The sequence below is a fragment of the Magnolia sinica genome, chromosome 2 (genome assembly GCF_029962835.1).
Source record: "Magnolia sinica isolate HGM2019 chromosome 2, MsV1, whole genome shotgun sequence".
NCBI lineage: Eukaryota > Viridiplantae > Streptophyta > Magnoliopsida > Magnoliales > Magnoliaceae > Magnolia > Magnolia sinica.
In genome coordinates this window covers 46,925,640-46,997,728 of record NC_080574.1, presented here as the reverse complement: position 1 = coordinate 46,997,728, position 72,089 = coordinate 46,925,640, and the positions used below count along the sequence as shown (strand labels likewise).

At 37.6% G+C, this 72,089-nt stretch overlaps 1 protein-coding gene, 1 long non-coding RNA gene and 1 other non-coding gene across 3 annotated transcripts in view; all 3 read left to right on the top strand.

The window, feature by feature from the left end:
- LOC131225197 (uncharacterized) overlaps positions 1–4,360 on the top strand; it is a 4,448-nt gene extending 88 nt beyond the window's left edge. Inside the window, exons 1-8 of the mRNA XM_058220673.1 lie at positions 1–205; positions 289–380; positions 1,694–1,884; positions 1,971–2,075; positions 2,361–2,495; positions 3,162–3,356; positions 3,820–3,921; positions 4,080–4,360. The exon at positions 1–205 is cut by the window's left edge and continues 88 nt beyond it. Coding sequence (XP_058076656.1) covers positions 1–205; positions 289–380; positions 1,694–1,884; positions 1,971–2,075; positions 2,361–2,495; positions 3,162–3,356; positions 3,820–3,921; positions 4,080–4,232 — 1,178 coding nt within the window. The 3' untranslated portion in view covers positions 4,233–4,360. The remainder of the gene's footprint in view (positions 206–288; positions 381–1,693; positions 1,885–1,970; positions 2,076–2,360; positions 2,496–3,161; positions 3,357–3,819; positions 3,922–4,079) is intronic.
- Positions 4,361–4,777: 417 nt separating this feature from the next.
- On the top strand, positions 4,778–6,056 carry LOC131228671 (uncharacterized). The gene is made up of 2 exons (XR_009163049.1): positions 4,778–5,184; positions 5,741–6,056. It is a non-coding gene; the product is annotated as an uncharacterized LOC131228671 (long non-coding RNA).
- Positions 6,057–31,883: 25,827 nt separating this feature from the next.
- LOC131238241 (small nucleolar RNA R71) lies at positions 31,884–31,989 on the top strand. Its single transcript, XR_009167648.1, has one exon. It is a non-coding gene; the product is annotated as a small nucleolar RNA R71 (small nucleolar RNA).
- The last annotated feature ends 40,100 nt before the right edge of the window (positions 31,990–72,089 follow it).

Here is a 72,089-nt window from a genome sequence, read left to right as displayed (position 1 = left end):
CACCGTCGATTACTGATGGGAATCAAGGATCTAGCGGATCAGAGGTTTTCGAGACGGAGAATGTGGACATTCAGGTGGCCGTCGATTTACTGCTCTCCGCTCGTTTCCAGGTCCTGAATTGTCCCAATGTTGATCTCCGATGGAAGAAGCTTCTGGATTGCTTGATCAAGAGCGCAATTGAGCCATTGGATTGGCTGCCAGAAGAGTAGGACATGTTTTACGGGCTTCTCCAAGAGAAGGTATGGATCGGATTACTCCGTGTTTTCATGTGGATCATTTCGGTGTCAGTCATCATGGATCGAGATGCCCGAACTGGGACGGGATTTCCTGGCATGCAGCCTTCTACATGACAGTTTCTAGGGATGGCACGTGCATTGCATGTGAGACGAAGGCCGAAATGAGATGACAAAGCGGTAAAAAAAAAAAAAAAACAAAAAACAATTGATACACATTACCTCTCCATTTTTTTAAAGCTCAAAATTCAAGGTACTGAAATTGGACGGATCTAGTGGATGAACTTACTTGTTCAGGCAAGTATCTATTTTCTCTTATACCTTATGAAAACCTCAGAGAATTAAATGATTGTAATTATATGGAGATTGATTGAAACTGAAACTCCTGTTCTTAATTATGTTGTAGGCAAACTATGAGATTACTAGTGCAAGAAACTAGGTGATCGTTGTCAAACAAATATGAGTTTTCCACTTGCTATCCTAAACATGACCCCTAATAATGGAATCCATGCCTCAACATGGAAAAAATCATTACCTTTCTTTTCTTTTCCCTTGGAGTACATGTATCCAGACAAGTATCCAAGTTATGAAGCACTCCATCTACATATCTATGCACCGAAATACAAGGCCTCAACCATTAATTTGTCATGCCCTACTGCTTGGAACAACTTTGCCACCAATTTGAAGGCTTCTGTCAATTGAATGTTGTCGATTGGACATAGTTAAAATCAGTTTGGTACTCCTGTATTTATATTTTTTACTCTCTTTTTTTGTCAATTTGTCATGCCCTACTGATTGTGCAATCTCCTATCTTTGAACTTTGTTTTGATCAAAACAGCAGTACTGAACAATGTGCTGTTTGTGCAAGACTTTGTTCTTTTTCGATATGGTAGCTATAGTTGGTGCAATAAATGACCTGATGAGATACTTGCGCAAAAGCTTCCTGTGCTCCATTGAATTACCTGATGGGAAATGCCGTTTCTTGGCCTGATGCTCTCCTTCACGATTGAATCAGTTATCTCCTCTGGCTGTTAATGTATTAGGAATTTGTGAGCAAAATAGCTAGAATTTTCCATATTGCTATTTTTTATTTTTTGGTCTGAGAATTCAAGTTTTATTAAATAGCTGATTATTTATTAATTCTATACTGGGTATATGCTTCATTAATTTTCCTTCAGTGTGGTCATGTTTTAATTGAAGTTCCTTTCAGATTTGCATGGCTTGAGTTGGTGAGCCACAGAAGTTTCATGCCACAATTACTCATGTCCAACTCTCACGAGGGTTGGCCTTTCATCCATCGCTTGCTCATAGACTTGTTCAAATTCATGGAGCCATACCTGAGGAATGATGAACTAGGAGAAACGGTCTGTTCTTGTTGCATATTCAGATGATTGGTTCGCAGGAAATTGAGTTTCTTGGGGTGGCATTTTGACATTTTATCTCTATTTGCCCATGTGCAGGTTCGCTTCTATACAAAGGAACTCTAAGGGTCCTGCTGTTACTGCTTCATGATTTTCCAGAGTTCCTTTGTGGTTATTATTTCAGCTTCTGCGATGTGATCCCTCCGAGTTGCATTCAAATGCGAAACACTATTCTCTGTGCTTTTCCCCACAATATGGAGCTGCCCTATCCTTTAACTCCCAACTTAAAGGTAGTTGTGTCATGGTTTCGTTAGCAGCATCATCGTTTATTAATCCCTGACTAAACAACTAACCCCTTTTCTTTTAACATATGCAGGTTGATTTGGTCCCTAAATCCAGCCAGTCACCATGCATCCTCTCTGAGGTTGATGGTGCTATCAAAGCAATGCAAATTAAGACTAAAATTGATGAGTATCTCAAGGTACCTGGATTCTGGAGTCCCAGTCGTGATTCAAAATACTATACTAAGAACTGGTTATTGTTTTATTTACAAAACAAACGAGGCTTTTCTGTTATAAAATTGTACAGGCTAACTATCATCATAGCTTTGGGCATTTTTACCTTTCTATTGTCCTTCAGTTTCACTTAGTTTGGTGAGTTGGGTAGCTGGGTCTTTGGACTAGTGATGCAGTACACTCATTGTGTTAATCATCTGGTTTTTCTGTGTTCTACTCACCTTGTGTGCTGTTTCCTTATTTTGCTGCAGTCATGGAAAAAGGGATCTCCACTTTTAGCGGAGCTAAACCAGAGTCTGTTGCTTCCCCAAAGCGAGGCTGCACTGGCTGGGACTCGGTACAATGTACCCCTGATCAACTCCCTCGTGCTTTACTCAGGCATGCAGGTAACCCTTTCTTTGCACTATCTCTAGCTCTGGGTCCACTAAGTTCTTCAAGAATGTGAAAGAGGACAAATTTTAAAACTCTTTTATGTTCAGCATGGCTAGTAGGAGAAAAAATACCCCAATATTCTGGAATTGAACAAAAGCTTCTGAAATAATGAAACAGCTTATAATTTCTTCCCAAAAGGACACTATTAAACCTTTTAAATTAGTCAGCTGTATCAGATGCACCTCCAAGATTGAACTTTTGAGTATTGTTTTGCGAGGCAGGAGGCATGCATTAAAAGGTGATGCAAATGGCCTTCAATATCTGCCAATTATCACCAATTATAATGTTGTTGCTAGATCTGGGTTATAGTTTGTTCATTAGTGCAAGATAGAAGTTATAAGGGAAGTTCCTAGAAAGAAGTACCATGATCCTTTTGGTAAAATCGGCTTTCCTTTGTTACATGAAGTCCTGCATAAAAAGATTTTTTTGCATCTGTACTTGACTCTTCGTCAGCCAGTAAGGTTTAAATATTAAAGGATATGTTTCCTCTTCATATAGTGCAAACACTGAAGGATGCGTTTTCTGCATTTGACAAAAGAACTGGTTGATTTTTTACTGGATTTTTAACACCATTGAAAATGGAACCTCTACTTGGACGCTTATATCTCGAGGAATTGTAGGCTATCTACACCACTCCCGTGGATGACTTTTCAGTCAGTCCTACCATGGACATTTTCCAGGTTATGATAACAGATTTGGATCCAGAAGGGCGCTACCTTTTCCTAAATTCAGTTGCCAACCAATTACGCTACCCAAGCAGCCATACCTTCTACTTCTCCTTGGTCCTTCTCTATTTGTTTTCAGAAGCAAGCCAGGTGAGGACTTGCTCTGTTCATAATTCAACTTATGTTCAGTTAAATTCAGTAGGAAGGATGTAGAATACTTTGTTCGTTATTGTTATGCAAACTGCAGGAGCTGTCATCATGTTTCATAATTAACAAAATTGGCTGAAGTAAATGTCATTTTTAGTATTATTATCAGTTTGCTATTTCGATTGGGAAATGATATCCGCATTTTTTAAAAATGCATGCACCTTTTCTTCTACCTTTCGCACATTTGTTCTGTTCAGATTCCAAAATTAGAAATAGTGGGTGGAGATTTTAAAAAAATAAATCATGGAGTGAGTTACATGCTATAGAGTCATCCAAAGGGGTACCCTTCATAATTTGGGGTGGTTGTTTCCTTCTGATGTGTTAGTATTTTATGGACAACATTATTTGGGGGTGGTTGTCTCCATCCGATGTGTTAGTATTTTATGGACTTTCCTTGTGATTGGAGGATGTCATTCAGGAGCAAATAATGAGGGTGTTGTTAGAGTGTCTCATTGTCAAGCAACCTCATCCATGGAGCTTGCTGGCCACCTTTATTAAGCTCGTTAAGGTAACCATTTGGTAGAGTGGCTACATAGAATCCGACCATTGATTTTCTGTCATTTTGTGCCTTATTTTCTCTTTTGTCCAACTAATTATCATTCTCTCTCATTCTCTAGCAATATGGGTGATATTTCTGTAAATTGAATGGTTGCCTGCTCCCTGCAGAATCCACAGAATGACTTCTGGAACCGGCCATTCTTTCGGCATGAGCGTAAGATTGTTGATGAACTGTTTGAATTACTGGCAAGACCCTATGGCAGCATGATGACTATGGATGGTGGGATGGTCCCAGGTGGGGTTTCTGATAATGCTCATTGAAATCTTCTTGGAAACATTGAAAACCAATCGGATCTTACATTCATGGTGTACTGTAGTTAGTTTCTATGGGTCTTTTCAGGGGCCAGGCATCAGGAGCTCTGTATTATAGGTAAATGAAATTCTCATAATAGAAGGTCATATTGTGACTGTTTATTCTGGCAGCAGCAGTTTTATATGTGCCTTTTTCATTGGGTCAATGCCAGGAAATTAAAAAATTAAGAACAAGAACTAAAGAATAAAATTTAAACAGAGCAGAGTGACGATTTTTCCCACAAATAACGCATCTATGGTGGGGTGAATCAGGGGCTATCTCCTAGCTGGTGTTAGGCCCATCATGTGCCATGTTGTTGAAACTGGTAAAACAGTTACGTGGTGGCCTACCACTTAGGCCAGCTTATCAACTAGAGATACCTCGTAAATGGCTTAGGACTGACGTTCAGATTTGCCCAGGATTGCCTTGGCAGGGCCTATCTCTGCTTTAAAACTAAACATTACATTGAACAATTAGAGCAACTCACTTTTTTGGGTGACTACCAGACAGGGCCTTGAGTATAAAATAAACATGCAAGTCTAATTGTTATGAATCACTCCTCTGACATGGTGGTGTATTGGTTTCTCTGTTGCAGGTGATGTAACATCGATGGACGCCTACTTGATAAAGTTCTTCCCAGTCGTCTATCGAAAGACCAAAGATCCTGGTTTGGACAGCCATTACTGCAAATACGACAACCACGGCCTTCAGCTATTGATCACATCATCGTTGTATCTGGCTGGCTTGATTTCGTCCTTCTTCGCATCCTACACCACAAGAAACCTCGGTCGGAGGCTGACCATGCTCATTGCAGGGATTTTCTTCATCATTGGCGTGGTGCTAAATGCAGCTGCCCAGAACCTTGCCATGCTCATTATAGGAAGGATCTTCCTGGGGTGTGGAGTCGGCTTCGCTAATTAGGTCTTTTTCTAGTTTCACTTCCGATTCCTCAGGCATGACCATTTTTATCCCCTTTTGTAACCATGACATATGTAGATTCCCATTAAAATGGCATTCACCTTATTTTGCTAGCAGTGTCATTACTAAGATCAAGATTCACGGATTTTTGGTGCAACATAATATCTATAAGTCTGATAATTCATTGTTGAATACATGCCGATATTTCATTGGCAGTTTCAAGTTATTTTTTAAAAATCTTTTTCTTTTCTTTTGTTTTTGTTGATTGGCAGGTAAGCAAGGTTCAAATCTGAGACCTCAATGTTGAAATGCACCCTGTCTACCATTGATCTACTGGCTCAAATTCTTGCGGTTTTGCTACCATCTATTTTTTATTTTCTTGCTTGTAAGATCTTTTTTCTGATTGTTGTGGATGCTTATATTCCTTCTTGTGGCAGGTTCAGCTGCACAGTATCGTTCCTTGGTAGTTAGCTAATTTGAATCTGCAACAACAAGTTGCTGGAAATAGCAGCTATGTTGATGTTGAATTCATCGATCCTGTGATTAGGGCCGTTGGCAGAGGAAAGCTTCCACTGCCGATGACGCACCAGATCTCTCCCAACTACAGCTCCATCATGTTGGCTGATTTCTCGGAGATGGACCAGAGGCTTCAGTTGTTGCAGTCAAGATCTAACAATCTGAATTAGAATCCAGTGATGACGGTTGATCAAAGCTTCAGTTGTTGAATTCTTTTTTTTTCCTAGATTTCTATTCCAAATAGAAACTAAAATTTCAATTTGAAAAGTCGCTGTGATTCTCATGTTTTTCTCCATGAGTTGTTACCTTATGAGAACAAAAATGCAAGCCATTTGATCAATGGCCACTGAATATGCAAAGGTTTATGAATGGGTTAAAATAAATGATTTAGGCTCAATTATTGATAAATGTTAGAAATTGATTTTAGCCTCAATTGATGTCAACAAAGGCTAAATCTATCTTTAGTCTCAGTTTTGCCTTAGTTACCTAAACTGAGACTACAACTCCCGTGGCTAAAGGCTTTAGCCTCGGTTGTTGAGAATCGAGGTTAAGAATAAATTTAGCTTCGGTTGGAGGCAATTGAGGTTAAAATTTGGATTTAGTCTCAGTTGAAAATAATGGAGGCTAAAATTTTGATTTGGCCTCATTTCGAGAAAATTGAAGCTAAAAAGGTTTTTAGCCTCACTTGAAGAACCGAGGCTATAAAAGTCAATTTAGCCTCGATTGCTAAAATTGAAGCTAAAGCCTTTAGCCACCGGGGTTTCAACCCCAGTTTAGATAACCGAGGCAAAATTGAGGCTAAAGGCTTTAGCCTCATAGTGATATTTATTTGTTATCTAACCTATTCATAAGATTATATAGGCATGGATGAATGAAAAAAATTAAAAAAAAAAACAAATATAAGCTTAATCCATAACTCTCAAAAACATTTCATCCATAGACATTCAATTCAACTGTTACCTATTATGTGGTCCATTTGAACATTAAATTATCCGGTAAAATGGATGGACGGAGTGGATAAAATACATAAATCATGGTAGACCTCACAGAGTTTACACAGTACCCCAAGCACATTGAGTTACTCAGTGCCCAGCTCGCTTCCACAAATGTGGCCTTTTAGGGATTTTTTTTGCTATAAAACCTTCTTCGAGCTGACGGTGATGTTTTTATGCCATGTATGCCGTTCATACCATCATTTTTAAAATGAACCAAAAATACATAAACGTTAGTCCAATCCACAACTTTGTGGCCATATAAATGTTTCAATCATGAATGTTTAATTCTCATTGTTTATCGTAGCATGACCTACTTGAATTTTGGATTACTTTATTTTTGGGCCATGTCCTAATAGGATGGGATAGATTTTTTACAAATATCATTGTGGGCCTCAACTAGCTTTCCATCATTGACAGGCAATCCTTGTTTACGTGGATCTGACTTCCCTGGGTAGATGGGAAGCAGACTGCCTATGGCACCTACCACAGCATGGCCCACGCTCTTGGGGGGAGATCGTCATGTATGTGTTTTGTCCACGTTATTTTAACCGTTTTGCCAGCTCATGGCAAGAGCCCAAAAATGATGCAGATGCAAGGCTTGAGTAGACCACACCACAAGAAACAGTGTGGATTGAATGCCCAACGGTTGAAAACTACTTGGGGATCACATAAGTTTTAGATAAGTTAATATTTGCGGAGAGCAGTTTGCACGTGCCTTAGGCATAGAGATATGGGTTGTGAGGGGCCTGCAGTGTAACATTCCAACCCTCCTATGCTCGAGTATTAGATGTCCCGTTATCATAAAGTAGTTGGATCAAACCATGCAGTCATAGATGCACACGCATATTTTAAACTCAAAAGCTTAGAAATTATGAGGTAAACTTAGATATAGAACCTGTGACTCAATTAAACTCGGTAAAAATAAAAAAATAAAAATTTAAAAAAAATAAAAACTGTACAATAGTATCTGTGTGATCCAAATAGAGCTGGGCAAAAAGGACCCAATCCGGTGGATTTGACCCGACTAGACCCGATCCGACCCGACCAGAACCAAACCGACGGTCTGGATCGGTGCTAATCAAGTAGTCCCATTTAGATCCGAAATATTTCGGGTCGAGTTCGGATTTGGCCTAATCCGACCATACCCGACCTAAAAACCTGACCCGAATGGATCCGGATAGATCCGATCCTACCCGATCCGAGGTAGTTCTTATTGATCTTTCTATTTTTTTCCTATGGTATGGTCCGCTTGAGCTTTGGATATGCATCAGTTTTGGGTTCAACTACTAAAATGATATGCAAAAATGAATGGACGGAGTAGATAAATCATATGCATTCAAGGTGGGCCCCAATAGAATTTAGGGTGTACAATAACAAGTTGGTTTACTGGTGTACCACACACAGGCATTAGCTGTATCCTATAGGTACGTGTCGTGCCAAGACAAGCACGGACGCTCCTCGAGCTCCGAGTTGTACGAATGGTTCAAAGGTTATCAAAGTTACATGGGCCCCGCAGTGATGTATTTATTATATCTACATCGTTTATATATTTTTAGAGACTGTTACAGACCATTTTCCAAAAGATGAATAATATCCAAAGATCATCTAGACCACACCACAAAGAGCATCAGAGAATGATTTTCACCATTAAACAATTTGTGTGGTCCACATGGTAGTTAGATCTGTCTTATTTTTAGTCTCAAGCCATAAGACGAGCTCGCCAAATGAATGGACGGTTTGGATATAACACATACCCCACCATCAGAATCACAGGACTTGCTAACCAGTAATCTTAACACAGCCAGTCACGTCTGCAACGTGCGTGAAAAGGAAGTAAGTGCCACTACAAGAAAGAGAGTTTTTAGCGACGAAATAAATTTTCGTCACTAAAATTTTAGTTTTAGCGATGAGATTTTTAGCGACGAAAATTTTCGCAACTAAAAATCATGGATGAGACTTTTAGCGACGAAAATTTTCGTCGCTAAAGGCTGCAAACAATTTTGCAAAAAGAATCGAATGGATTGCTTTTAGCTATGAAAATTTTCGTAGCTAAAAATCATGGTTGACACTTTTAGCAACGAATATTTTTGTCGCTAAAGGCTGCAAACAAATTTTTAAAAACTTCGAATGGATTACTTTTAGCTACGAAACTTTTCGTAGCTAAAAATCGTAGATGAGACTTTTAGCAACGAATATTTTCATAGCCAAAGGCTACAAACACATTTTAAAAAAATTCGAATGGATTACTTCTAGTGACGAAAATTTTTGCAGTTAAAAATCGTATATGAGACTTTTAGGGACGAAAATTTTTGTCACTAAAGGCTGCAAACAATTTTGCCAAAACTTCGAATGGATTACTTTTAGCTATGAAAATTTTCGCACCTAAAAATCATGTTTGACACTTTTGGCGATGAATATTTTCGTCGCCAAAGGCTGCAAACAAATTTTCAAAAACTTCAAATGGATTACGAAAATTTTTGTAGCAAAAAATCATGGTTGAGACTTTTAACGAGAATATTTACGTCGTCAAAGGCTGCAAACAATTTTGCAAAGAATTTGAAGGATTACTTTTAGCTACGAAAATTTTCGTAGCAAAAAATTATGGTTGGGACTTTTAGCGACAAATATTTTCGTCGCCAAAGGATACAATCGAATTTTTAAAAACTTCGAATGGATTACTTTTAGCTACGAATATTTTCGTAGCTAAAAATCATGGATAACATTTTTAGTGATAGAAATTTTCATCGTGAAAGGTTGCAAACCATTTTAAATTCGAATGGATTATCATGGAAAGACTTTTGGTGACGAAAATTTTCGTCGCCAAAAGCTGCAAACAATTTTTGAAAAAATTCAAATGGATTACTTTTTGGTATGAAAATTTTCGTAGCTAAAAATTGTGGTTGAGACTTTTAGCGATGAAAAGTTTCGTCGCTAAAGGCTATAAACAATTTGAATTGATTACTGTTGGCTACGAAAATTTTCGTAGCTAAAAACGTGGATAAGATACTTTTACCTACGAAATATTTCGTAGGTAAAAGTATCTTCTTTAAAAAAAATATTCCATCTTAAATTTCCTGATATACACCAGTTAGAATATAATTTATCATATTCTTCCTAATATACACCTGTTATATAATATATTTCATCATATTCACATTCACATTCACATCCGTCTAAACCCAAACTACGTAAATTCATCAACATGTAAACTACATTCATCCAAACATAAACTGCATCCATCCAAATACAAACAATCTTATGAAAAAAAATAAATGAAAAGAGAGAAAACATATGAGAGGTGATCCAGACAAATAAAAAGAAAAACAACCTTAACCTAAACCTAAACCTATAACCTACACTTATAGGTTTAGGTTATAGGTTTAGGTTTAGATTAAGGTTAGGTTATAGGTAGTTTAGGTTATAGGTTATGGGTTATAGGTTATAGGTTAAGGTTTAGGTTATAGGTTTTGGTTTAGGTTAAGGTTATAGGTTATAGGTTTAGGTTTAGGTTAAGCTTTAAGTTTAGGTTATAGGTTTAGGTTTAGATTTAGGTTTATGTTTAGGTTTAGGTTATAACTTTAGGGAATTGAGAATAGGTTAAGGTTTAGGTTTAAGAAATTAGGTTCTGGTTCGGGTTCGGTATCGGGTTTGGGTTTGGGTTTTCAAGTTTAGGTTTAGGTTTAGGTTAGGGAGTTGAGATTAGGATTAGATGTAGGTTTATGTTTAGGGATTTGAGATTACATTTAGGTTTTAAGTTTAGGTTTAGATTATAAATGTAGGTTATAGGTTTAAGTTTAAGTTAGGTTATAGGTTAAGGTTTAATGAATTAAGAATAGGTTAAGGTTTAGGTTTAGGAAATCAGGTTCGGGTTTAGGTTCATAGTTTCAAGTTTAGGTTTAGGTTAAGGAGTTGAGATTAGGATTAGGTGTAGGTATAGGTTTAGGGATTTAAGAATACATTTAGGTTTTAGGTTTATGTTATAGGTTTAGGTTTAGGTTTAGGTTATAAGTGTCAGTTATAGGCTTAGGTTTAAGTTAGGTTATAGGTTATAGCTTTAGGGAATTGAGAATAGGTTAAGGTCTAGGTTTAGGAAATCGAGTTCAGGTTTGGGATTGGGTTTAGATTTGGGTTTTTAATTTTGGGTTTAGGTTTAGGTTAGGAAGTTGAGATTAGGATTAGGTGTAGGTTTAGGTTTGGAGATTTAAGAATACATTTAGGTTTTAAGTTTAGGTTTAGGTTTAGGTTTTAGGTTTAGGTTATGATTATAAGTTTAGGTTATGGGTTATAGGTTATAAGTTAAGGTTTAGGTTATAGGTTTAAGTTTAGTTTAAGGTTATAGGTTTAGGTTATAGGGTTAGGTTAGGTTTATGTTTACGTTATAGGTTATAGCTTTAGGGAATTGAGAATAGGTTAAGGTTTAGGTTTAGGAAATCGGGTTCAGTTTCGGGTTCGGGTTTAGGCTTGGATTTTGAAGTTTATGTTTAGACTAAGGAGTTGAGATTAGGATTAGGTGTAGGTTTAGGTTTAGGGATTTGAGAATACATTTAGGTTTTAGGTTTAGGTTTAGGTTTTAGTTTATAGGTTTAGGTTATAGGTTTAGGTGTAGGTTAAGGTTAAGGTTAGGTTATAGGTTATATGTTATAGATTTAGGTTATATGTTATAGGTTTAGGAAATTGAGAATAAGTTAAGGTTTAGGTTTAGGAAATCGGGTTCGGGTTCGGGTTTAGGTTTGGAGTTTCAAGTTTAGATTTAGGTTAAGGAGTTGAGATTAGGATTAGGTGTCGGTTTAGGTTTAGGGGGTTTGAGAATACAGTTAGGTTTTAGGTTTAGGTTATAGGTTTAGGTTTAGGTTATAAGTGTCGGTTATAGGTTTAAGTTTAGGTTTAGGAAATCAGGTTCGGGACTCAGTTTAGGTTTGGGGTTTCAAGTTTGGATTTAGGTTAAGGAGTTGATATTAGGATTAGGTGTAGGTGTAGGTTTAGGGATTTGAGAATACATTGTTTAAGTTAGATTATTTGTTATAGCTTTAGGGAATTGAGAATAGGTTAAGGTTTAGGTTTAAGAAATTGGGTTCAGGTTTGGGATCGGGTTTAGGTTTGGGTTTTCAAATTTAGGTTTAGGTTTAGATTAGGGAGTTGAGATTAGGATTAGGTGTAGGTTTAGGTTTGGGGATTTGAGAATACATTTAGGTTTTGGGTTTAGGTTTATGTTTAGGTTTTAGGTTTAGGTTATAGGTATAGGTTTAGGTTTAGGTTTTAGGTTATAGCTTTAGGGAATTGAGAATGTGTTAAGGTTTAGGTTTAGGAAATCGGGTTCAGGTTCAGGATCAAGTTTAGGTTTGTGTTATAGGTATAGGTTTTGGGATTTGAGAATAGGTTTAGGTTTAGGTTATAAGTATAGGTTATAGGTTAAGGTTTAGGTTTATGAAATCGGGTTTGAGTTCGGGATCGGGTTTAGGTTTGGGTTTTCAAGTTTAGGTTTAGGTTTAGGTTAGGGAGTTGAGATTAGGATTAGGTGTAGGTTTAGGTTTAGGGATTTGAGAATACATTTAGGTTTTAGGTTTTAGGTTTAGGTTTTGGCTATAAGTATAGGTTTTGGGATTTGAGAATAGTTATAGGTTAAGGTTATAAGTTTAGGTTAAGGTTATAGGTTATAGGTTTAGGTTAAGGTTTAGGTTTAGGTTTAGGTTATAGGTTATACGTATAGGTATACGTTCAGGTTAAGGTCTAGGTTTAGGTTATAGGTATAGGTTTTGGGATTTGAGAATAGGTTTAAGTTAAGGTTATAAGTTTAGGTTATAGGTTTAGGTTAAGGTTTAGGTTTAGGTTTAGGTTATAGGTTATAAGTATAGGTTTATGTTTAGGTTAAGGTCTAGGTTTAGGTTATTGGTATAGGTTTTGAGATGTGAGAATAGGTTTAGGTTAAGGTTATAAGTATAGGTTATAGGTTAAGGTTTAGGTTTATGAAATCAGGTTCGGGTTCGAGATCGGGTTTAGATTTGGGTTTTCAAGTTTAGGTTTAGGTTTAAGTTAGGGAGTTGAGATTAGGATTAGGTGTAGGTTTAGGTTTAGGTATTTGAGAATACGTTAAGGTTTAGGTTTAGGAAATCGGGTTCGGGTTCGGGATCGGGTTTATGTTTGGGTTTTAGGCTTAGGTTTTAGGTTTAGATTATAGTTAGGATATAAGTGTAGGTTATAGGTTTAGGTTTAGGTTAGGTTATGGGTTAAGGTTTAGGGAATTGCATTTAGGTTATAGGTTTAAGGTTTAGGGAATTGAGTTTATAAGTGTAGGTTATAGGTTTAGGAATAGTTTTAAGTTATAAGTATAGGTTTGGGTTGGGTTGTAGGTTAAGGTTTAGGGATTTGAGAATAAGTTATAGGTTTAGGTTTAAGTTATAGGTTTAGGTTTAGGTTTAGGTTTTAGGTTTTAGGTTATATGTTTAGGTTAAGGTTTAGAAATTCGGGTTCGGGTTCGGGTTTAGGTTATAGGTTTCGGTTTAGGTTATAGGTTATAGGTTTAGGTTAAGGTTTAGGTGTAGGTTATGGGTTTTGGGATTTGAGAATAGGTTTAGGTTATAAGTATAGCTTTAGGTTGGGTTATAGGTTAAGGTTTAGGGATTTAAGAATACATTTAGGTTTTAGGTTTAGGTTTAGGTTATAGGTTTAGGGAAAGGTTAGGTTTAGGTTATAGGTTTTGGGATTTGAGAATAGTTTTAGGTTATAAGTATAGGTTTAGGTTGAGTTATAGGTTAAGGTTTAGAGATTTGAGAATAGGTTATAGGTTTAGGTTTAAGTTATAGGTTTAGGTTTAGGTTTAGGTTTATGTTTAGGTTTAGGTATAGGCTTAGGTTATAGGTTATAGGTTATAGGTTATATGTTTAGGTTAAGGTTTAGGAATTCGGGTTCGAGTTCGGGTTTGGGTACGAGTTTAGGTTATAGGTTTAGGTTTAGGTTATAGGTTATAGGTTTGGGTTAAGGTTTAGGTGTAGGTTATGGGTTTTAGGATTTGAGAATAGGTTTAGGTTATAAGTGTAGGTTTAGGTTGGGTTATAGGTTAAGGTTTAGGGATTTGAGAATACATTTAGGTTTTAGGTTTAGATTTAGGTTTAGGTTTTAGGTTTAGGTTTATGTTTAGGTTTAGGTTATAGATTTAGGTTTAGGTTATAAGTGTAGGTTAGAAGTGTAGGGAAAGGTTAGGTTTAGGTTATAGGTTTTGGGATATGAGAATAGTTTTAGGTTATAAGTGTCACGCCCCTAACTCGGAAACTGGTCTCACAAAATTTCAGATCGTCGAATCTGGCACCGACAACCTCTGTAAAACCCCATTCTTGACTCCCAGCGCCTATTCGCGAAGTTCCGATCCTAGGATGCTATGAGGAGGATTTTCAACACTAGTTTGATTCGTAATGAACATAATCAAAGGCATAACCCACAAACAACAACCAAAAACTCCATCACATTTCCATTATGATCAAAAACTTTACAAGTACAATGAGCATAAAGGGAAATACAATGATAGTGAACAAAAAGTTCCCAGATGATCTGCAAAGCGCTCCTGCCTCAGCGCTGCTGCGCTCTAACGTCACCTGCACGCAACTGTCGTGCATAAGCTTATGAAAAGCTTAGAGGGTGATGAAAGTGTGTGCACAAGGTAGTATTTATGCAGTATCAGAGTAATGCGGAACATGCTAATAAATCCATGAATATCATTAGATGTACCAAGGCTATGCGATGCAAGGTATGAATGATGTTGGCTATACCAAGGCCATGTGATGCGAGATGCAAGCTCAAGCATACGAATCCTCATCTAAGTCCACACATCAATACAACTCAACTTTGGAATATCACCAGGGTCCAGTACACTCCAACTAGATTGCCGCCCCATCGCGCAATAAGGGGAGTGGAAGAGACCTCACTATCCGCCTGCCAATATTGGGCTCGGCTCGTTAATAGCAGACCCATTCCTCGAGCTGGTCAAACTCAGTCTAGCTTTGCCCCCTCCACTCAGGCAGGTAAGGCCGCACCCTCTTCCAACCGACCACGACACAGTGGAAAGCGCAACTGTCTGGTAATCGGCACTCGGCGTTCATGCACCCACTCGGTCTAGATGTTGGAACAACCTCTTGGTACCATAAGGGTTTATAGACTTTCACCCAGGGATATTTATAGCACCCCATGTAGAACAAGATTTCAGGTATCTAATCCTGCCAACCACGATATGCCTGTGGAGGCTACGACCCTGATGTCGCTAGGGCATATAGTACCATATCACACAATGCGAATGCATGAATCATACTATCCAGTCATGCGACAATCCTGTGTGTATCGTGCGCTCATGTAGGGCAACACCGCCTAATCGGGAGCCCTTAAACAATCTGCCCGAAGGCATATGCTATGATTAGTCACTTCTCATATCAAGCATACATATGATGCGTATGATCATGAATCATGGAACTATACTAAACATGTTATATGGTGATGGACGCTGTTCGTAACGAATATGGGCCTAAACGGCCTACACATTACATGTACGGGCCTAACAATGGGCTCTAGGGAGAGTCATAATGCAGACATTTAACCAACACTATACTTGCAATGTGGACGTCAAACCAACATTGCTCCCATGGCACGACCGTCATAAACATAATTACACAAACCATGGTAGAGTCACACATTGTAATGGACTTGTGTACATCCAGTTGGGCCTCGAACCATGGGCCTTAGTTACAACAAATGGGCCACATAACGTAGGCCTTATGTATATCAGGTGGGCCTTAATGGATGGGCCATAACTATATCAAGATGAGTCTAATCATATGGTACGCATATATATATATATATATATTAAGGTGGGCCGAATTAAATGGGCCAAGTCAAAATGGGCTATCCAAGTGGGCCAAATGTATATTAATTAGGCCCACCCTTAAGTATTTGGGATCTGACCTATTCATAGGTTAAATGGAGATAGTTGAAGTGAAAATAAATATCAACTTAACTGGAAACTACATCTGGCCCTTAGGAGTTTGAACGGTGGATGTCACGGTCCACCTATTTAAATGGTGGGGGCTAATTAAACCTTGGATCACACCCATTTTCCCATGCCAAAAGAATGATCTCATAAATGGTTGGACATCATGGATGCAACACATGCATCATGGTGGCCCCACCATCCAAACCGTGGTAGGTGTAGATAAGACAACATACATCATGTATAAGGCCTGGGCTTGCTGCTGCCCAGAGGAGCAGCTCCATAGCTGCTGCACAAAAAGGGGCAGAGGTGGTTTCATAAGGATGGACGGCATGGTATACATACATCATACGTGATCCCACGGACCTTACTGATGCCAACAACTGTGGGACCCACTGCCCATATAGAAATGGGTGGTCGGCGTGTATAAAACACATAGCGTGGTGGCTTCCACTGTCTAGGTGGATGGTGTGAATAACACACATACACCTTTGTGGGTCCCATGTGGGGCCCACCATAATGTTTATATACCATCCAATCCGTTGATAAGGTCCCATGGACCCAAATGAATAGAGAAGAACAAATTTCATACGAGATCCAAAACTTCCTTGGCCCAGAAAAGGGTTCTAAGGGTAGACGTTTAATCCCACTGTTTCCTATGATGTGGGCCACCTAAGCACTGGATTAAGCTGATTTTTGGAGTGGGCCCACTTCAGGGAGTGGCCCACCCAATGAATGGTGTGGATTTTCAATACACATCATGGTGGGGCCCACGGCTGGGGCCATGGGTCTACTGCCCGTCCACCATCCACCACTACATAGGCAGCGCCTGCTGCTGCTGATATATATATATATATATATATATATATATATATATATATATATTGTTTTCCTATGGTTTTTCACAGGTGGGGTCCACATCCAGAAAATTGAACCCAGCCATTGGATTCCATATCTCAAGACCGGCTATATGAATCCAATATTGAGTATTTTTCGGTGTATAAAAATATTAGGGAAGATTTCAACGGTGAAAACCACCATTTGCTATGGTATGGCCCGCCAGAACCTTGGATTGACTCCATTTTTCGGTTCAACGCCTAAAATGAGGTTGGGAAAGGAATGGTCGGCATGGATTGAATACATACATCAAGGTGGGACCTAAATAAGTGGGCCACCCCAAAAGCTTAGAAACAAGTAAATATTTATTTCATCCCTTTTTGTCTAGCGTCCAGGGACGCTGGATGGTCTGGCCTTGCACATGCATTTGAAGTGGGCCCTGCTTAAGTGGGCCACCAAATGATGGATGGTGTGGGTACTACACATATAGGTGGGCCCCCACCTATGGATCACTTAGATCAAACACATGCCTTATGGCGAGGTCCATCCAGGTGGGCCACACGGCCACATCATCACATGAGAAGAAATGAAAAAGAAAGGGAGAGAGAGAAAGAGAGAGTGGGACACGCGTGATGGAGGGCTCCGCCACTATGAGCCCTCCCTTGCACTAAATCATACATCAAGTGGGTCCCTTAACACGTGGGCCCAACAAATCAAAGATCAACGGTGGAGATCCCTTCTCCACAAAAATGGAAGGTCTAGATGACCTCTAGCCATACAAAAAAAGGAAATAAACATCATGATGGGGTTCATGGAAAATGGCCCCATCATGAAATGATCATGTGGATCAAAGTGGGCCATCAGCCACACCTAGGGTCCAAAGTGAGATCCATACCATCGATCGGTATGCCTCACTTGGCCCATCATGAAAATAAGAAAAACTAGCCTATAGAAGCACCCACCGTTTAATCTTCTTGCTCCCTTGGCTTCCTTTGCTCCTTCCCTTCGATCTCAATGGAGGAGATGGGGTTTGGATGGTTGAGATGGGAGATGAGAGGGTAGGAAAGTGGGCCACACTTGTGGCTCTCTTAGAGGGCTTGGAAGGCTTGGACGTATGGTATTTTGGTTGCTTGGAAATGAGTTTGAAAAAGTGAGAGAGTGAGGGTTGTAAAGAGAGAGAGATGGGTGATGGATGTGTTGATGTGGTGAGTGATGGGTGTAAGAGCCCTTTTTTGACTTTTGAGGTAATTTGTGTAAGAAAAGTATGGCTTGTGTAAGAAACTTTTGACTTTGGGGGTTGCTTGGGGAAGGGTGAGAGGTGATGTGTACTTGACATGTACTTGATATGATGGGATGGATTGATTGGTTGATTGAGGTGACATCTCGTAGAGATTCTCTTGGAATTCGCACTCGCGGCATTTTCCTCGCATCGAACGCTGACCCACATCTCCTGGCCAGAGTATCGTATCGGCACGCTAGTCGCGGCATCGGAACCACGGCGACTGCACAGTCGCTAGGGAACAAGTCTCAGGTTGACGGCGTGTGAATTAGGGTCGTGCGTAAATGTCAGTTAAGGATCGAAGGTTGCCGAAATTCGACCAGGAAGACCGCGAAAGTCTACGGAACGGTACGGTCTAGGATACAGGGCTTACAATAAGTATAGGTTTAGGTTGGGTTATGGGTTAAGGTTTAGGGATTTGAGTTTGGGTTATAGGTTTAGGTTATAGGTTATGGGTTATAGGGTTAGGTTAGGGTTTAGGTTATAGGCTATACGTTTAGGTTTAAGTTATAGGTTTAGGTTTAAGTTTATGTTTAGGTTTTAGGTTTAGGTATAGGCTTAGGTTATAGGTTATAGGTTATATGTTTAGGTTAAGGTTTAGGGATTCGGGTTTGGGTTATAGGTTTCGGTTTAGGTTATAGGTTTAGGTTTAGGTTATGGGTTTTGGATTTGAGAATAGGTCTAAGTTATAAGTATAGGTTTAGGTTGGGTTATAGGTTAAGGTTTAGGTTTAGGTTATAGGTTTTAGGATTTGAGAATAGGTTTAGGTTATAAGTTTAGGTTTAGGTTTAGGTTATAGGTTTAGGTTAAGGTCTAGGTTTAGGTTAAGGTTATAACTATAGGTTATAGGTTAAGGTTAAGGTCTAGGTTTAGGTTTTAAGTATAAGATTTCTGATTTGAGAATAGGTTTAGGTTAAGGTTGTAAGTTTAGGTTAAGGTTGTAAGTATAGGTTATAGGTTAAGGTTTAGGTTTCGGCTATAAGTATAGGTTTTGGGATTTGAGAATAGGTTTAGGTTAAGGCTATAAGTTTAGGTTAAGGTTATAGGTTATAGGTTATAGGTTTAGGTTAAGGTTTAGGTTTAGGTTTAGGTTATAGGTTATAAGTATAGGTTTATGTTTAGGTTAAGGTCTAGGTTTAAGTTATGGGTATAGGTTCTGGGATTTGAGAATAGGTTTAGGTTTATGAAATCGGGTTCGGATTCGAGATCGGGTTTAGGTTTGGGTTTTCAAGTTTAGGTTATAGGTTATAGGTTTAGGTCTAGGTTTATGTTATACGTATAGGTTTTAGGATTTGAAAATAGATTTAGGTTAAGGTTATAAATATAGGTTATAGGTTAAGGTTATAATTTAGGTTAAGGTTATAAGTATAGGTTATAGTTTTAGGTTTAGGTTTATGTGTAGGTTAAGGTTTAGGTTATAGGTTTTGGTTTAGGGTTAGGTTTAGGTTATAGGTTATAGCTTTAGGGAATTGAGATTAGGTTTAGGTTATAGGTTTAGGATATGGTTTAGGTTAAAGGTGTAGTCCTTGCAAATACAGATATAAACACGGCCTGCTCTAATTGGCCAGGCCCCTCCAATGCTGTCCATAGGAAATGGACAGCTTCATCATGGTCATAACAACGGTTCCCATCTTCTAGGGACTCCCGCTCATCCGGATAGCTTCGACTCACATCTGGGTCTGCTTCATTAATTTCGAGCAAATGCATAAACACTGCCTATCCAAGTGGCCAGGCCACTCCAATGTTGTCCATAGAAAATGGATAGCTTTATCATGGTCATAACAGTAGTTCCCACCTTCCAGGGACCATCGCTCATCCGGATAGCTCTGACGCACATCCGGGTTTGCTCCATTAATTTCGAGCAAATACATAAACACGGTCTGTCCAAATAGTCAGGCCATTCCAATGCTGTCCATATGAAATGGACAACTTCATCATGGTCATAACAGCGGTTCTCACCTTCCTGGGACCCCCACTCATCCGGATAGCTCCGACGCACATCCGGGTCTGCTCCATCAATTCTAAGCTAATACAATTAAATCCTAAAGATAAGAAACTGTAATATGAATAATTTATGATAACAAAATGATATATGAATAATTTATCCTAAAAATATTCTGCTCCAAGAAATACATTCTTCATATCAACAATAGCCTAATGAAAAATAATGTAAATTCAAATTTAGATGCAAGGTAAATCCATATTAGTCAAATTAAAGAATCAATTTCGAACTACGTCACAAGTCGGTATTGGAAAACATATCTCATGCTAAATGTAAATGCTAAGTTAGTTATTAAGCATTCAATATTTGTACATCCAATGCATGCATGACTCGAAAATTTTCCCTTCAAATAAACATCATGGTTGGCCCTAGGATTCAATGGTGAGCATTGTTTCTCAACTATTTCTCGTGATATGGTCTACTTAAGCTAGTCGTAGATTTCCTACGAACACCTTTGGTAGGAAGTTCTTACGCAAGGATGCTAGGTGGGGCCACCACCATGTTTGTGGGAAATATACTTCGTTCACCTATTTAAAGAGCTCATTTTTGGACAATTGGCCAAAAATAAGATGATCCAAAACTCAAGTGGGCCACACGACTGGAAATAGTAGGGATTTAGTGAGAACCATTGAAACATTCTTATGGCCATGAAATTTCAGGCTAAATTTTTTCTATTTTCACTTTATCCCTGTGGTAATGACCTCGTAAATAGCTTGGATGACGTATAAACATCAAGGTCATAAGTAGTTGTTGTTGTTGTTGTTGTTATTGCTATGGCATTTTATGTGGTTGTTTTCGTTGTTGTTGTTGCTGGTGTTGTTGTTGTTGTTGTTGTTGTGGGAAGAATCATGCCTCTTTTTTGAAGATTGTCGAGGGTTAGAATCCTCTTCCTACCCGCTAGCCACAAGAATGGAAAGAAATTTTCATGGTTGACGAGTAGGTATTTGTTATTGGGGGGAGATTAAAGCTGCCATGTCTAGATAAACATAATTCAAAATCTAACCATGTAGAATCAAAGCAATTAACCATGTAGAAGCATATGTTGATAACAACTCATTTATAGAGCTAGATCATATATGATTCAAATTGTTGGAAGCAACTAGCCCACTTTTATAAAAAAACATATCGGCATTTCTTTTTGGGTGTTCCCCATCTACAGTTAGACATGTGCAAATTTTTTGGCACCACATTCCAATGGCTAAGGTCCCTATGAATCATATTGCAATAGTTTTGGGCTGTGGTTGGTGTTTGGAACAAAATTTCATAGAAAGATATTCCATGGAGCCACAAAAGTATAATGACTTGTCGTTAGCCACACTGTGGCCCACTTCGTACAGCCCTATATAATGATGTTGGCAAAAGTATAATGCTGATTTTCTGAGTCTTTCGTGGATAGAGAATGCACCAAAAACCTCCACAACCTTTCGTGGATAGGAAGCAATGGTGATAATGATGCTCACGGCCCTATATAAGGTTTCAACTCTTGAGCTTCTTTGAGCTGAAAAAATAGGTGGATGTTGTGGATGTTAGATACATCACCTTAGCCCAAAATTGCCCAAGACATCAACACACTACCTTTGAGTATGGTGTTGGCAAAACCAATTAATTCACTTACCATCTCAACCTTCCAAAAGTGGACACGGTTTGGCTAGTGACCCCAATTCCATCATGATGAATCTAATTTATATCCACACTGTCCATCCATTTTTCTAGCTAAGTTTATAGCATGAGCCAAAAGACCCCAATTCCATCATGATGTATCTAATTTATATCCACAATGTCCATCCAATTTTCCAGCTAAGTCTATAGCATGAGCCAAAACACCCTAATTTCATCATGATGTATCTAATTTATATCCACAATGTCCATCCATTTTTCCAGCTCAGTTCATAGCATGAGCCAAAAGATGAGTCAAATTCAAATCTTAACTGACAATTTGAATCTAAGGTCATATTTCAATGATCCAAGCTGTTCATATAACGGACCTGTTTGTAGCTGTGGGATTTTTTATTTTTATTTTTAAATCATTTACAATGGGATTTTTAACTTGTTAATCATTTAAATCATTTTGTTTTGGTTATGGACTCCAACAATTTGAATCATATATGATACCAATTTTATAAAAACATAAATGGACAATCCACCCTACAATCCCACGCCACAGGAATAAGTGAAAATGACAATATTCACTCTCTAGAAACATTTCCAGGTGATCGGGGTCAAATATTGCATATCGGACCCAATATTAACAGATTTTACGTATATGATAATGCTTAATGAAGTATTTTAATTGTAAAATAAGTCGGGAGCAAAAAATTGATGTTAAACTATTTATATCCAAAGTCTCCCAAACGGGAGGCAGAACCAAAATGAAGATTTTAAACCCAAGCGAAAAGAACAAAGGGGCAAAATCAATGCAAATACATGGTTTTATAATATTTAAATTCATACATGGGATACTGTAAATTAATCATTTTTTATCCAAAAGATCTAATGGTCCAACGGACAATCACCTAAATCCCCCACGATATTTTCCAAACCTTAGATTGACGGTTTAAATAAGGTGAGAAACAGGATGAATGGATTGGTTTTAAAGATAATGGAATTGGGTGAAGCGGGCAATTGATTTGGGCGACGACAAAGTCTCAGGGGTGACCCGACTTTTTTAAAACGGAAATCCGAGCCGAAAGGGGAAAACCGTTTTAGCATGGGCCCCACCAAACCGTTTGAAACCCCTCCATCATGAGAGGCTTTAAACTACAAAAATTTTTCATCTTGGCCCATGGTCAACGGTAGCTAAATCCAAATGGGGCCCCTTTTTTGTATTTTTTTCGGTTTATGGGGTAAAACCATATTTTGAACGAAACTCACCTACCAATGGTGGGGTGGATTTCCCGAAAATGCTTAGTGGGGCCCACCACTCCCCGGAGTCGAAGGCCGCCGCGGAAAAGGACCGGGCGGTTGTGGCCCACCCTTGAGGAGGGATCGCCTCCATCTGTAGAGGGCTGAAATTCAAAACCATGTTTATTCCTGCCCATGCGTACACACGGGGGGCAGAGGCCAAGTACCCGGGGCGTTAAAACCATCTTTTGTATTTTCTTCCCACCCCACTAATGGACCTTCCCACCATTCTTTGAAATTTCGTCCGTCCAATGGAGGGGGTAGATTTTAAAAATGCCTCGGGGCCCACCGACACGGCTGCAAAAATTGCCCGATCCTTTTTCCTCGCCAGACCCACCACCCGGGCTATAAGGGGGAGTTTTAGGGGAAATCTTGGGAACCGGGGATTCCAGATGGACAAGGAAGAAAGAAAGAGAAGAAAGACAAGGAAGAAAGAAAGAAGAGAGAGATCGATTGGTTTGGTGTTTAATTTTTATGAATTTTATTTAATATTTTTCATGAATTTTATGGGTCACTAATCTCTCAGGCTAGGGCTGAGATGAAGCCCTAATTTGATTAGCTCTTGTATTGGTTGATTTACTTTGAATTTCAATTAATTTGTTTCTTTCTTTAAGTGAGCTTTATGGGTTTAAATTCTATACTTCTCCATCTATGAACTTGATTAAAGTATATATATGGATGTTGTTTGGATGCTTATTATAGGTACTTGTGTCTGATCAAGAACAAGTTTCTAGAGGAAGAAACAGGGTGCTTTAATGAATGTACATTCCATGTACCCGACCCAGGATATGGGATATGTCATTCATGGCATTGCTTAAAGGAATTAGACAGTTTGTATGCCCGATTAAGGACACAGATTGTGCTTTCTCTATTTAAGTGGTATCAATCTAGATCAAGGTGAATCAAAAGACAAAACAAGGGTTAGGATAATTAGGGGTGGATTCGTCCTAGTGCCCTCTCTCTGATTGAATTTTCTTCCTTTCTTAATTAATTGTTTTTCATAAAATTGTGCTTAGTAATTCATTCCATTATTTGTTGGATTAGTTAAGGAGAATCATAGATTTGAATTGTGATGACCAGTCCTCGTGGGAATGATCTTGTAATACGTACCGTATCTGCATCTGATTCGCATGTTGGTTTAAACAAAACATCAAGTTTTTGGCGCCGTTGCCGGGGACTTTTTTGTTCCAATTGGATTTAGGATTCTCTCTTATCATAATTCATAGTCTTAGGTTTTTACTAACTTTAGGTTAAATTTTTTTAGAAACTAACCTATTTCCTGTTTTGTAGGGATGACATAAACTACTACTTTGGTAATCTCTTTCCAATTTTTCTATTTTTTTTCTAATTTCTATTTTTAGAATTAAGGTTTTTTTTAGAAAGTTTCTATTTCCAGGCTATTTTATTTATTTTTAGAAATTTCCTATTTTCTAATTCTAGATTTTGATTCTTCTTTCAAGTAACTTTCTATTTTCTAGTTTAGGTTTTATTATTAGAAGAGTTTTTAGGTTTTATTTTTTTAGAAAGTTTCTCTCTTATTTTCTAATTTCCTATTTTTTAGAAATTTTCCCTTTTTAGAAACTAACTTAGCTTTTATTTCTAAGATTACAAACTTTTTTTTTTTTTTTTTATTTATAAATTAACCGTTGCTTAGGATTTTTTTTCTAGCATTATCTTAGTAAATTTAATTTATTTTTGTTTTCTTTTTGTTTACAGGAATTAAGGAAGGAAGCTGCTAAATAACATTGTCTTCAAAAGGAGGAGCTCTCAAATCTTCAGACATTCATCATCTCCTTTTCTCGGGTTCTTCTTTCCAATTCTCGTTTGCATAGCTTTCTCTTGTTTTTAGGAATTCATAACTTTTTCCTTTAGTTTTATTCATCATAGGTTGCATCTTAGTTTAGTTTTCTTTCTTATATTAATAACATAGTTTATGCTAGGACGTAGATCTCTGAATATAGAACTAGCACCGTTTGATCCTGAGATTGAAAGAACAATTTGTGAAAGATTGAGAAATAATCCTGTTGAAATGGCGAATGAGACTGAAGTTAAAGCTCTCAAAGATTATTCAGCTTCTGTCCAATTTAATGCGCCTTCATGCATAGTGTTGCCAACCACTACGGGAGCACACTTTGAACTTAAAGAGTCATACAATTGTTGCATCCTTTTATGGATTGGACAAGGAGGACCCATATCATCATGTGAAAGAATTCTTAAACATTTGCTCCACCTTTAAGTTCCAAAACTTCTCACACGATTCGATCCGCCTACGCCTGTTTCCTTTTTCTTTGTCTTCCTTGCAGAGTAGCTCAGCTCCATGATTCAACATAACACCCCTCCTAAATTTAGGGATCTAGGAGCTCCCACCATTTCTTGCGGCATAGGAGATCATAAGATCGGGAAGGCATTACTTGATTTAGGGGCGAGTGTCAATTTGTGAAGGAAACAGGCGTAGGCGGATCGAATCGTCTGAGAAGTTTTGGAACTTAAAGGTGGAGCAAATGTTTAAGAATTCTTTCACATGATGATATGGGTCCTCCTTGTCCAATCCATAAAAGGATGGCAACAATTGTATGACTCCAGGTTTAAGTTCAAAGTGTGCTGCCGTAGTGGTTGGCAGCACTATGCATGAAGGCGCATTAAATTGGACAGGAGCTGAATAATCTTTGAGAGCTTTAACTTCAGTCTCATTCGCCATTTCAATAGGATTATTTCTCAATCTTTCACGAATTGTTCTTTCAATCTCAGGATCAAACGGTGCTAGTTCTATATTCAGAGATCTACGTCCTAGCATAAACTATGATATTAATATAAGAAAGAAAACTAAACTAAGATGCAACCTATGATGAATAAAACTAAAGGAAAAAGTTATGAATTCCTAAAAACAAGAGAAAGCTATGCAAACGAGAATTGGAAAGAAGAACCCAGATGATGAATGTCTGAAGATTTGAGAGCTCCTCCTTAGCAGCTTCCTTCCTTAATTCCTGTAAACAAAAAGAAAACAAAAATAAATTAAATTTACTAAGATAATGCTAGAAAAAAAATCCTAAGCAACGGTTAATTTCTAAATTAAAAAAAAAAAAAAAAAGTTTGTAATCTTAGAAATAAAAGCTAAGTTAGTTTCTAAAAAGGGAAAATTTCTAAAAAATAGGAAATTAGAAAATAAGAGAGAAAAAAAAATAAAACCTAAAACTCTTCTAATAATAAAACCTAAACTAGAAAATAGAAAGTTACTTGAAGGAAGAACATAAATAGAATTAAAAATAGGAAATAAAAAAAAAAAAAAATAGCCTAGAAAAACTTTCTAAAAAAATAAAACCATAATTCTAAAAATAGAAATTAGAAAAATAGAAAATTTGGAAAGAGATTACCAAATTAGTAGTTTATGTCAGTTCCCTAAAAACAAGAAATAGGTTAGTTTCAAAAAAATTTAACCTAGAGTTAGTAAAAACCTAAGACTATGAATTATGATAAGAGAGAATCCTAAATCCAATTAGACCAAAAAACGGCGCCAAAACTTGATGTTTTATTTAAACCAACATGATTTAAATGATTTTTAAACTCGCAAGTATACGAATCGGATGTAGATACGGTTACGAGATCGTTCCCACGAGGACTCGTCGTCACAATTCAAATCTATGATTCTCCTTAACTAATCCAACAAATAATGGAATGAATTACTAAGCACAATTTTATGAAAAACAATTAATTAAGAACAGGAAAGAAAATTCAATCAGAGAGAGGGCACTAGGACTTTCGAATCCACCCTAATTATCCTAACCCTTGTTTTGTCTGTTGATTCACCTTGATCTAGATTGATACCACTTAAATAGAGAAAGCACAATGTGTGTCCTTAATCGGGCATACAAACTGTCTAATTCCTTTAAGCAATGCCATGAATGACATATCCCATATCCTTGGTCGGGTACATGGAATGTACATTCATTAAAGCACACTGTTTCTTCCTCTATAGGAAACTTGTTCTTGATCGACACAAGTACCTATAATAAGCATCCAAACAACATCCATATATATACTTTAATCAAGTTCATAGATGGAGAAGTATAGAATTTAAACCCATAAAGCCCACTTAAAGAAAGAAACAAATTAATTGAAATTCAAAGTAAATCAACCAATACAAGAGCTAATCAAATTAGGGCTTCATCTCAGCCAGATGAGAGATTAGTGACCCATAAAATTCATGAAAAATATTAAATAAAATTCATAAAAATTAAACACCAAACCAATCGATCTCTCTCTTCTTTCTTCTCTTTCTTCTCTTTCTTCTCTTTCTTCTCTTCCTTGCTCCAGATCTGGAATCCCCTGGTTCTCAATGACTTTCCCACGTCCAAAACTCCCCTTCTATAGCTGCTGGATGGCTGGCGGAAGGACTCGGAGTACAAATTTTTGCAGCTGTGATCGGTGGGCCCCACGAGGCATTTTCTGGAAAATCTACCCCGTCCATTGGATTCGGAACGAAAGTCAAGAATAGGTGGTTTTGAAGGTCCATTAGTGCCCAGAAGAAAATACAAAAGAGACAGTCTACTTTTGGCCTCTGTCCCGCACACGTGTGTACGCATGGGCGAGGAATATCAACATGGTTTTGAAGCTCTCGACGCCCTTTACATGATGGACGGATCAGATCTTCCATCTGATCGAAGATGGTGGGCCACAACCGCCCGAAAGTCAGCTTTTCGCGGACGTGCGTAAGCCTTCGCACGTCCGGAGCTGTGATGCTCGGTGGGCCCCACATAAGCATTTTCGGGAAAATCCACCCCGTACATTGGATAGAGGATGAGATTTCGTTCAAAGAAGAAAATACAAAAAGATCAGTTTTGAACGTCGCCGGGTAGCCCTTTTGTGACCTCTGTAGCTCACACGTGTCCACGCATGGGCACAAGATGAAAACATGGTTTTGTAGTTGTCAAAGCCCTATACACGATGGACGGCTTGGATCAACCGTACGTGCTACCGGTGGGGCCCACAGCGGTCCGTAAAAAACGGTCTTTCCGCCCGTTGCGGCGCTGGAAACGGACTTTCCGTTTTTGAAAAGATGAAGTCGGGTCAGCGCTGCTGACCGACTTATGCTCGTTCGGTGCACAGGCAGTGCACATGTGCACCGTGCACATGTCACCCAAGGTGGGGTCCACTGTGATGCTTTCGAGAAATCCAATCCATCCATCCTGTTTCTCACCTTATTTAAACCGTCAATACTAAGGTTGAGGCAGTTCCAAATATCAGGTGGGCCCCAATTTAGAGATTAATAGGCTGATCTGTCCGTTGGACCACTTCCCGAGATCTTCTATGGCTGAAATTTAATATGTATGGTTAATTTACGGCCCTCATCGCATGTATGAAGTTTCGAACTGATTGGATAGCGGGAACCATGTGATCTTGCATTCTGAACCCTTTTCGGGCCCCTTTGGCTTGCTTTTCTCAGATCTCAGGCGTGTAAAATCTTCATTATTGGTTCTCTGGAGTCCATCCCGTGCTCTGGAGACTTTGGATCATGAAATCCATGCCTTTAACATCAATTTTCAATTAACGCTCCTGACTTCATCCTGTAACAAAAATACAATTAAAATACTTCATTAAGCATTATCATAATTTAGGCAATTAATGGGGTCTGATATGCAATATTTGACCCTGATCACAACCCCCAACCAGCATTTTGCTAGTCCCGAGCAAAGTATGCGAAAAATAATTTTAGAAATAAAAGATGATTCCTATAACTCAAGTAACAGATAGCTGAGATGTGAAAATTCTAAGATTCATGAATGGTAAGTAGAATTTTCTCCCGAAATCAAGCTCACAGTAAACTTCATAATCAAGTTCAATAATTACTGGGGTCTGATATGCAATATTTGAACATCGAGCTCCATGAATGTAAAGTGTAATCTCGACTTACAAACATTAAGAGATCCAATTGTCAACCTCATGATATCATTGGTAATTCGTGACAACCAAGCTTGAAACCAACACTTATCTCACAGATTTATTTTTAATTTTACCAACCTTTGATTTTCTTTATGAGCAGTAACGTAAATGAGGGGAATCAAATTCTTACCTATAGGGAGCAAACCTATGGCGAAAACTCGTCGCCTCATTTTTTATAAGTCAACTATGGAGAATCAAATCTATACCTATAGGGAGCAAACCTATGGTGAAGATTATGTGACTTAGCCTTTTAATTCTTCTTTTTACCAAGTTAATCATTCAGTTATCGAACCAAAACTTAATGTGCAAGCGAGATGTGATATGTAAAATCATGACTTAATCAATGTTCACAACGTCTAATCATGGATTAACAATTCAAAATTGACTGTGAAATCAAGCAGATGGCCGAATCCAAGAGTCATTAGTTACCAACATCAGGTATCTTATAATGTTAAAATCACAACTATCCTTCAAAGTCACTTTGAATTCAATAGAAATTCAGAAAAAATTTTAAAATTTTCACAAATTTTCCTCAGGACTAAGAAAATACTGATTAGGTACCCTAATCTCCCACCCCCAACCGAAAATCTACATTGTCCTCAATGTATTAGAAATAAACAAGTAATGCACATGGGACAACGAATAATAAAAGAGAAATGAGGGAAAGATAGTACCTGGACGGAGAATCAAGAGGCTTCCCAAAATTATCAATGTAAGAGCAAGTTAGGGCAAGAGAGAAATTAACAGAAGCGAAAATAACAAAAAGAAAAGAAGATCCTACCTATACCACTTTCGCAGGTGCTCTCGATTGCATTTAGCGCATGCAACAAGCCTTTAAACCCCTAGGTTACCCCTAGTGGACGAGTTGTAGTCTCGTGAGGGTTTGCGGCAATGCTACCCACAAACATTGAACTAATGAATGAGAAAAGTGAAATGGAATGAAAATTTGGGTTGCGTCCTAGGAGCGCTAAGTTTAACGTCTTCAACTAGACAAGAATGGACCATGAATTAATCAATCTTGATAACCTGGGTCCGCCAAATAAATTTCCTCAACATCTTTGTTTAACCGATCCTAGACAAGTGATGTGAGTTCCCATGAACTGTGCTATCTGAAATAAGGCAACTGACACTGTCGTCAAATAATTTAAGGACTTCTGCTCGAACGACTTCTTCTATGTTAGGATCACGCTTCCTTTGCATGTTATGCGACATTTCCACAGCATGATCCATACATATCGTGGGGCATACTCCCTGTATTTCCACTATCTTCCGTTCAATTCCTGCCTTATATGCTCTAAGAACATTAAGCAGCCTGCTCGCCTTTGTCTTCTCAGAGTCGGAAGCTATGCTGTCAAGAAGAGTCTTAGAGGGATGGAGAGGTTCCACTTTCGCTCTCCATTTTTCAGTCTCCAATATAGGAGTAGAGTCGAGCAATGCATTGACTTCATGGATGGGACTATCAATGTCAAAATCCATGCCCGATTGTGCTAAGCAGGTTTCAAGAGGATCTTCAAAAGATGTACAGAAGGAGTCCTGCACAAGGCTCTCGATCATGTCCACTTCAAATATGTCATCCAAATCTGAGGGTTGTTGTCCTGCATTAAAAACATTGAGTTTAATATTCATGTTACCAAAGGACAATTTCATAACTCCATTCCTGCAATTGATAATAGCATTAGATGTGGCCAAAAATGGACGACCCAAAATGACTGGGATCTGACTATGAAGATTCTGGACAGGCTGAGTATCTATAACTATGAAATCCACTGGAAAATAAAATTTATCAACCTGGATTAACACATCTTCAATAACACCCCGGGGCACCTTAACAGATCTATCGGGTAGTTGTAATGTTACTTTAGTCGGTTTCAACTCACCAAGTCCTAGCTGCTCATAAACCGAATATGGTAACAAATTGACACTCGCCCCTAAATCAAGTAATGCCTTCCCGATCTTATGATCTCCTATGCCGCAAGAAATGGTGGGAGCTCCTGGATCCCTAAATTTAGGAGGGGTGTTATGTTGAATCATGGAGCTGAGCTGCTCTGCAAGGAAGACTTTCTTATGAACATTCTGCTTACTATTTTTTGTTCATAAATCTTTAAGAAACTTAGCGTAAGCAGGGACTTGCTTGATAGCGTCAAGCAACGGGATGTTGACTTGCACTTTTTGAAACACATCCAAGATTTCATCAAAGTTATTTCTTTTCTTTATTGGTGCCAAACGTTGAGGAAAGGGTGCTTTGGGCACATAAGGTGGCACATTAGTGGCTCTTGGAGAGTCAGAGAGCTTTTGGACTTTGGATGCATTGGTATGGTTCTGTGCTTCACTTTCTTTTGTTTTAGAATTTGATTCATCCCCAGGCATCTCTATTCTTCAATCTGCTTGCCTGACCTAAGGGTAGTGATCGATTTGGCTTTATTCATGATATTGCCCTTGGTTGGAATTAGAGCCAATCTCATCTTGTCCCTTTGGATTAGCCTCGGGTTGGCTAGGGAGCTTGCCCTTCTCTCTCTCACTCAATGTGGCCTAGTTGACCCAGTGGTACTTCCAGCTGGGCAATGGATTGTGCATTTGCATGTAAGCTTTGCTGGTTGGCCAGTAAGGTTTGTTGGGTGTCTTTTTGGAATTGGAGAGAACTCTGCATGAAAAGATGGAGTGTATCCTCAAGAGATGGTTTCCTTGATTGTGTAGGCAGTTGTTGATATTGTGAAAATTGTTGAGGTTGTTGACTGCCAACTTAGGTGCGGTTGCATGGGAGGATTTCCAGATGGTCCTCCTTGTTGTGGTCCTTTTGCCCAAGAGAAATTTGGATGTCTAGCCCACCCTGGGTTGTATGTGTTCGAGTAAGGATCATTCCCAGATTTTTGAAAAGTGTTCATAGCATGAACTTGTTCAGAGAGAAGTTCTGGGAATGCTGCACCAGATGGACAAGACTGCATAGGATGGGCAGGACTAGAACATGTGGCATATGCCTCAACTTGAGCTGTTTGTGGTGGTCCATTATTTTATCAGGTTATCAAGCTTGGCGCTCAGCTCTGGCATGACTCCTATCTCATATATACCACCTCTCTTTTGTGGTTGGGGACTTTTGTCACCTCTATTTGAATAATCCCATTGTTGGGAATTTTCGCACAAGGTTTCAAAGAAGTTCCACGCTTGACATCACTTTTGGTCATGAATGACCCTCCACTAGTGGCATCAACCATGCGACGGTTCTGTGGTGTCAGACCGTCATAGAAGTATTGAACTTGTTGCCACTTCTCAAAACCATGGTGAGGACATTTAAGAAGCAAGTCCTTCCATCTTTCCCAACATTCATGAAAGTGCTCCCCTCTTTTTGTGTGAAGTTAGTAATTTCTCTACGGAGGGCATTGGTTTTGTGAACGGGGAAGAACTTGTTTAAAAACTTCTTAGACAGTTGGTCCCATGTAGTGATAGATCCAACTTCAGAGAATTCAACCATGCTTTCGCCTTATCCTTCAAAGAAAAAGGAAACAGGCGTAGGCGAATCGAATCGTCTGAGAAGTTTTTGAACTTAAAGGTGGAGCAAATGTTTAAGAATTCTTTCACATGATGATATGGGTCCTCCTTGTCCAATCCATAAAAGGATGGCAACAATTGTATGACTCCGGGTTTAAGTAAAGTGTGCTGCCGTAGTGGTTGGCAACACTATGCATGAAGGCGCATTAAATTGGACAGAAGCTGAATAATCTTTGAGAGCTTTAACTTCAGTCTCATTCGCCATTTCAACAGGATTATTTCTCAATCTTTCACGAATTGTTCTTTCAATCTCGGATCAAACGGTGCTAGTTCTATATTCAGAGATCTACGTCCCAGCATAAACTATGTTATTAATATAAGAAAGAAAACTAAACTAAGATGCAACCTATGATGAATAAAACTAAAGGAAAAAGTTATGAAGTCCTAAAAACAAGAGAAAGCTATGTAACCGAGAATTGGAAAGAAGAACCCAAGAAAAGGAGATGATGAATGTCTGAAGATTTGAGAGCTCCTCCTTTTGAAGACAATGTTATTTAGCAGCTTCCTTCCTTAATTCCTGTAAACAAAAAGAAAACAAAAATAAATTAAATTTACTAAGATAATGCTAGAAAAAAAATCCTAAGCAACGGTTAATTTCTAAAAAAAAAAAAAAAAAAGTTTGTAATATTAGAAATAAAAGAAAAGTTAGTTTAAAAAAAGGGAAAATTTATAAAAAATAGGAAATTAGAAAAAAATAGAGAAAATTTCTAAAAAATAAAACCTAAAAACTCTTCTAATAATAAAACCTAAACTAGAAAATAGAAAGTTACTTGAAAGAAGAATCGGAATCTAGAATTAGAAAATAGGAAATTTCTAAAAATAAAAAAATAAAATAGCCTAGAAATAGAAACTTTTTTAAAAAAATAAAACCTTAATTCTAAAAATAGAAATTAGAAAAAAAATAGAAAATTTGGAAAGAGATTACCAAATTAGTAGTTTATGTCAGGTCCCTACAAAACAGGAAATAGGTTAGTTTCAAAAAAATTTAACCTAGAGTTAGTAAAAAACCTAAGACTATGAATTATGATAAGAGAGAATCCTAAATCCAATTGGAACAAAACAGGGGCGCCAAAACTTGATGTTTTATTTAAACCAACACGATTTAAATGATTTTTAAACTCGCAAGTATACGAATCAGATGTAGATACAATACGTATTACGAGATCGTTCCCACGAGGACTGGTCGTCACAATTCAAATCTATGATTCTCCTTAACTAATCCAACAAATAATGGAATGAATTACTAAGCACAATTTTATGAAAAACAATTAATTAAGAACAGGGAAGAAAATTCAATCAGAGAGAGGGCACTAGGACTTTCGAATCCACCCCTAATTATCCTAACCCTTGTTTTGTCTGTTGATTCACCTTGATCTAGATTGATACCACTTAAATAGAGAAAGCACAAACTGTGTCGTTAATCTGGCAAAAAAACTGTCTAATTCCTATAACCAATGCCAAGAATGACATAACCCATAACCTTGGACGGGTACATGGAATGTACATTCAATAAATCACACTGTTTCAACCTCTATAGTAAACTTGTTATTTATTATAAACAACAAAATATAATAAACATCAAATCAACATCCATATATATACTTTAAACAATTTCAAAGATAGAGAAGTATAGAATTTAAACCCATAAAGCACACTTAAAGAAATATACAAATTATTTGAAATTCAAAGTAAATCAACCAATACAAGAGCTAATCAAATTAGGGGCTTCATCTCAGCCCTATGAGAGATTAGTGACCAATAAAATTCATGAAAAATATTAAATAAAATTCATAAAAATTAAACACCAAACCAATCGATCTCTCTCTTCTTTCTTCTCTTCCTTCTCTTTCTTCTCTTTCTTCTCTTCCTTGCTCCAGATCTGGAATCCCCTGGTTCTGAATGACTTTCCCACGTCCAAAACCCCTTTATAGCTGCTGGATGGCTGGGGTCGGTGGCAGAGTCGTAGAAGGACTCGGAGTACAAATTTTTACAGCCGTGATCGGTGGGCCCCACAGAGGCATTTTCTGGAAAATCTACCCCGTCCATTGGATTCGGGACGAAATTTCAGTCAAGAATAGGTAGTTTTGAAGGTCCATTAGCGCCCAGAGAAGAAAATACAAAAAGATCAGTTTTGAACGTCCCGGGGCAGTCTACTTTTGGCCTCTGCACCGCACACGTGTGTACGCATGGGCGAGGAATATCAACATGGTTTTGAAGCTCTCGACGCCCTCTACACGATGGACGGATCAGATCTTCCATCTGATCGAAGATGGTGGGCCACAACCGCCCGGAAGTCAGCTCTTCGCGGACGTGCGTAAGCCTTCGCACGTCCGGCTCTGTGATGCTCGGTGGGCCCCACATAAGCATTTTCGGGGAAATCTACCCCGTCCATTGGATAGAGGACGAGATTTCGTTCAAAGATGGATGGTTTTGAACGTCCATTGACACGGCCCAGAGAAGAAAATACAAAAAGATCAGTTTTGAACGTCGCCGGGTAGCCCTTTTGTGACCTCTGTAGCTCACACGTGTGCACGCATGAGCACAAGATGAAAACATGGTTTTGTAGTTGTCAAAGCCCTCTACACGATGGACGGCTTGGATCAACCGTACGTGCTACCGGTGGGGCCCACAGCGGTCCGTAAAAAACGGTCTTTCCGCCCGTTGCGGCGCTGGAAACGGACTTTCCGTTTTTGAAAAGATGAAGTCGGGTCAGCGCTGCTGACCGACTTATGCTCGTTCGGTGCACAGGCAGTGCACATGTGCACCGTGCACATGTCACCCAAGGTGGGGTCCACTGTGATGCTTTCGAGAAATCCAATCCATCCATCCTGTTTCTCACCTTATTTAAACCGTCAATACTAAGGTTGAGGCAGTTCAAATATCCGGTGGGCCCCAATTTAGAGATTAATAGGCTGATCTGTCCGTTGGACCACTTCCCGAGATCTTCAATGGCTGAAATTTAATATGTACGGTTAATTTACGGCCCTCATCCCATGTATGAAGTTTCAAACTGATTAGATAGCGGGAACCATGTGATCTTGCATTCTGGACCCTTTTCGGGCCCCTTTGGCTTGCTTTCCTCAGATCTTAGGCGTGTAAAATCTTCATTATTGGTTCTCTGGAGTCCATCCCGTGCTCGAGACTTTGGATCATGAAATCCATGCCTTTAACATCAATTTTCAATTAACGCTCCTGACTTCATCCTGTAACAAAAAATACAATTAAAATACTTCATTAAGCATTATCATATACGTAAAATCTGGTAATTACTGGGGTCTGATATTCACTCTCTAGAAACATTTCCAGGACCCACGGTGAAGTTTGCTTATCATCCAAACCATTCACATTATCACAAAGACATGAATAAAGGAAAATACGCATATTAGCTTGATCCAAGACTTCTAGGGCCCACAGGAAGTTTTTCAATGGTAGAGGATCATTTCACACTATTACCTGTGGTGTGGTCCACTTGAGCTTTGAATATGATTCATTTTTCGGCTTAAACCATAAAATTATCTTGTAAAATGGATGGATAAGGATGATAAAATACATAAATCAAGGTGGACCCCACAGAGATTACTCAGTACACAATACAATTCTCATCCAAAACTCCTGTGGCCCACAGGAAGTTCTCATTGGTGGGGATTCAATCTCCACTGTTTCCTGTAGTGCAATGGGCTTCATTTTCAGGGCCATTACCTAAAATGGGTTGGCAAAATAGAGATGGCATGGATATACAACACATACATCAAGGTGCACTGCATGAAACAGTGGAGATAGAAATGCCCACCTAAATCCCCAAATCCCTAAATCCTTAAATCCCCAAATCTCTAAATCTCCAAATCTGTAAATCCCTAAATCCCTAAATCCTCAAATCCCTAAATCCCCAAATCCCCAAATCTGTAAATCCCCAAATCGTTTCAATCAGTATTGAGATTGACAGAGATTGAGAGAGAGAGAGAGATACCTGTTTGAGTTGGAGCCCCGATCACGGTCCACCAAGAGAGACAGAGAGAGAGGATGCACGAGAGAGAGAGAGAGCACCGAGAGAGACAGAGAGAGACAGAGAGACGGAGAGAGAGAGAGAGAGAGAGAGAGAGAGAGAGAGGGGCTGCGAGAGAGACTGAGAGGACATGGTGGAGAGATCAGAGAGAGATAGAGAGCGAGATGAGGGGGAGGGTGCGAGAGAGAGAGAGAGAGTTCTCAGCTCTCTCACGGGCGTGGGTGCGGCTTATTACTAGGTTGAGTAGTGAGTTGGCTACTGAAGTGATGTCGCCAAGTTCTGTGGGCCCCACTATGATGTATGTGTTGTATCCACACCGTCCATCCATTTTGAGATATTATTTTAGGGCATGAGGCAGAGAATGAGGCAGATGAGAAGATGTAGTGGACCTCACCACATAAAACATTGGGGAAAGTGATTCCCACCGTGGAAACTATCCTAAGGATGACCATAAATTTTTTTTTGAAATCCAACCTATTCAAAAGTTAAAAAAGACATAAAATAAGGTAAAACACAAATATAAGCTTGATCTAAAACTTTCATAGCCTTTAGAAGTTTTTAACGGTGGGTGTCACTGTCCCCACCGTTTTCTGTGTTGGGTCCACTGGAGCTTTGGATTTATCTTTCAATATTGTCCTAAAATGATCTCTCCAAGTAGATGGAAGGTGTGGATATAAAAAATACATCATAATGGGGCCCAAAAATGAGAGGTATATAAATATCAGGTGGACCACACCACATGAAAACCTTAACCTTGGATATCCATCATTAATATTTCATAGATACTTTCAAAATCTTATTCATTTAATGGCCCACGGTCTTATCAAAGATGAGCGGATTCTGTTAGGTATCTGTGAGTTTTGAATATGATTGTGGGGCCCACCTTGATGTATGTACATGTTGTCTATACGTTTTGCCAGCTTATTTTAAGTGTATGAGCTTAAAAATAAAGCAGATTCAAATCTTAAGTAGACCATGCCATACGAAACTATCACTATTAAAAACTGGGCAGTCTAAATTATCGCGTGCTAGTATGATAGCCCGAGAGTTCCAGCAGCATGATCCCCCAAAGTTTAGTGGTGAACCTGACCCTTCTGCTGCCGAGGCTTAGTGCACTGAGGTTGCGAGGAATTTTGACACTATTCAGTGTCCTGCGGGTCAGAGAGTATCCCTTGCGACCTATCTTCTTCAAGGTGAGGCCCGTCATTGGTGGTCATCTGTATCTAGGATGGTCGAACCTCAGTTTGTTTGGACATGGGAGGGGTTCGTGGTCCGTTTCGACTAGAAGTTCTTCCTTGAGCACGTTCAGATCCAGTGGGCAATTGAGTTTGAGACCCTAATGCAGGGTGATATAACTGTATCTCAGTATGAGGCCCATTTCTTGGCCTTGTCTAGATTTGCTTCTCATCTCACTAGCGATGAGAAGATGAGGGCTCGTCGTTTTATGACTGGTTTGCATCCTGCCCTTCGTAGTAGTGTGATAGGGCATTGTTTGGAGACATTTAACCAGGTTGTTCATCGGGCATTGGTTTATGAGGAGGACTGGGCTATGACCCAGAGGTCGAGAGAGCAAAGTTCCGGTAGAGACCGAAAGAGGAGGGCACTAGCCGGCAGTTCTAGGCAGCACCGTCAGCAGAGATGGAGGGGCAGGTCAGGATTTTAGCAGCCTACGGTTCAGATAGTAGCTTCATCATCATCGTCAGCACCATCTTCCAGCCCATTTTCTAGTGTATCTTCGGCTGTGGACAGGCCGGGCATCGGAGGCGTGAGTGCCCTCTCCCCATTCAGCAGCAGAGGCCACCGTAGTTGCCTCCTCCTCGTCCTTCTCAGCAGCAGCAGAGAGCTCAGCTTCCACCCACCGCTCTTAGGGCTCCTCCTCAGTAGTAGAGGTAGCCAGGCAGACCTCCTCAGCAGTGACAGCAGCAGTAGAGACAACAGCAGTAGCCGCAACACCAGCAGAGGGGATATCCACATGTCCGGTCCTTGGGTCCAGTAAATATCGTAGCCCAGCAGGCACAGACTCAGGACCCTCAGTCTTCTGGGTTACTTCCCCTACCAGATCAGGGCCGCTTTTATTCTGCACAGCAGGCGCCAAGCCAGGACCCGCAGTCATCGACTGGTGGAGTAGTCGAGGGTATTCTTCTTGTTTCTTCCTGCATTGTTCATGTTTTATTTGATTCCGGTGCCTCTCATTCTTTTGTGGCCGAGCAGTTTTGCCGATCGATCGGTATTCCATCGGAGTTCGTGTCTGAGGCTTTGACTGTTTCGACTCCCATGGGGAAGTCTATGATGTTGACCCTTCGCTGTCCTTCTTGCCTGGTGTTAGTGGGCGAGATGTTCCTGCTGATCTGTTCATGATGCCGATGTCAGGTTTTGATGTGATTCTGGGTATGGACTGGCTTGCAAAGTATGGTGCCATCTTAGACTGTACCGCAAGGACGGTTACGTTTCACATTCCAGGCTTGCCAGTGTTCCAGTTCGTCGCTGAGCCCAGAGGAGAGCCGTTATCTAGTTTCTTGGCTTCAGTCGTTGAGGATTCTGTGGCAGAGAGTATTGAGCTGCTGCCAGTTATTTGTGAGTACCCGGATGTGTTTCAGGAGATCTCGGGTTTACCTCCATGTCGGCAGGTGGAGTTCCATATTGATTTGGTGCCCGGTACTGCGCCCATATCTAAGACCCCCTACCGGATGGCACCGTTGGAGTTAAGGGAACTGCAGGAGCAGTTGGATGAGCTTCGGAAGTTAGGTTTCATTCGTCCCAGTAGTTCACCTTGGGGAGCCCCGGTATTGTTTGTGAAGAAGAAGGATGGTTCGTTGCGACTCTATGTAGATTATCGTGAGCTCAACAGAGTCACCATCAAGAACCGATACCCGCTTCCCCGTATTGATGACTTGTTCGATCAGTTGCAGGGTTCATAATATTTTTCCAAGATAGACTTGCATTCTGGTTACCATCAGATTTGGGTCCGAGAGGAGGACATTCCGAAGATAGCTTTCCGGACACGTTATGGTCACTTTGAGTTCTTGGTCATGTTGTTTGGACTGACCAACGCGCCCACTATATTCATACAGTTGATGAATGAGATTTTTCGGCCATTCCTTGATCAGTTCGTGGTGGTATTCATTGATGATATTCTTATATATTCGAGGATTCGAGAGGACCATGCTGAGCACCTACGGATTGTGCTTGAGACCCTCCGTGCCCACTAGTTGTATGCGAAGCTGGAGAAGTGTGAGTTTTGGCAGGAGGAGATAAAGTTCCTCGGTCACGAGGTGACGAGGGAGGGTGTCGCTATGGACCCCTCGAAGGTTGATGCAGTGCATCAGTGGGGACAACCCATGAATGCATCCGAGATTCGCAGCTTCCTTGGTCTAGCGGGATATTATCGACGGTTTATCGAGGGTTTCTCCCGTATTGCAGCACCGCTGACCAGGTTGACACGGAAGGGTGTCGAGTTCGTCTGGAGTGATGCCTGCAAGAAGGCATTTAAGGAGTTGAAGGACCGCCTCACGTCCGCTCCTGTTCTTACTCTCCCTAATGAGAGTGAGGGTTTCATTGTTTTCACTGATGCCTCTAGAGTTGGCTTGGGTGCTGTACTGATGCAGCACGGGAAGCCAGTGGCGTACGTCTCATGTCAGCTCAAGGTCTATGAGCTGAACTACCTCATTTATAATTTGGAGCTCACAGCAGTCGTCTTCATACTGAAGGTGTGGAGGTATTATTTATATGGGGTCAGGTTCGAGCTCTTCTTGGATCATAAGAGCTTGAAGTATCTATTTTCACAGTCTGAGTTGAACCTGCGACAGAGGCAATGGATGGAGTTGCTGAAAGACTATGATTTTGACCTTCAGTACCACCCAGGCAAGGCAAACATGGTGGCGGACGCGCTCAGCCACTAGCCACAAAGCCTGATGGCACAGATGATGATGCGTGAGTGGTAGATGCTCGAGGATGTATCAGAGTTTGACTTTGAGTTTGGTCTGCAGTCTTCCATTGTTCAGCTTTCGAGCTTGTCGATTCAACCCTTCTTAGTGGCCAGGGTGATTGAAGCTCAACTGACAGACGAGTCACTTTAGGAGTACTGAGCAGAGGCTACATCCGTGGAGCAGTTAGACTGGCAAATTGGTTGCGATGGTAGATTACACTTCAGAGGCCGAGACGTCTTGGGAACGCGAGGGTGAGATTAGAGAACGTTATCCCCATTTGTTTGATGATTGATTGATATATGATTATTTGTATTGCCTTCCTTATATGATGATTGCTATATTATGGTAGTGTTTTGTCTTTTATTTTGTCTTAGATTGTTCAATTTCGAGGACGAAATTTCTTTATTGGTGAGGAGGGTTGTGAGACCCGACTTGAGTTCGCATGTGTGCATGTGTGTGTGTAAGTATGCATTCCATCCATCTTGATCCCGTGGTCCTACTGGTCGAATCCTGGTGACCCGTGACCCTTAGATAGTGTTTACGGTCATCCGTGAGCCCAGTTGTGAAGACCCGACTCGGATCGAGTTGAGACCTATGCTATTGTGACCGCATCATCGTTGCGGTTCCAACGACGCGTCTTGTGCGTCCATCCGATGTGTAGATCGTAAGTTGGGTGCATTTCATTTTCTAAGCCCTTGATCATAATCATGTGGCCCACCTAGGGGTGGTGTGCATGGATTTCTAGGTAGGTCCCATCTCTTGGAACTATTTCCAACACACACTACACTATTTCTAACACACACTACACACACATTACCTAGGCCCTATCCCTACACCACCCATCTCTAAAAAACCACCCACTAACCTAAAAAGCCTAGTAACCCTACAACATTGTTTCTAACTCTCTATTGGCATGATTTCTCTTCTCTATCCAAGGTAAGAAACTCATGATTACTTAGCTTAAAAGAGATTTTTCTCTCTTTCCCTCTCATTTTCTCTCTCTTTTCTCTTCTTCCCTAGCAACATTCCTCCAAAAATTTCCAAATTCTCTATCCCCTTCTCTTCCTTTTTCCTCCTAATTCATCCATTGAAAACTCATCTCATCCATCTATCTTGGTTCCTTGGACCATTTGGAGCTTGGTGATCCAAGTTTTGGTGAAGATATTTAGGTGGGTGCTTCTTTATTCCATGCAATATCCTTTCCATAGTGTAGATCTTCTTCTTTTTTCATCCGAAAAGTGTAGGACCCACCAATCAATGGTGGAGATCCTACATAATTCCTTGGATGTGGCCAAATGGTCCATCTTATGCATGCATGTCCCATGCATGGGGTTTCCTCTTGATGGACCCCATCAAGGAGGGTTCTCCACATTTCATAACTTGATGGGTCATCTAGACCCTTGTAATATGGTTGGGATGGTATCTTATCCATTCATCTCAAGTATAGATCATGCATGATGAAGATGCATGGTGAAATATAGATGAAAATGCAATGTATGGGTGTAATTATGTTGGGGAAGGCTCAATAGTGACGGAGCCTTCTCCAAATGGCCGAAATATTTTTTTTCTCTTCTTCCACCTTTCCTATGATTGCTGATGATATGTGTGGTCCACTTGTTGCACCTGGATAGTCCAGAAAAGTCCAGCTATGGTGGGACAACCATACCCACCTACACTATGGTTGGGTGTCCCATTTGCTGACCTTTATTGATGCATGCAAGTGTGGTAACCTTGGGATTTGTTTTGGACATTTGTGGGGCCCACTAGAGAGGGCCATAGCACCTAGTTCTTGGAGTATTTTCCTTTTTTATTTAACTTATATAATTAATTTTATCCAAGTACATGTTGCTGTCCAGAATTTTCTGGACAGTTTCTGGTTGATTTTGGACCAGATTTTGGGACTGTTTGGGGGACTATTCATAACCACCAAATATTTCTGAAAGGTAGGGATCTCATCTTAATGTCCCCCAAATTTCAGCCCCATCTGACATTCATTGGGGTCCCAAAGGTGTGGTCCAAGTGAGGTGGACAGTCTGGATTTTCTGCACTGTTCCAGCAGCAATCCACCTTGTACAGGTTAGAATTCTAAAATTTATTAAAATAGTTTTGAGTGTGTAAAAATTATTAAAAATTTACAAGAAGGTGGACCACCCATGGTGGGAGCCAACTACAAAATTTGGGGGCCAATGGACACCTGTACACACCATAGTGGTGGTTGGATCGGCCCATTACAACATGGTGTCCAGATCAGTCTGATTTTCAGGACAGATTGATTTCTTTGAATGAATTAAAATATTTATAGATGTCCAAAGATTCTAAAATTTTATGAGGGTGTGGCCCACCTATGGGAGTATCACTCTGTAAAATTTCAGCTCCAACTGACCTCATTTGGGCATCCAAAAGAATGGGCCAAGATAGTTGGACTGCCTGATTTTTTGCTGTACAGTCCAGCAATATGCCTTGATAAAACCATAATTCAAAAATATTTCATCTGATGGTGGGCCACCTTTTTGAGTTTCCTCTCATTGTATGCATGATGAGGGGCCTTGGCCCTTAATTTCCAGAGTTTTAGAGGCCTTGGACCCACACCAATGGAGTGCCCAAATTTAGGACAGCAACATGTTATAATTATGCTTGGCCTTTGGGCTGAAATTTTGAGGAGTGAGGCCCACCACATTGTGAAGATCTTAGAGGAAATAATTTATAGCTTTAATTCCTTAAATGTTGGGCTTAATAAATGTACTTTTGAGGCCCACCACAGTTGAATTTAATTGGGTCTACAAATATAGTTAGTTGTTGAACTCTTTAGGCCCAGTTGAGCTGGAACTTTCCAGATAAGCCCATTGAACTCTTGGGCCATTTTACCATACTATTGTGTTGGGTTAGTGGGCTGGATTACACAAGTATATGGGCCCTTGGTAAAGCCCACCAAATCAACTTTAATACTTGGGCCGGGTTGTAGGCCCAACTTACTTGACTAAGAGCATGACATTTGCCCATGTGATTTGAGCAATGGGTTGCCCACTAGGCCACCACAATATATGGGATTAGTGGCCTTTATATCGGGCCCTAACCTTTCCCTTATGGGCCTATAGTGGTATATATGGGTTGGGCTATGTGTGTTTTCCTTGGACCCATGTTTTTGGATAAGCCTTGGGCCACATTTCTGAAGCCCAACATGAGTGTTTGTGGTATGATTATGGCTGCCCGTTTCTTATTTCTGATGTTGCGTGGGCATTGGGCCTTGATCCATGATTAATTAAAGATGCGCTACCTCTTAGGGACCAATTGTGGTTGGATGCCCACATTGGTGGCCCTAAGGTAGGCCCATAGGCTTCTATGAGTGGTTAAAGGTCCACCATATACCCTTGCTAGGCCCGTTTCATCTATTTAGGCTCATACCATTGTTCTCCTTAATCTCGTGGGCTACCCCAGGTATATGGCCCCCCCACTAGAGGTTGTATTCCTAATGAGGAATTGGTTAAGTACCTAGACCCTTCATGGTTAGGTAGAGAGTTCATCTTCACCTCATTGGCACCCTTATTCATCTTCATAGCCCACTCCCATACGCATTATATGTATGCTTGGTTGAGGTGTGATTGGCCATGGTTGTGGCATTATGTAGGACATGTTGGTATCTCCCTGAGAGATGGATGCTTGGGATTGATGCATGTGTAATTGTGTGATTCATGCATCTAGCATTGCATAGCTTGTGGATATCCGCCCTTACTTCATCAGGGCCTTACCTCCACAGGGGTATTCGTGGATGGCCGTATGTCTGGACACCGGAAATATTAGTTGAGCATACCCGGTGCATAGGATGCCCATGGGTGAAATTTTCAAAACTTCCATGGTACCAAGGATCTGCTCCAACGCCTTGACCGGGTGAAATACATGAGCGCAGGAGGGCCTTATACCGTTAGGCCGCGACTCCCACTGTCGTGTAGTCGATTGGATAGGGGTGTGGCCTTACCTACCTGGTGTGAGGAGGCATTGCTAGGCTGAGTCTGACCAGCTCATAAATGGGTCCGCTACCTTCAGGCCTTGTTGTTGATTGGTTGTCCACAGGCGGGTAGTGAAGTCTCTTACGCTCGTTTGACTGTGTGGGGTCTGCAGAGCGGCAGTCATTCAACAGTGTAATGGACCCTGGTGATTTCCTTATGATTAGAAATGTACTTGACTTATGGTTTGGATATGAGCACTGACATTACTTGCATTGCATTAGCATTAGCTGTACAAGCCCCCCTTCATGCATAGCCTTGGTATGACACCCATTACTCATTGCATCGTGTTCATGGTAAGCCTTGGTAAGGATAGTGATATGCTCATTGATCATGCTTCTCTCCTTATACCTCCTACTATTCTTCTGTGCACCATTGTCACACACTTACACCACCCTCTAAGCTTCTATAAGCTTATGCACGATTGATGCGTGCAGGAGACTCTAGGTAGGCATTGTAGCAGCAGAGCGTGGAGTAGAGTTGAGCAGTGAGGACTCCAGTGTTGCTGATTTTCCTTTCTTTTCCTTTTACTCTCATGTATGTCCTTTTAGACCTTATGGATGATGTAAAAGTTCAAATTTTTAGTGGATTTTGTGATGCGTGCCTTCGTTATTCTCAGATGTACTTACTGTGATCTTGGGTATGCTCGTATTGGAAATGATTATACTATTATGAAAGTCCTCTTTGTAGGATCCCAGGATCGGAACCTACCTCAGGAGCTGAGAATGGGGTACTATGGAGGCTGTTGCAGCCAGAACCAGCAATCAGGTTCCTTGTGAGTCCGGTTACCGAGTCTGGGGCGTGACAGGACCCCACCACATAAATAGTGGAGAGAGTGAGGCCCACCGTTGAAACTTTCCTAAGGTCATCGTGATATTTATTTGAGATCTAACCTGTTCATGAGCTAAATAGATATTAAATAAGGTAAAATACAAATATCAGCTTGATCTAAAAATTTTATTGTGCTTAGAAAGTTTTAATGGTGGACGTCACTCTCTCCATTGTTTTATGTGATGGGGTGACTTGATCTTTGGATTTGACTCATTATTTGGCTGATACCCTAAAATGGTCTCTCCAAATGAATGGACAGTTTGGATACAAAACATACATAATGGAGGGACCCACAGAATTTGGTGATGTCAGGCTCCCTAGGGCCCACCTTGATGCATATGTTGTATATCCATCCTATTCATTATTTTTTTCAGCTCATTATAGGGCATGATCTCTAGCATGAATAAATAAGATTGAAGCATAAGTGGACCACATCACATGAAAAAGTACTCATTAACCATTAAAAACTTATGGTGGGCCACAAATTTCTGAATCAAGCCTATATATCTGTTTCCCCTTCTAGGTTTGTGTGACCATATCAACAGTCTAATTGTAAATAAACATTAAAGCAGTCCACAGGCAGTTTTTAACAGCGGGCATTCAATGTCTTCGATCAAGTTGATATTTGGGTTGGATTTCAGGGTTCAAAGGCATATATATAGATCTCAACCCATTCAATGTTGGACCCAAACTGAAAAAAAGATTTAGAGAGTTACAGAAGTCTTGGATCAAGCTGATATTTGATTTTTCTCTTCATCCATGTCTTTTTTAAAACTTATTAACATGTTAGATATCAAATAAACATCATAGTGGCCCTAGGAAAGTCTCAACAGTGGGTGTCACTGTTCCCACTATTTTCAGTGGTGGGGCCACTTGAGATTTGGATACGACTCGTTCTTTTGAACATCCCATAAAATGATCTCTCCAAATGAATGGACAGTGTTGATACAGTATATACATCATGGTGGGGCACACAGATCTCACTCCTTTTTTGGATCAATGGTTAAAATAATTCGTTAAAATGAATGGACGGAATGGATAAATAACATACATCACGGTGGGCCCCACAAGACTTAAAAATGGAAATCGGATTACGTACTGAGTTATTCGGTACACTCTTATCGTACTGAGTAAACTTTGTTGTGCCCACCGTGAATGTATCTGGTCTATCCACACTGTCCATCCATTTTTCCATCTTATTTTAGGGGCTGAGACAAAAATTTAAGCATACCCAAAGATCAAGTGGACCATACCACAGGAAACAGTTGGAATAATGATTTCCACCATTGAAACCTTTATAGGGTCCACAGTGATGTTTATTTCTCATCCAACCTGTTCATCAGATCACAAAAACATGGATGAAGGGAAATCACAAATACAAGCTTGATCCAAAACTTCTGTGGCCCCCAAGAAATTTTCAATGGTAGATGTTCAATTCACACTGTTTCCTGTGGTGTGGTCCAATTGAGGTTTGGATATACTTCATTTTTTGGGTCAAGCCCTAAAATTATCAGGTAAAATGGATGGACGGAGTGGATAAAATACATAAATCAAGGTGGACCCCACGGAGTTTACTCAGTACAATAAGGGTACTGAGTTACTCAGTACGCAATCCGCTTCCTAAAACCCTACCCCTCCCAAAACCAAAATTCAAAACCAGCCCTCCCAAAACCCAAATCCCGTGCCTGCCCCTCTCCCAACCTCTCTCTCTCTCTCTCTCTCTCTCTCTCTCTCTCTCGTGCCTGGCCAACGGTTTTCCAACCTCTCTCCCACAAGTAAATGCACCCGGTCCTCTGTTTCCCAACACCTCTCTCTCTCTCTCTCTCGGTAGGGTTTTGAAATCCCAGCACTCGAAAGAAGAAGAAGAAGAAGAAGGAGAGGAAATCCTGTGAACAATCTACGATCTCTCTCTCTCTCTCTCTCTCTCTCTCTCTCTCAATGCCGATTTATGAATTTGGGGATTTAGTAATTTATGAATTTTTGATTTGATGTGGACCCTCATTTAGGGATTTGGGGATTTTAGGGCTTACAGATTTGAATGTGGACTCCGAATTGGGGTTTTTATGATTTTATAAATTAGGGATTTTAAAAAATAGGGATTTAATAAATTAGGGATTTTAGGGCTTAGAGATTTGAATGTGTAGGTTTAGGGATTTGAGAATACATTAAGGTTTAGGTTTAGTTTTAGGTTATAGGTTACAGGTTTATGTTTAGGTTAAGGTTTAGGTTTAGGCTTAGGTTTAGGTTATAAGATATACATTAGGGAATTGAGAAAAGGTTAAGGTTTAAGTTTAGGAAATCGGGTTCGGGTTCGGGATCGGGTTAGGTTTGGGTTTTCAAGTTTAAGTTTAGGTTTACGTTAGGGAGTTGAGATTAGGATTAGGTGTAAGTTTAAGTTGAAAGATTTGAGAATATATTTAGGTTTTAGGTTTAGGTTTAGGTTATAGGTTACAGGTTTAGGTTTAGGTTTAGGTTAAAGTTATAGGTTATAGGTTTAGGTTTAGGTTAAGGTTTAGGTTATAAGATATAGGTTTAGGGAATTGAGAATAGGTTAATGTTTAGGTTTAGAAAATCGGGTTCGGGTTCGGGATCGGGTTTAGGTTTTGGTTTTCAAGTTTAGGTTTAGGTTAGGGAGTTGGGATTAGGATTAGGTGTAGGTTTAGGTTTAAGGATTTGAGAATACGCTTAGGTTTTATGTTTATGCTTAGGTTAAAGATTTAGGTATAAGTTAGTTTATAGGTTAATGTTTAGGTTTTGGAAATTGGGTTCGGGTTCGGGATCCGGTTTAAGTTTGGGTTTTCAAGTTTAGGTTTAGGTTTAGGTTAGGGAGTTTATATTAGGATTAGGTGTAGGTTTCGGTTTAGGGATTTGAGAATACATTTAGGTTTTGGGTTTAGCTTTAGGTTATAGGTTATAGGTTTAGGTTAAGGTTTAGGTTTAGGTTTTGGTTTAGGTTATAAACTATAGGTTTAGGGAATTGAGAATAGGTTAAGGTTTAGATTTAGGAAATCGGGTTCAAGTTCAGTATCGGGTTTAGGTTTTGGTTTTCGAGTTTAGGTTTAGGTTTAGGTTAGGGAGTTGAGATTAGGATTAGGTATAGGTTTAGGTTTAGGGATTTGAGAATACATTTAGGTTTTAGGTTTTAGGTTTTAGGTTTAGGTTTAGGTTATAGGTTACAGGTTTAGGTTTAGGTTTAGGTCAAGGTTATAGGTTATAGGTTTAGGTTAAGGTTTAGGTTTAGGTATAGGTTATAAGATATAGGTTTAGGGAATTGAGAATAGGTTAATGTTTAGGTTTAGGAAATTGGGTTCGGGTTCGGGATCGAGTTTAGGTTTGAATTTTCAAATTTAGGTTTAAGTTTAGGTTAAGGAGTTGAGATTAGGATTAAGTGTAAGTTTAGGTTTAAGGATTAGAGAATACATTTAGGTTTTAGGTTTAGGTTTAGGTTATAGGTTACAGGTTTAAGTTTAGGTTTAGGTTAAGGTTATAGGTTATAGGTTTAGGTTTAGGTTTAGGTTATGGTTTAGGTTTAGGTTTAGGTTATAAGATATAGGTTTAGGGAATTGAGAATATGTTAATGTTTAGGTTTAGAAAATCGGGATCAGGTTTAGGATCGGGTTTAGGTTTAGGTTAAGGAGTTGAGATTAGGTGTAGGTTTAGGTTTAAGGATTTGAGAATACACTTAGGTTATAGGTTTAGGTTTAGGTTATAGATTTAGGTTTAAGTTAGGTTATAGGTTAAGGTTTAGGGAATTGAGAATAGGTTGAGGTTTAGGTTTAGGAAATCGGTTCGGGTTCAAGATTAGGTTTAGGTTTAGGTTTAGGTTAGGGAGTTGAGATTAGGATTAGGTGTAGGTTTAGGTTTAGGGATTTGAGAATACATTTAGGTTTTAGGTTTATGTTTAGGTTATAGGTTATAGGTTTAGGTTTAGGTATAGGTTTAGGTTTCGGTTTAGGTTATAAGTTATAGGTTTAGGGAATTGAGAATAGGTTAAGGTTTAGCTTTAGAAAATCGGGTTCGGGTTCGGGATCGGGTTTATGTTTGGGTTTTCAAGTTTAGGTTTAGGTTTAGGTTAGGGAGTTGAGATTAGGATTAGGTGTAAGTTTAGGTTTAGGATTTGAGAATACATTTAGGTTTTAGGTTTAGATTTAGGTTATAGGTTACAGGTTTAAGTTTAGGTTTAGGTTAAGGTTATAGGTTGTAGGTTTAGGTTTAGGTTTAGCTTATGGTTTAGGTTATAAGATATAGGTTTAGGGAATTGAGAATAGGTTAATGTTTAGGTTTAGGAAATCGCAATCGGGTTCGGGATCGGGTTTAGGTTTAGATTAAGGAGTTGAGGTTAGGATTAGGTGTAGGTTTAGGTTTAAAGATTTGAGAATACACTTAGGTTATAGGTTTAGGTTTAGGTTATAGATTTAGGTTTAGGTTAGGTTATAGGTTAAGGTTTCGGGAATTGAGAATAGGTTGAGGTTTAGGTTTAGGAAATCAGGTTCGGGTTCAGGATCAGGTTTAGGTTTGGGTTTTCAAGTTTAGGTTTAAGTTTTGGTTAGGGAGTTGAGATTAGGATTAGGTGTAGGTTTAGGTTCAAGGATTTGAGAATACATTTCAATTTTAGGTTTAGGTTTAGGTTTTAGGCTTATGTTTAGGTTATAAGTGCAGGTAATAGGTTTAGGTTTAGGAAATCGGGTTCGGGTTCGGGTTCGGGATCGGGTTTAGGTTCGGGTTTTCAAGTTTAGGTTTAGGTTTAGGTTAGGGAGTTGAGATTAGGATTAGGTGTAGGTTTAGGTTTAGGGATTTGAGAATACATTTCGATTTTAGGTTTAGGTTTAGGTTTTAGGCTTATGTTTAGGTTACAGGTTTAGGCTATAGGTTTAGGTTTAGGTTAGGTTATAGGTTTAGGTTTAGGTTTAGGAAATCGGGTTCGGGTTCGGGATCGGGTTTAGGTTTGGGTTTTCAAGTTTAGGTTTAGGTTAGGGAGTTGAGATTAGGATTAGGTGTAGGTTTAGGTTTAGGGATTTGAGAATACATTTAGGTTTTAGGTTTAGGTTTAGGTTATAGGTTATAGGTTTAGGTTTGGTTTAGGTTAAGCTTTAGGTTTAGGTCATAAGCTATAGGTTTAGGGAATTGAGAATATGTTAATGTTTAAGTTTAGGAAATTGGGTACGGGTTCGGGATCGGGTTTAGGTTTGGGTTTTCAAGTTTAGGTTTAGGTTTAGGTTAAGGAGTTGAGATTAGGATTAGGTGTAGGTTTAAGTTTAGGGATTTGAAAATACATTTAGGTTTTAGGTTTAGGTTTAGGCTTAGGTTATTGGTTTAGATTAAAGTTTAAGTTTAGGTTTAGGTTTAGGTTTAAGTTATAAGCTATAGGTTTAGGGAATTGAGAATAGGTTAAGGTTTAGGTTTAGGAAATTGGGTTCGGGTTCGGGATCGGGTTTAGGTTTGGATTTTCAAGTTCAGGTTTAGGTTTAGGTTAGGGAGTTGAGATTAGGATTACGTGTAGGTTTAGGTTTAGGGATTTGAGAATATATTAGGTTTTAGGTTTAGGTTTAGGTCATATGTTATAAGTTTAGGTTTAGGTTTAGGTATAGGTTATAAGCTATAGGTTTAAGGAATTGAGAATAGGTTAAGGTTTAGGTTTAGGAAATCGGGTTTAAGTTTGGGTTTTCAAGTTTAGGTTTAGGTTAGAGAGTTGAGATTAGGATTAGGTGTAGGTTTAGGTTTAGGGATTTGAGAATACATTTAGGTTTTAGGTTTAGGTTTAGGTTAGACGTTACAGGTTTAGGTTTAGGTTTAGGTTAAGGTTATAGGTTTAGGTTTAGGTTTTGGTTATAAGCTATAGGTTTAGGGAATTGAGAATATTTTAAGGTTTAGGATTAGGAAATCGGGTTCGGGATCAGGTTTTGGTTTGGGTTTTTCAGTTTAAGTTTAGGTTTAGGTTAGGGAGTTGAGATTAACATTAAGTGTTGGTTTAGGTTTAGAGATTTGAGAATACATTTAGGTTTACGTTTAAGAAATCGGGTTCGGAATCGGGTTTAGGTTTGGGTTTTCAAGTTTAGGTTTAGATTTAGGTTAGGAAGTTGAGATTAGGATTATGTGCAGGTTTAGGTTTAGGGATTTGAGAATACATTTAAGTTTTAGGTTTATGTTTAAGTTATATGTTATAGGTTAAGGTTTAGGTTTAGGAAATCAGGTTCGGGTTCAGGATCGGGTTTAGGTTTAGGTTAGGGAGTTGTGATTAGGATTAGGTGTAGGTTTAGTTTTAGGGATTTTGGAATACATTTAGGCTTTATGTTTAAGTTACAGGTTTAGGTTATAAGCTATAGGTTTAGGGAATTGAGAATAGGTTAAGGTTTAGGTTTAGGAAATCGAGTTGGGGTTCGGGATCGGGTTTAGGTTTTGGTTTTCAAGTTTATGTTTATGTTTAGGTTAGGGAGTTAAGAATACATTTAGGTTTTAGGTTTAGATTAAGGAGTTGAGATTAGGATTAGGTGTAGGTTTAGGTTTAGGGATTTCAGAATACATTTAGGTTTTAGGTTTAGGTTTAGGTTATAGGTTACAGGTTTAGGTTTAGGTTAAGGTTTAGGTTTAGGCTTAGGTTTAGGTTATAAGATATAGGTTAGGGAATTGAGAAAAGGTTAAGGTTTAAGTTTAGGAAATCGGGTTCGGGTTCGGGATCGGGTTAGGTTTAAGTTTAGGTTTACGTTAGGGAGTTGAGATTAGGATTAGGTGTAAGTTTAAGTGGAAAGATTTGAGAATACATTTAGGTTTTAGGTTTAGGTTTAGGTTATAGGTTACAGGTTTAGGTTTAGGTTTAGGTTAAAGTTATAGGTTATAGGTTTAGGTTTAGGTTAAGGTTTAGGTTATAAGATATAGGTTTAGGAAATTGAGAATAGGTTAATGTTTAGGTTTAGAAAATCGAGTTCGGGTTCGGGATCGGGTTTAGGTTTGGGTTTTCAAGTTCAGGTTTAGGTTTAGGTTTGGGAGTTGAGATTAGGATTAGGTGTAGGTTTAGGTTTAAGGATTTGAGAATACGCTTAGGTTTTAGGTTTAGGTTTAGGTTATAGATTTAGGTATAGGTTAGGTTATAGGTTAAGGTTTAGGTTTAGGAAATCGGGTTCGGGTTCAGATCGGGTTTAGGCTTGGGTTATCAAGTTTAGGTTTAGGTTTAGGTTAGGGAGTTGAGATTAGGATTAGGTATAGGTTTAGGTTTAGGGATTTCAGAATACATTTAGGTTTTAGGTTTATGTTTAGGTTATAGGTTATAGGTTTAGGTTTAGGTATAGGTTTAGGTATAGGTTTAGGCTATAAGCTATAGGTTTAGGGAATTGAGAACAGGTTAAGGATTATGTTTAGGAAATCGGGTTCAAGTTCGGGATCGGGTTTAGGTTTCTGTTTTCGAGTTTAGGTTTAGGTTTAGGTTAGGGAGTTGAGATTAGGATTAGGTGTAGGTTTAGGTTTAGGGATTTGAGAATACATTTAGGTTTTAGGTTTTAGGTTTAGGTTTAAGTTATAGGTTACAGGTTTAGGTTTAGGTTTAGTTCAAGGTTATAGGTTATAGGTTTAGGTTAAGGTTTAGGTTTAGGTATAGCTTATAAGATATAGGTTTAAGGAATTGAAAATAGGTTTATGTTTAGGTTTAGGAAATCGGGTTCGGGTTCGGGATCGAGTTTAGGTTTGGATTTTCAAATTTAGGTTTAAGTTTAGGTTAAGGAGTTGAGATTAGGATTAAGTGTAAGTTTAGGTTTAAGGATTAGAGAATACATTTAGGTTTTAGGTTTAGGTTTAGGTTATAGGTTACAGGTTTAAATTTAGGTTTAGGTTAAGGTTATAGGTTATAGGTTTAGGTTTAGGTTTAGGTTATGGTTTAGGTTTAGGTTTAGGTTATAAGATATAGGTTTAGGGAATTGAGAATAGGTTAATGTTTAGGTTTAGAAAATCGGGATCAGGTTCATGATCGGGTTTAGGTTTAGGTTAAGGAGTTGAGATTAGGATTAGGTGTAGGTTTAGGTTTAAGGATTTGAGAATACACTTAGGTTATAGGTTTAGGTTTAGGTTATAGATTTAGGTTTAAGTTAGGTTATAGGTTAAGGTTTAGGGAATTGAGAATAGGTTGAGGTTTAGGTTTAGGAAATCGGGTTCGGGTTCAAGATCAGGTTTAGGTTTAGGTTTAGGTTAGGGAGTTGAGATTAGGATTAGGTGTAGGTTTAGGTTTAGGGATTTGAGAATACATTTAGGTTTTAGGTTTTTGTTTAGGTTATAGGTTATAAGTTTAGGTTTAGGTATAGGTTTAGGTTTCGGTTTAAGTTATAAGCTATAGGTTTAGGGAATTGAGAATAGGTTAAGGTTTAGCTTTAGAAAATCGGGTTCGGGTTCGAGATCGGGTTTATGTTTGGGTTTTCAAGTTTAGGTTTAGGTTTAGGTTAGGGAGTTGAGATTAGGATTAGGTGTAGGTTTAGGTTTGGGATTTGAGAATACATTTAGGTTTTAGGTTTAGATTTAGGTTATAGGTTACAGGTTTAAGTTTAGGTTTAGGTTAAGGTTATAGGTTGTAGGTTTAGGTTTAGGTTTAGGTTATGGTTTAGGTTATAAGATATAGGTTTAGGGAATTGAGAATAGGTTAATGTTTAGGTTTAGGAAATCGGAATCGGGTTCGGGATCGGGTTTAGGTTTAGGTTAAGGAGTTAAGGTTAGGATTAGGTGTAGGTTTAGGTTTAAAGATTTGAGAATACACTTAGGTTATAGGTTTAGGTTTAGGTTATAGATTTAGGTTTAGGTTAGGTTATAGGTTAAGGTTTAGGGAATTGAGAATAGGTTGAGGTTTAGGTTTAGGAAATCGGGTTCGGGTTTAGGATCAGGTTTAGGTTTGGGTTTTCAAGTTTAGGTTTAGGTTTAGGTTAGGGAGTTGAAATTAGGATTAGGTGTAGATTTAGGTTTATGGATTTGAGAATACATTTAGATTTTAAGTTTATGTTTAGGTTATAGGTTATAGGTTTAGGTTAAGGTATAGGTTTAGGTTTCAGTTTAGGTTATAAGCTATAGGTTTAGCGAATTGAGAATAGGTTAAGGTTTAGGTTTAGGAAATCGGGTTCGGGATTTGAGAATAGGTTTAGGTTATAGGTTTTAGTTAAAGTTATATGTTAAGGTTAAGGTTATAGGTTTAGGTTTAGGTTAAGGTTATATGTTTAGGTTTAGGTTAGGTTATAGGTTTTTGGTTAAGGTTTAGGTTATAGTTATAGGTTTTGGGATTTGAGAATAGGTTTAGGTTATAAGTATAGGTTTAGGTTAGGTTATAGGTTAAGGTTTAGGTTTAGGAAATCGAGTTCGGGTTCAGGATCAGGTTTAGGTTTGGGTTTTCAAGTTTAGGTTTAAATTTAGGTTAGGGAGTTGAGATTAGGGTTAGGTGTAGGTTTAGGTTTAGAGATTTGAGAATACATTAGGTTTTAGGTTTAGGTTTAGGTTTGATTTTGGTTTTGATTTAGGTTATAGGTTATAGGTTTAGGTTAAGGTTTAGGGAAAGGTAATAGGTTTTGATTTACGTTATAGGTTATAGGTTTAGGTTTTGATTTATGTTATAGGTTATAGGTTTAGGTTAAGGTTTAGGTTTAGGTTATAGGTTTTGGGATTTGAGAATGGGTTCGGGTTTAGGTTATAGGTTTTGGTTATAGGTTATAGGTTAAGGTTAAGGTTTATGTTTAGGCTATAGGTTTTGGGATTTGGGAATGGGTTCGGGTTTAGGTTATAGGTTTTGATTTTGGTTTAGGTTATAGGCTTTGGTATTTGAGAATGAGTTCGGGTTTAGGTTATAAGTTTTGGTTTTGGTTTAGGTTTAGGTTATAGGTTTTTGGATTTGAGAATGGGTTATGGTTTATGTTTAAGAAATCGGGTTTAGGTTCGAGATTGGGTCTAAGTTTGAGTTTTCAAGTTTATGTTTAGGTTTAGGTTGGGGAGTTGATATTAGGATTAGGTGTAGGTTTAGCTTTAGGGAATTGAGTTTAGCTTATAGGTTTAGGGAAAGCTTAGGTTTAGGTTATAGGTTTTGGGATTTGGGAATAGTTTTAAGTTATAAGTATAGGTTTAGGTTAGGTTATAGGTTAAGGTTTAGGGAGTTTAGGCTATAGGTTTAGGTTTAGGTCTAGGTTTAGGTTTAGGGAATTGAGTTTAGGTTATAGGTTTAGGGAAAGGTTAGGTTTAGGTTATAGGTTTTGGGATTTGAGAATAGTTTTAGGTTATAAGTATAGGTTTAGGTTAGGTTATAAGTTAAGGTTTAGGGATTTGAGTTTAGGTTATAGGATTAGGTTTAGGTTTAGGTTTAAGGATTTGACTTTAGGTTATAGGTTTAAGTTTAGGTTTTAGGTTTTAGGTTTAGGTTTAGGTTTGGGTTTTGGGATTTGGTTTTGATTATATGTTTTGATTTAGGTTATAGATTATAGGTTTAGGTTTTAGGTTTTGGTTTTAGGTTTAGGTTTGGTTTAGGTTATAGGTTTTGATTTAGGTTATAGGTTAATGGTTTAGGTTATAGGTTTTTGGATTTGAGAATGGGTTTGGGTTTAGGCTATAGGTTTTGGCTTTGGTTTAGGTTATAGGTTTTGGTTTTGGTTATATGTTTTGATTTAGGTTTAGGTTATAGGTTTAGGTTTTAGGTTAAGGTTATAGGTTTAGGTTATGGTTTAGGTTTAGGTTTAGGTTTAGGTTATAGGTATAGGTTAAGGTTTAGGTTTTGGTTTAGGTTTAGGTTATAAGATATAGGTTTAGGAAATTGAGAATAGGTTAAGGTTAAGGTTTAGGTTCAGGTTCGGGATTGGGTTTATGTTTGGGTTTTCAAGTTTAGGTATAGGTTTAGGTTAGCGAGTTAAGATTAGGATTAAGTGTAGGTTTAGGTTTAGGGATTTGAGAATACATTTAGGTTTTAGGTTTAGGTTTAGGTTTTAGGTTAAGGTTTAGGTTTAGGTTAAGGTTTTAGGTTAAGGTTTAGGTTTAGGTTAAGGTTGAGGTTTAAGTTATAGGTTAAGGTTTTAGGTCATAGGTTTTGGTTTAGGTTAAGGGTATGGTCCCTGCAAATACAGATATAAACACGGCCATCTAGCGCAAATGGCCAGGCCCTTCCAGTGCTGTCCATAAAAAATCGACAGCTTCATCATGGTCATAATAGTTGTTCCCTCTTTCCAGAGAACCTCGCTCTTCCGAATAGCTCCGACGCACATCCGAGTTTGCTTCATTAATTTCGATTAAATACATAAACATGACATGTCCAAATGGCCAGGCCCCTCCAATGCTGTCCATAGGAAATGGACAGCTTCATCATGGTCATAACAGCGGTTCTCACCTTCCAGGGACCCCCGCTCAACATCCGGATAGTTCCAACGCACATCCGGGTCTGCTCCATCAATTTCGAGCTAATACATTTAAAAACAACATAATTATATCTAAAAGCATCTGGATACCTGGGGAAGGCCTCCCATATTCGTATTGTTGGTTACTCATCCCTTTGTCTATAAGCCACAATCGACCAACACTTTCTATTGCTACCTATACTCTGAAACCAACACAAATATAATTGGGAAACAATATAAGGAATAAGAAAAAATGAATTTACCTGTACACATCATTAAATGTTTCCCTATAAGGAGGTGATATTATATCTTTGTTAGCCACAACCTATATGACAGAGAAAAATGCAATCGAATAGAGGATGATAGTCACCAGGGAAGATGCTTTTTATGACATCAACTATTGCATGCACCTTTTTAAAAAATAAGCATGCATTTACTAGAACAAAAATGCCACTGACCAACATAAGGAACACAGTTTGCATGCAGATTTTAAAAATTACTGATGGGGGTAGTTTTGTTAAGAAAGAGTCTGCCGATATATCAAATGTTGTCCCATAATACTAGATTAAAATGTAGAAAGCTAATATTTCTTATGCAAAAGCCGTCAAAATCTTCCACCAAGAGAATCTTACAAGTTACAACTTTAGTTAGGGTGTTGGCAATCTTGTTAGCTTCTTTGCTTGCATAAGCAAAAGAAAGGTTTGGTATAGAAGCTTTCTCTTGATTCTCATTCAAAGAAACATCAAGTATCCTAGGATGGGAAAGAATATTAGTCATGTGATTAATTGGAATATTGATTTTTTCCCCTTTCTTTCCTTTTTGTTTATTTGCATTGATGCTAGACAAAGGATGCTAGACAAAGACTGTAACTTGCAAAAAGAAGAAAATAAATAACTCAGTTTTTGAAAAATGCCTAAATGTTCGATGCTAATGGTTTTGAATTTGTTTTTATTTGAAAAGAACATCACTAAAAAATAACTCCCAAGTCATGTGATTTTCTTTGTAAATTTTTCTCCTGTTACAATCAGCAATATACGTCTTTAACCGAAAAAGTTATCTAGGAACTCTGATTTTTACCATAGGGTGCACAACTTTTAGAATGATCTGGTCTCTGAATCTGAATTAGGTGACATCATTTCTAGTAAAGACCATTAGGTTGCACATATATAGTAACAAGCAGAGCCTAGGATTTTAACATTGTTTTATAAGCATACATTTCATCGAGATTCATATATATTTTCATGGAAATCCATCTTAAAAGTCATTTAGATCATTCAAATTTTAGGATTACGTATGCAGTTAAAGATTTCAAAAACATAAACTTAATGTTGAAATTCACACACATTTTATGAAAATCGATCATAAAACTCAAAATCAAGCTGCAAACAAAAGGAAACAGATATAGCCTTAAATTTCAAATTCCTGCCATGTTGGAACTCCCAATTCCCTGGAAAATATGGCCCTTTGGATCATTTCTTCGCATGTACCTGCAGTAGCATTCAAGTAATGTCCTTGATTTCACCTGTTTCAGCCCGAGCTTTAAAATCCTATCCTATTTTGGCTTCCTATCCTGCAGAAAAAGGGGACTGTAGATGTTGAGGGGCTGCTAGACTAGACCCTTCTGTCAGCAGTTTGGTCCAAATCCAAACCATGGTCTGTTCCAGTCCAACCATGACATGTTTAAACAAATAAAATGATAGGAACTGACTGCAACTACCTGCCTGTAGCACAGTTGGTAGTGTTTGCTCTATAAAATAAAAAATAAAATGGTACTCAAACACCACAACCCATTTTGAATTTTACTAATAAACAGTAGAATTGAAGCAATAGTCCAACTGGCAATATGCCCAATCCAGATGTGCAGACCAGTTTGGGTCATATGTCACTGCAAAAACAAAACCCAAACCACACAAATGGAGAGAAATGCCCAATCCAGATGTGCAGACCAGTTTGGGTCATATGTTAACAATTGTTTTGTTCACTTGATGGTTCTTTGCCATCCAAATAACACAAAAACTCACATCATGGCCAGCCACAGGTTGAGAACTTTGTTTTTGGTTGGTGGCCCAAGCATGGAAACATGAAATCCTCCATACATGGGTTATACCCTAATGACTTGAGCAATATTAAATCCAACGTTTCTCATGGTATAGTCCACCATACATTAAAGGTCCTTTCTCTTTTTATTAAACGGCGGCATCTGGTGCTTCTTGGGAGTTCTGGATATTAGATTCATGGTGTTCATAGAAACTCATGTGTTCCTTTTCTTCTTCTCTAGGGCTGCTGCTAGGTTCAAGGGGCCAGGATTAAGGAGGATATTTGAAGGCAGAAATGAATCAAATGATAAGCAGCAAGTTGGTTATAACTTGCAAGCGAAAGCAAAAGCAACCCCGTTAACATAACCCAACAACACACAAAAATGAGAAAGAACTTCACAAGAATTTAGTGGATTTAGTTTATGTTAAAATTGAATACCTGCCATACAAGAAATTCAAATTAAACTATCCAAATGATATATTCCAGTCCAGATGTATCATTAACCAGAAAAAAGAAGAATCAATGGTAACTAAGAATCAATTCTAAAGAAGCATAAATGATGAGAAAAATGCCCTTTCAGAGAAATAGACATCAGGATTCTCTATTCCCTCAGGTTATAAAATGCTTACCAATCCAACAATCTTTTTTTCAATCATTGAGGTTGGATTAGAGTTCAGTGCATTCACCAAAGATACAATCAGTTGCTTCAGCATGGATTGCTTAGATAGACCCGCTTAGATGGGGTGATTTCCCTCTCTCCTTCTTGGTCCCCACATTTCTCTCTCATACACCAACCATCAAACAGGGGGTGTGCATGTCCACAATGTATTTTCCATTGCCTTCCCAATCAAACAAAAATAATTCAACCAGATATAGCAACAAAAACCAAGGATTAAAAATGGATTTGGCATATCATACCATTCACTAAGAGATTTAGGGCATCCACCTATAAACCAATCCCAAACAGATAAAAAAATAAAAATCCAAAATATATGAAAAAATAATAATATCCAGATCTACAGATGAGGAAATAAATAAATAAATAAATAACAAAAAAAATGAAAATCTTTATATTATGGCTTGAACATTCAATGTTTGAGAGAGAGATACCAACAACGTCGAGAGGTTGACTTAGGGGATGCTCGCTGGAAAGATTATGCTCGCCGGAAAGATGCGTCGTCAAATTTGGGGAAGAAATCCTCCGGAGAGTGGCAGAGATGTTGAGAGAGAGGGAGGGGCTGCTGGCCGCACCAGATGAAGGGCAGGGGCTGCTGGCCGCACCAGTCAGGAAGAGAGAGAGAGAGAGAGAGAGAGAGAGAGAGAGAGAGTCGGGGGTAGGAAGAAGCTCAGAGTCGCGCGGGTGTCTGGGACCGGGACGGCGAGAGAGAGAGAGAGAGAGAGAGAGAGAGAGAGAGAGAGAGGGCAGAGGAATGGCGGCGACGGCAGAGGGAGAGATAGAGAGAGGGCAGAGGGATGGCGGTGAGGGTAGAGGGAGAGATAGAGAGAGGGCAGAGGGATGACGGCGAGGGCAGAGGGAGAGATAGAGGGAGGGCAGAGGGAGGGCAGATTTTTGGGAGAGGGAGATTGGGCGCGGCTTCTTTTGAGCGCGCGCCCAATTTTGGGGGAGGAAGATTGGGTGCATTGTGGGCCCCACCATGATGTACATGTTTCATCCATTCCGTTCATACATTTTTAAAGATCATTTTAGTGCTTGATACAAAAATTGATAGGGATATAAATCCTAGGTGGGCCACACCACAGGACAAAAATAATGAATGGATATTCACAATTAAAATCCTCCTAAGGCCCACTGCACTATTTATTTGACATCCAATCTATTGATTTGGTCATAAATACCCAGATGAAGGGAAAAAATAAATATCAACTTGATCCAAAACTTTCATGGCCCCCAAAACGTTTTTAATGGTCAAAATTCATTCAACACTGTTTCCTATAATGTGGTCCACTTAAGATTAAGATATAATCATTTTTTTATCATATAATAAAATGATATATAAAAATAGATGAACAGCATGGATGATACACATACATCATGGTGGGCCCCACAGAGCACCGACCACCAGCCATTGGCTGGTGTCAAGGAGAGTAGCTAATCTGTTCCCATGATTTATTCATGTCGCCCATCTATTTTTATACATCCTGTGGGACCGACCATGATTTATTCATTTTATCCACTCCATCCATCCATTATAACATATAATTTTGGAGAAAAGAGACCCAATGGTCTATACTCAACACATACATAAGGATATTCAAGGATGACACATGTGAGTTCTAGGCAACTCATGTAGATCACCATCTAATGTCTATCATACCCCAAAATCAGTCTGATACATTCATCAGGTGGGCCACACATTCACGCTGAATATGAAACATCCATCATCTTTTCTCTAACCATTTAGAAACCACTGTCAGCATTCAATTAGTGAAAATTCTCCAACACTCAGTAATTGTAAACAGCAACAATAACATGCAAAGCAAGCCCAAATGTAACAACAAATACACAAAAAAACACTAATATATATAGATAATCTAAACAGATTCACAAAATACCCCAACAAATTTCAACAATTGAATAAATAAAATACATCAGATGCAAATAATGCATGTTGAAATGAAATAGAAATAATCAATTTGACCCAAGTGAGACACATAATGGATGGGCTAGATTTGTGAACCACATAAAATCCTCCTAAGACCCACTATACTGTTTATTTGACATCCAATATGTTAATTAGGTCATACAAGGCCAGATGAAGGGGAAAAACAAAATTCAGGTTGATCCAAAACTTTTATGGCCCCAAAATGTTTTTTAGTGGTTGACGCTCATTCAACATTATTTCCTGGAATGTGGTCCACTTAAGATTTGGATATATCTTATTTTTGGTTTCATACCGTAAGATGATCTTTAAAAATAGATAGACGACATGGATTAAACATATACATCATGGTAGGGCTCACAAAAGTTTTGGATCAAGCTGATATATATTTTTTCACTTCATCCAATTTTTTACACCTAATATATCAATAGGTTAGATGTCAAATAACCATTACAGTGGGCCCTAGGAGGTTTTTAACAGTGGACATTCAATCAAAAAAAATTCCATGGTGTGGTCCACCTGAGATTTATATCTATCTCATTTTCAGGATTAAGTCATAAAATTATCTTTTAAAATGGATGGATGGCGTGAATAAAACACATACATTGTGGTGGGGTCCACATTGCATCGACTACTAGCAACTTGGCTAGTGGCAGCGTAACTAGCCAAACCACGTACGTTTCTGGATGGAAGCGGATTGCGTATAGAGTAACTCGGTACCCTAAGTGTACTGAGTAAATCCTGTGGGGCCCACCATGATTTATTCATTTATTCACTATCCCACTCTTTTCTATGGTGGGTCCACTTGAACTTTGGATCTGCCCCGTCAGTCAGATGCACCATTCCATGGTGGGCCACGAGCTTAAAAATAAAGTCAATCAATGACTTGGGTGGGCCACACCACATACTATAGTTGAGAGGGTTACTCTCCCATTAAAACATTCATAATCATTTATTGGGCCCACCTAGATGTGGTTCATAGATCCAGCCCATTCATAATGTGTGTCCCACTTGGATGAGGAGTCAAACCAAGTTTCATACACATCCAAAACTCATGTGGGCCCCACCAAATGCTTTTATATATTTTAGGGATGTCTTCGCATAGTTTTAGATGCTATAGCCCACCTGAGTTTCATATATGACTGATTTTTGGACTTAAAGGGGACACATCAAATGCATGGTGTTGATGTTTCTACACACATCATGGTGGGGCGCACGCAGATTAACCTCATGGGAAGTTCTTATGAGGTGACCTTATAGTACCATTTCACTATTTAGGTAACTCCTTCATGGGTGTTACTTTAACCGTGTAGGGCCCACCTTGATATATTTTATGTATATCGACACCGTCCATTCACTCTATTTTATTGATCATTACCCTTAATTTGACTAGTTACTCGCCTTGATCATACTACATATGAGAAAGATATTGGGCAAACAAGATTGATCAACAATTTAAGTGAATTTTGATTTAAACATCTGAAGTTATTTACTCTTCATGTCCGGACTGATCAAATTGTTTAAAAACAGTTAAAGGTTGTTCATAATATTAAAAATATATAAATTAATAGAAAACACAAACATCAGCTTGATCCAAAACTTTTATGGCCTCTAAGAAATTTTAAATGGTAGAGTTTCAATCACACTATTTCCTATGGTGTGGTCCACTTGAGCTTTGGATATGCTTCCTTTTTGTTTTTTAGACCTCAAATTATCTGCTAACATGGATGAATGGAGTGGATAAAATAAATAAATAATGGTGAACCCCACAGAGTTTACTCTGGTAAAGGTAACAAGTAACTCACTTAAATGTAGTGGAGAAAGGTTTCCTTAAAACATTCATAATCATATATTGGTCCTACCTAAATGTGATTCACATATCCAACCCACTCATTATGTGTATCCCACTTAGATGAGGGGTTAGACTAAATTTCAACCGCATCCAAAACTCATGTGGGCCCCACCAAGTGCTTTTATATTTTTTAGGATGTCTTCACATAGTTTTAAATGGTATGGCCCACTTGAGTTTCGTTTACCAATGATTTTTTAGATATCTCATAACATAAAGGGGACACATCAAATCCACAGTGTTGATGTTTGACAAACATCATGATGGGGCCCACAATACTTACTAACATCAATTCTTAGGTTCTCACGAGGTTAGTAAGTTGGGTCATAATTTTAACCAGAATATTTAGCCCATTTTACATGTCTAGTCCATTCACTCTATTTTACTATCAATACTCTCAATTTGACTAGTTACTCGCCTCAATTTTAACCAGAATATTTGGCTCATTTTACATGTCTACATATGAGAAAGATATTGGGCATACAATATTGATCAACAATTCAGTGAAATTTGATTTAAACATCTGAAGTTATTTACTATTCAATTTGAACTGATTAGATTGTCCAATAACGATTAAAGGTTCAATTAGTGGATGTGCCTAATAATTTAGTTATTTTATATTTCACAAATAAATTTAACATTTTTTTTTCAAAATGTATATTTTTTTTTACTCTTTTAACTAAATATCATTTTTATTATAAATAAATTTAACATTTTTTTTTTTTTACAAAATTTAGTTTTCTTCTTTAAAATATATATTTTTTTACAATTTGTCAATTTTTTCACAATTTTGTTTAATTTTTTAAATTTTCTTTTTCAAAATATCATTTTTAAAATATCACTTTTGTTATATAGCTTTTTAATTTTTCTTTTCAAAATACAAAATCTAGTTTTCTTTTTTAAAAAATATATATTTTTTACAATTTGTCAATTTTTTCACAATTTTGTTTAATTTTTTAAATTTTCTTTTTCAAAATATCATTTTTTAAATATCACTTTTGTTATACAACTTTTTAATTTTTCTTTTCAAAATACAAAATCTAGTTTTCTTTTTTAAAATATATATTTTTTTTGCAATTTGACAATTTTTTACAATTTTATTTAATTTTTTAAATTTTCTTTTTCAAAATATCATTTTTTAAATATCACTTTTGTTATACAAATTTTTAAATTTTCTTTTCAAGATACAAAATCTAGTTTTCTTTTTTAAAAAATATATATATTTTTTGCAATTTGACAATTTTTTTTTTTACAATTTTATTTAATTTTTAAAATTTTCTTTTTCAAAATATCATTTTCTTATCGATTTTTTTTTTTTCAAAATTATCATTGATTGGATGGTCTTAACTGTCTGAAATTGCCGTTGGATTAATTTGGACCATTTTCTTTTTGACTATCCTGAGGAACATTGACTTGTACTATTCTTATTAAACATCTATATGCTTCAATCTCCTTTGGTCTGCACTTGTGTTGAAGGGCACATCTAATCTATTGGGTAGGACACTTATTTTAATATCACGATAATTGGATAATCTCAACCATCTGATATTATCGTTGAATTTAGACCATTTTCTTTTTTACCAAGGTATTGAGGAACTTTGATTTGCACTCCTCTTTCTTAAACGTGTATATTTTTTTTTTAAACCTCGAGTTAACACTCTTCTTTTTCTTTTTCTTTTTCTTTTTTCTTTTCACGTTTACATGTTTTTAATCCCACCTTGTGTATTGTAGGCCACATCCATTCAATTTGGTATAGATCCCTTTTTTTTTTCAATTTTTCTTGTCAAAATACAAAATCTAGTTTTCTTTTTTAAAATATATATTTTTTTACATTTTTTCAAAATTTTCACAATTTTGTTTAATTTCATAATTTTTCTTTTCAATATATCATTTTTTAATCTCACTTTTGTAATATAACTTTTAAATTTTTGTTGTCAAAATACAAAATCTAGTTTTCTTTTTTTTTTAAAAAAATATTTTTTTTTTACAATTTGTCAACTTTTTCACAATTTCATTTAATTTTTTAAATTTTCTTTTTCAAAATATCATTTTTTTAAAAACAAAATCTTGTTATATAACTTTTTAATTTTTCTTTTCAAAATACAAAATCTAGTTTTCTTTATATATATATATATATATATAAAATTTACAATTGTCAATTTTTTCACAATTTTGTTTAATTTTTTAAATTATCATTTTTAAATATCACTTTTGTTATATAACTTTTTAATTTTTCTTGTCAAAATAAAAAATCTAGTTTTCTTTTTTAAAATATATATTTTTTTACAATTTGTCAATTTCTTCACAATTTTGTTTAATTTTTAAATTTTTTTTTTTTCAAAATATCATTTTTTAAATATCACTTTTGTTATATAACTTTTTAATTTTTCTTTTCAAAATACAAAATCTAGTTTTCTTTTTTAAAAAATATTTTTTTTTACAATTTGTTAATTTTTTTCACAATTTTGTTTAATTTTTAAAATTTTCTTTTTCAAAATATCATTTTCTAAATATCACTTTTGTTATACAACTTTTTAATTTTTATTTTCAAAATACAAAATTTAGTTTTCTTTTTTAAATTATATATTTTTTCGAAATTTGACAATTTTTATACAAATTTGTTTAATTTTTTAAATTTTATTTTTCAAAATATCATTTTTTAAATATCACCTTTGTTGTACAACTTTTTAATTTTTCTTTTCAAAATACAAAATCTAGTTTTCTTTTTAAAAAATATATATTTTTTTTTATAATTTGACAATTTTTTTACAATTTTGTTTAATTTTTAAAATTTTCTTTTTCAAAATATCATTTTCTTATCGATTTTTTTTTTTCAAAATTATCAACATTATTAGTTCTTAATTTTTATTTCAAAATCTAGATTTTTATAAAATTACATTTTTTTTTCAAAATCTAAATTTTTTTCTTAAACATTGTTAGTTATTTTTCTAAGTTTTTTAACTTTTTTTTTTCTTTCGAAATTCATAATTTCTTTTATTCTTAATGTTTGATTGGGCATTAGAGACAATTTAGGACCGTCTCTAATGCAGACGGTCCTTGACAGTCTCAAATAACCACAATAAGACGGCTAAGGACCGTCTCTAATAGAGACGGTCATTGATAGTCTCAAATAGAGACTGCTAAGGACCGTCCCTAATACAGGCTATTTTTGCCTACCTTCCAAAACTAGTAAAAGACGGCCAATGACTGTCTATAATTGAGGCGGTCAATGATAGTCTCAGATTACCAATACGAGACGGTCCTTGACAGTCTCAAACAGAGACAGCTAAGAACCGTTCCTAATACAGACTATCTTTGACAATCCCAAATTATAGGAGAAGACGGCCAACGACCGTCTCTAATTGAGATGGTCCTCGACAGTCTCAAATTACCAGTAAGAGATGGCCAATGACTGTCTCTAATAGGGACGGTCTTTGACCGTCTCAAATTCCGCCATATAAGACGGTCATGGACCGTCTCTTATTCCCGACGGTCAATGGCCGTCTTTTATCTGCAGTTAACGACGGTTTTTTACCATCTTAAATGATTTGTCAACGTTCAAATTTTTAAGACAATAATAAGGACGGTCAAGGGCCGTCTAAAAATTTAGAGACGGTTTATGGCCGCCTTTAAAGCGTCTTTAAACCAAGCAATTTTAGAAATGGTCCAGAACCGTCTCTAAATCTGTCATTTTTTTTCCAATTTTCACGTAGTGTAACCTAAACCTATTCTCAAATCCCAAAACTTATACCTATACCCAAAACCTAAACCTTAACCTTAACCTATAACCTATACTTATAACCTTAACCTAAATTATAACCTTAACCAATAACCTTAACCTAAACTTATAACCTTAACCTAAACCTATTCTCAAATCCCAAAACCTAAATTTATAACATAGACCTAGACCTAAACATATAACTTAAAACCTAAACCTAAACCTATAACCTAAACCCGATCCCGAACCCGAACCCGATTTCATAAACCTAAACCTTAACATATAACCTATACTTATAATCTTAACCTAAACCTATTCTCAAATCCCAAAACCTATACCTATAGCCGAAACCTAAACCTTAACCTTAACCTATAACCTATACTTATAACCTTAATCTAAACTATAACCTACACTTATAACCTATAACCTAAACTTTAACCTAAACCGATAACCTATAACCTAACCTAAACCTAAACCTATAACCTATAACCTATAACCTTAACCTATACTTATAACCTAAACCTAGACCTTAACCTTAACCTATAACCTATACTTATAACCTAAACCTAAACCTAGACCTTAACCTAAACCTATAACCTATAACCTAAACCTAAACCTAAACTTATAACCTAAACCTATTCTGAAATCCCAAAACCTATAACCTAAACCTAAAACCTAAATGTATTCTCAAATCCCTAAACCTTAACCTATACTTATCACCTAAACCTATTCTCAAATCCCAAAACCCATAACCTAAACCAATAACCTATAACCTAAAACCGAAACCTATAACCTAAACCTATACTTATAACCTAAAACCATTCTCAAATCCCAAAACCTATAACCTAAACCTAACATTTCCCTAAACCTATAACCTACACTTATAACCTAAACCCTAACCTAACCCTATAACCCATAACCTTAACCTAAACTTATAACCTTAACCTAAACCTATTCTCAAATCCGAAAACCTATAGCTATAACCTAAACCTAGACCTTAACCTAAACTATAACCTATACTTATAACCTTTAAGCTAAACCTTAACCTAAACCTATAACCTATAACCTAACCTTAACCTAAACCTATAACCTATAACTTATAACCTTAACCTAAACTTATAACCTTAACCTAAACCTATTCTCAAATCCCAAAACCTATACATATAGCCGAAACCTAAACCTTAACCGTAACCTATAACCTATACTTATAACCTTAACCTAAACTATAACCTTAACCTATAACCTACACTTATAAACTTAACCTAAACTATAACCTAAACCTTAACCTAAACCTATAACCTATAACCTAACCTTAACCTAAACCTATAACCTATAACCTTAACCTATACTTATAACCCAAACCTAGACCTTAACCTTAACCTATAACCTATACTTATAACCTTAACCTAAACCTAGAATTTAACCGAAACCTATACCCTAATCTTAAACCTAAACCTAAACTTATAACCTAAACTTATTCTCAAATCCCAAAACCTATAACCTAAACCTAAAACCTAAATGGATTCTCAAATCCCTAAACCTTAACCTATAACCCAACCTAAACCTATACTTATCATCTAAACCTATTCTTAAATTCCAAAACCCATAACCTAAACCCAAACCTTTACCTAAACCTATAATCTAAAACCAAAACCTATAACCTAAACCTATACTTATAGCCTAAACCTAGACCATAACCTTAACATATAACCTGTACTTATAACCTATAACCTAAACCTTAACCTAAATCTATAACCTATAACCTAACCTTAACCTAAACCTATAACCTATAACCTATAACCTTAACCTATACTTTTAACCTTAACCTAAACTTATAACCTTAACCTAAATCTGTTCTCAAATCCCAAAACCAAAACTTATAACATAAACCTAGACCTAAACCTATAACCTAAAACCTAAACCTAAACCTATAACCTAAACCCGACCCCGAACCTGAATCCGATTTCAAAAACCTAAACATTAACCTATAACCTATACTTATAACCTCAACCTAAACCTATAACCTAAACCTAAACCTAAAATTATTCTCAAATCTCAAAACTTATAACCTAAACGTAAACCCTAAATGTATTCTCAAACCCTAAATCTTAACCTATAACCCAACCTAAACTTATACTTATCACCTAAGCATATTCTCAAATCCCAAAACCCATAACCTGAACCTAAACCTTAACCTAAACCTATAACCTATAAGCTAAAATTGAAACCTATAACCTAAACCTATACTTATAACCTAAAACCATTCTCAAATCCCAAAACCTATAACCTAAACCTAACATTTCCCTAAACCTATAACCTACACATATAACCTAAACCCTAACCTAACCCTATAACCCATAATTTTAACCTAAACTTATAATATTAACCTAAACCAATTCTCAAATCCCAAAACCTATAGCTATAACCTAAACCTAGACCTTAACTTAAACTATAACCTATACTTATAACCTTTAACCTAAACCTATAACCTATAACCTAACTTTAACCTAAACCTATAACCTATAACCTTAACCTAATCTTATAACCTTAACTTAAACCTATTCTCAAATCCCAAAACCTATACCTATAGCCGAAACCTAAACCTTAACCTTAACCTATAACCTATACTTATAACCTTAACCTAAACTATAACCTTAACCTATAACCTATACTTATAACCTTAACCTAAACTATAACCTATACTTATAACCAATAACCTAAACCTTAACCTAAACCTATAACCTATAACCTAACCTTAACCTAAACCTATAACCTATAACCCAGAACCTTAACCTATACTTATAACCTAAACCTAGACCTTAACCTTAACCTATAACCTATACTTATAACCTTAACCTAAACCTAAACCTAAGCATAAACTTATAACCTAAACCTATTCTCAAATCCCAAAACCTATAACCTAAACCTAAAACCTAAATGGATTCTCAAATCCCTAAACCTTAACCTATAGCCCAACCTAAACCTATACTTATCATCTAAACCTATTCTCAAATCCCAAAACCCATAACCTAAACCTAAACCTTTAACCTTAAACCGAAACCTATAACCTAAACCTATACTTATAGCCTAAACCTAGACCTTAACCTTAACCTAAAACCTATACTGATAACCTATAACCTAAACTTTAACTTAAACCTATAACCTATAACCTAACCTTAACCTAAACCTATAACCTATGACCTATAACCTTAACCTATACTTATAACCTTAACCTAAACTTATAACCTTAACCTAAATCTATTCTCAAATCCCAAAACCTAAACTTATAACATAAACCTATACCTAAACCTAAAACCTAAAACCAAAACCTAAACCTATAACCTAAACCTGACCCTGAACCCGAATCAAATTTCATAAACCTAAACCTTAACCTATAACCTATACTTATAACCTTAACCTAAACCTAGACCTTAACCTAAACCTATAACCTAAACCTAAACCTAAACTTATAACTTAAACCTATTCTCAAATCCTAAAACCTATAAACTAAACCTAAAACCTAAATGGATTCTCAAATCCTTAAACCTTAACCTATAACCCAACCTAAACCTATACTTATCATCTAAACCTATTCTCAAATCCCAAAACTCATAACTTAAACCTAAACCTTTACCTAAACCTATAACCTAAAACCGAAACCTATTACCTAAACCTATACTTATAGCCTAAACCTAGACATTAACCTTAACCTATAACCTATACTTATAACATATAACCTAAACCTTAACCTGTACTTAAAACCTTAACCTAAACTTATAACCTTAACCTAAATCTATTTTCAAAATTCCAAAACTTAAACTTATAACATAAACCTACACCTAAACCTATAACCTAAACCCGACCTCGAACCCGAATCCGATTTCATAAAACTAAACCTTAACCTATAACCTATACTTATAACCTTAACCTAAACCTAGACCTTAACCTAAACCTATAACTGAAACCTAAACCTAAACTTATAACCTAAACCTATTCTGAAATCCCAAAACCTATAACCTAAACCTTAAACCTAAATGGATTCTCAAATCCCTAAACCTTAACCTATAACCCAACCTAAACCTATACTTATCACCTAAACCTATTCTTAAATCCTAAAACCCATAACCTAAACCTATAACCTATAACCTAAAACCGAAAACTATAACCTAAACCTATACTTATAACCGAAAACTATTCGCAAATCGCAAAGCCTATAACCCAAAACTAACCTTTCCCTAAACCTATGACCTACACTTATAACCTAAATCTAAATCTATAACCGAAACCCTAACCTAAACCCTATAACCCATAACCTTAGCCTAAACTTATAACCTTAACCTAAACCAATTCTCAAGTCCCAAAACCTATACCTATTGCCTAAACCTAGACCTTAACCTAAACTATAACCTATACTTATATCCTATAACCTAACCTTAACCCAAACCTATAACCTATAACCTAACCTTAACCTAAACCTATAACCTATAACCTATAACCTTAACCTATACTTATAACCTTAACTAAACCTATTCTCAAATCCCAAAATCTATACTTATGGCCGAAACCTAAACCTTAACCTTAACCCATAACCTATACTTATAACCTTAACCTTAACCTATAACCTATACTTATAACCTTAACCTAAACTATGACCTACACTTATAACCTATAACCTAAACCTTAACCCAAACCTATAACCCATAACATAACCTTAACCTAAACCTATAACCTATAACCATAACCTATACTTATAACCTTAACCTAAACCTATTCTCAAATCCCAAAACCCTTACCTATAGCTGAAACCTAAACCTTAACCTTAACCTATAACCTATACTTATAACCTTAACCTAAACTATAACCTTAACCTATAACATGTACTTATAACCTTAACCTAAACTTATAACCTCAACCTAAATCTATTCTGAAATCCCAAAACCTAAACTTATAACCTAAACCTAAACCTTAACCTATAACCTAAACCTATACTTGTAACCTTAACCTAAACTTATAACCTATAACCTATAATCTATAACTTAAACTCAAATCCCTAAACCTAAACCTACACCAATCCTAATCTCAACTCCAATTCCCTAAACTTAAACCTAAACTTATACCTAGTCTCTATTCCCTAAACCTAAACCTATAACCTAGCCTAATCTTAAAGCTATTTCCGTAAACTGACTTTAGTCTTTTCATTGTAAACATGGATAAGAGTTGGATGCGAGCTAAGAATAGGTTTGGCCTAGAGTATAAATAAGGGGTTCAAGAGTTCATGGATTTTGCTCGAAATCGGGTAGATTGAAGGAATAGGATTAGGTGTCCATGTCAAAAATGCAAGAACATGATATATAAGACTTTAGACAAAGTAAAGGATGATTTGTTCATAGTTGGGATTGACCAGGGTTACACTTGATGGATCTATCATGCTGAAGATATGACCCATAGAGTTGAGTCCACTAAAGTCCTTGCTGACCCAATTGTGCCGGATGACGAGGATGAAGACGTTGACGAAATACAAGATATCATAGGGGATGTGTTCAAGGGAACAGCTACGGATACTAATTTTGCAGCGACAAGCAGTAGCCAAGATATTCCTCCAATGGGTGATGTC